This window comes from Leucoraja erinacea, chromosome 10, assembly GCF_028641065.1.
Source record: "Leucoraja erinacea ecotype New England chromosome 10, Leri_hhj_1, whole genome shotgun sequence".
Taxonomy (NCBI): domain Eukaryota; kingdom Metazoa; phylum Chordata; class Chondrichthyes; order Rajiformes; family Rajidae; genus Leucoraja; species Leucoraja erinaceus.
In genome coordinates this window covers 19,158,812-19,230,900 of record NC_073386.1, presented here as the reverse complement: position 1 = coordinate 19,230,900, position 72,089 = coordinate 19,158,812, and the positions used below count along the sequence as shown (strand labels likewise).

The 72,089-nt window shown below is 42.2% G+C and overlaps 1 protein-coding gene across 1 annotated transcript; it reads left to right on the top strand.

The window, feature by feature from the left end:
• The first annotated feature begins 15,491 nt into the window (after positions 1 to 15,491).
• Positions 15,492 to 70,224, top strand: LOC129700868 (elongation of very long chain fatty acids protein 4-like). The gene is made up of 8 exons (XM_055641634.1): positions 15,492 to 15,595; positions 39,972 to 40,058; positions 44,085 to 44,272; positions 46,685 to 46,765; positions 49,436 to 49,492; positions 53,068 to 53,182; positions 56,423 to 56,550; positions 62,806 to 70,224. The coding sequence occupies exons 2-8, from the start codon at positions 40,001 to 40,003 to the stop codon at positions 62,971 to 62,973; spliced, it is 795 nt and encodes a 264-aa protein (XP_055497609.1). The 5' UTR covers positions 15,492 to 15,595; positions 39,972 to 40,000; the 3' UTR covers positions 62,974 to 70,224.
• The last annotated feature ends 1,865 nt before the right edge of the window (positions 70,225 to 72,089 follow it).

Here is a 72,089-nt window from a genome sequence, read left to right as displayed (position 1 = left end):
CAGTACCCCGTTCCTGACCTCCCCATATCCCCTGACTCCGCTATTTTTAAGAGCCCTATCTAGCTCTCTCTTGAAAGCATCCAGAGAACCTTCCTCCTCCGCCCTCTCAGGCAGAGAATTCCACAGGCTCACCACTCTCTGTGAGAAAAAGTGTTTCCTTGTCTCCATTCTAAATGGCTTACTCCTTATTCTTAAACTGTGGCCCCTGGTTCTGGACTCCCCCAACATCGGGAACATGTTTCCTGCCTCAAGCGCGTCCAAACCCTTAACAATCTTAGACAATCGTATACGTTTCAATGCTCTTAACAATCTTATATGTTTCAATGTGAGGATATCCTTGAGAAGATTTTCAGGTGTCATGAAATATTCAATCTTTACTTATTATGTTTCTTAATATGGCATTTTGATGTGCTCAGTCTCAGGAAGGATGTTTCACACAAGGATCCTTTATGTCTGCTGACAACCATTTTAGGAACTCCAAATCCTGTGCATGATCAGATATTCATCTACTTTAAAAAGATGGTGGTCAACCGTGTATTAGCGTGAACTTGATATGGAAAGAAAAATTACTTGTAACTTCAAGTTGTCTGAGTAATTATTTATATGTCCTTGTGCCTCGAAATATGTACATATAATTAATCAGTAGAGAGAAAAGCAAACCACAGAGTTCTTAATCTTTTCAGAATGTTATATCAGAAATACTTAAAGCGATGTGATGGCTTTATTTGACAGCAGTTCAAAATACTAATAAATCATGCCAAACTGTAGAGGGAAAAAAAAATCAGGGCAAGGGCACGCCCACAGAGTATTCTGAAAAAAGTCTGCTATTGAAGAAACTAATAATGGCATTATTGTTCATGTGAACAGTAAGCATTTTCCATGTAGCCAAAGAATGTACCCACTTTGCAAAATTCCTAATGTATATTCATGCTGAAATTAAATTACACAATGCTTATTGAGCCAAAATATCAATTATAAAAATGTTAGAAAGCATAGATTTGTTTTATGATTTACTTAGGCCTTCAGCCATTTCACTTTGGGTGGGATAGCTTTTCAAAAATAGTAACAAATGAACAAAATTAGCTAAATTGGAACCTTTTGACCTTGGTATTTTTACTGCTTAAAATAGCATTTTGAAGCAGCACTGTGTGAGTTTTGTGCAAGGCCTTACAGCAGCAATACTCTATTGCATGCAAGATTTTATGCTTCATGGAAGAATCTTTACACTTGACATTGCTTGGTTGTGTGTGTGGAGGTGTGTGTGTGTGTGTGTGTGCCTTTGTGCGCACTTGCGCCTGTGTACACGTGTGCGTACGTGTATGTGTGCACACATGTGCACGCGTATGTCCGCATGCCTGAGTGTATATGAAATGTTTAGACTTAGATATTACTGGGCATCTATTGAACCCTCTGTGAATATCAAGTAAACATCAAGCACACAGAAGATACCAACACATTTTAGAAACCTAGTGACCCCCTTCACGTAGGATCTGATTATAATTTGCCATTAGATTACATATGTTATAAAACATAAGTAATACAAAAGAATCTCTGACTCATCTTCTTTCATGTCCTTTTATTTTGCTTTTTTAACTATCCTCCCATTTTCTACTCATAATGACTTCCATTTCCAAATAGCTTTCTCCCTATCTCCTGTTCAATCAACCTCAGGTGATTTTATCAGTAGTGAAATGAGCTTGCAGACCACTATGTACTTTCAATTGGCATTGGGACAGAGTTAAATTTCCCCACATGGATGTTGCTACCATAACAAACTGATTTACTAGACTAGAATTGCCAGTTCTGGAGCATTGCTCCAGAGAAATTAGTTTGATTCTCATAATAGACACAAAATGCTGGAGTAACTCAGCGGGACAGGCAGCATCTCTGGTGAGAGGGAAAGGGTGAAGTTTCAGGTCGAGACCCTTCTTCAGCAATCCGAAGAAGGGTCTCGACCAGAAACGTCACCCATTCCTTCTCTCCAGAGATGCTGCCCGTCCTGCTGAGTTACTCCAGCATTTTGTGTCAATCTTTGGTGTAAACCAGCATCTGCAGTTCCTTCCTTCTCCTTTTGTTTGCTTCCCATAATGGTAGCTAAGGAAATGAAATTCAAATATTTAAATAAATCAGGTGCGTTTTAAAAAAAATAATCTCTAACAGTATAATTGAAACCCTAGAAATGCTGTAAATCCTTCCTGGTTCATTAATCTTCTTCAAGGAATCTGCCATGGATGTGGATGTGACTCCAGAGCCACCACCAATGTGTCGGACTCTTACTTGGTTCAGAAACAATGGGAGACAGACAATAATTGCTGGTATTACCAGTGATTTTCAATTGTTGGAAGCTGAAGAAAAGTTTTCATTGCAAAGACCCATTGGAATAAGATTAAAGGCACTTTGCAATTTTCAATTCAATTAATTCATCCGGAATAATTATAGAATCAGCTGTTGCAACACAGAAGTGTCTTTTGAATATACCATGATTTTTGAACCATATCTAGAGTCATGTTAAAATTTTACAAGCTTTTTTTCCCCAAAAATAGCATTCTCCAGAACTTATTTCAGAATTAATTTGATTACAGGATGTACATTTTCCAATTGACTTTCTTTCTTTGTTCCTGACTGTAAAGATGGGTGGAAACACACTAAGTCTTCACTACTATTTTATTATCAAACACACACATTACTATTCATACACATTCCTGCCCTAGCTGTCCGTGGTCTGTCACCGGAGCTAGAGAGCGATCTGGAGGTGGGGAGGTTACAATTATACTGGTGATATGGGGAGTGGTTAGTAGTGGTGAGGTCACTGTGTTAAAGGCACATGCACTAGTCTACACTGACTTCCTGGATTAAAAAAAAAAGTCCCTTGATGCCCAAATCCTTCCTCTGCATTATTAATCTTAATTGCCTGGAAAATATATATATATATATATATATATATTTATTGCACAAGAAAGACCTCCTCCCGTAGTGATTGCCATTGTGAGAAGGCCGTTTCCTTTGAGATCAATAATTCCACCAGGAGAGGATTGATGAAGTTAGTTCAAATTGCTATGCGACAACTATAAATGAAAATGCTACATATTTGAAAGGTTACTATTGTGCAAACAAAGCATAATTATGTTTAATGGGATTTTGGGCCTGCATGTTGGCAGTGGTAAAGACCAATTATACATTGGTAGGACTAAAAGACATTTGACATTTGAACAAGTACATGGAAAGGAAGGATTTAGAAGGATAAAAGTCATATGCGGGCAAATGGAATTACTGTAAATGTGGAATCCTGGTCGTATGGGCAAATTCGGACGAAGGACCCAATTCTCATGTTTTTTTGTTTTTCGAAAGGAAGCTGGCACTAGTCTGTTTGTCCTGGATTTGATGCATTTTCCAGAGGGCAGCAGGTCGAAAAGTAAAAGGATAGTTTCAATTAGAGATAAGGCAGCGGGGTGGACAGATGTCTGGGGGAGAGGGCTGTTATTGTAGACTTGAGAAGCCTACAGTCGCATGAAACAGCTGATACCATGCGAATGCAGTGTCAGCACCCTGCACACTATCACTATCTTCCTGACAGACCTCAGGGACAGCCGCTGCTGAGCCTTTTGACAATTTTACCAAGGCAGCGATTAGCCTACAAACTTGTACATCTCTGGAGTGTAGTCGGAAAACGGAACACCCGGAGAAAACCCGTGCGATCACAGGGAACATGTATAAACTCCATACAGATAACACCCAGAGCCAGGATTGAACCCAGGTCACTGTAAGGCAGCAGCTCTAATGCTCTGCCACTGTGCTGCCCTATTATACATAACTTCAAAAGCTATTTATATCACCAGATTCAGGAACATTGTTATCAGACTATATGAACGACTCTTTCATAAGATAAAGACGTGGTCCTAATCTCCCATCTTATCACAACGCAGCCTTTGCACTTTTTTTATTACCGCCACTTTCTCTGTCGCTGGTAATTATGGTATACAGTTTGTGGCTGATTTTAGGCAGGACGGATAAACTTCTGCCAAGAGATTGAAAATTCTGGTAGTTGGCAGTGCTCTTTGCACTTCTCTTGTGGAATCTTGTGGGCGGGGAAGCCAAATCATGTGGGTTTTGAAAGTTGGGCTAGTGTTTCAGAATTTATTTTTAAAACGAGAGTACCAAGTTTCAATGAGATAAGAACAACTGGCTGTTATTTAGACTTGAGAGATACAGCGCAGAAACAGGCCCGACCAGTGATCACCCTGCACACTATCACTATCTTACAGACAAGGAACAATTTACAATTTTACCAAGGCCAATTAGCCTACAAACTTGTACATCTTTGTAGTGTAGTCGGAAAATGGAACACCCGGAGAAAACTCATGCGATCACAGTTACATACAGATAACACCCAGAGCCAGGTTTGAACCCAGGTCACTGTAAGGCAGCAGCTCTAATGCTCTGCCATTGTGCTGCCCTATTATACATAACTTCAAAAGCTATTTATATCACCAGATTCCATTGTTATATATCCTCTTTCTCACTCGTGGTCCCCTTGCCCTCGCAGCCTTCCCCACTTTCTCTATCTCTGTAATATTTACAGTTTGTAACAGCATTTCTGCAATCTGGTAGTTTGCTCTTTGCACCCCTCTTGTGCCCTCTGTGTGCCTGCCAACATTGGGTGAGAGTCTTTACGACCAATCACTCTCTCTTCCCCTTCTCTCTCTTCTCACCTCTCTCTCTCTCCTACCCTCTCCTCCTACCTCACTCTTCCCCCCTCCTCCCCTCTCTCCTCCCTCTTTTCTTTGCCCTATCTCTCACATTTCCCCCCTCTCCCACCTCACTCTCCCCCCTCTTTTAGTCCCCTACTCTCTCTCTCTCCCCTCCCTCCCTCTTCTCCCCCTCTCCCTCCATTCACTCCCCCCCTCTGTGTCCCCCCTCTCTCTCCTCTCTCTCCCCCCCTCCCTCTTCTCTCTCTCCATTCACTCCCATCTGTGTCTCCCCTCTCTCTCTTCCCACTGTCTCCCTGTCTCCTTCCCCTCTCTCTCTCTCCACCTCCCTTTGAGAATCTGTTCCTTCGGCACAGAGACTCTCGCGGCAGCGGCAGCAGTACAACGCTTCCGACGCCTCCGACGCCCGGGACATGCACTGTCCGGAGTGCTCCATGGCCAGAGCTGCAGCGAGCGACACGCCGGCCCCGGCAAACACTCGTCCGTCCTGGCTCCCCGCATCTGTTCCGGCCGCTGGTTCTGCTCCCATCCCTCCCGCAGCCCCTGCTCTCCAACACCCGCGGACCATGCAGTTTATCCAAGTTTTGAAATTTTCGTTGATCACAAAATTTCTCACCACTGAGCGTGAAAAATTTCTGATGAGCATGAGGGCGTGAGAGTTTGCTTGAGGGCGTGAGTCTCACGCTCAAAGCGTGAGAGTTGGCAGCCCTGTTGTGTGTGGCTTGATTCTACTTATCTATTGTATGATTTGACTGGACCACATGCAAAGAAAGTTTTTTTACAGTACCTTGACAATAATGACTGTTACATCCAAAGAAGCAATCTTTCAGCATTTTTCTGAAAATTATTATAACATCTATGATACATATAAAATCTCTAATTTGGAAGATACATCAAAACTGATTATCAGATCCTCCCATAGGTTTTATTGCTGATGAAGTACAGCACAAGAAATGGCAATTATGTTTTTTCGTTATTCATTGTGATTGTAGTTGCAAGATGTCTGCATCCTTGAAAGACATGGGTGAAGACACAAACTTTCTTTAGACTTTAGAAATACAGCATGGAAACAGGCCCTTCGGACCACCTAGGACCACCTGTCTGCGGAGGGCGCTCAGCATCGCCAAGGACTGCTCTCACCCCAACCATGGACTGTTTACTCTCCTACCATCCGGGAGGCGCTACAGGTCTCTCCGTTGCCGAACCAGCAGGTCGAGGAACAGCTTCTTCCCGGCGGCTGTCACTCTACTCAACAACGTACCTCGGTGACTGCCAATCACCACCCCCCCCCGGACACTTATTATTATTTATTCAAATCATTTGCTATGTCGCTCTTCCAGGGAGATGCTAAATGTATTTCGTTGTCTCTGTACTGTACACTGACAATGACAATTAAAATTGAATCTGAATCTGAATCTGAATCTGAACCTAGACTGGGCCGACACTAGCACTATCCTACAAACTGGGGACAATTTACAGAAGCCAATTAATCTATAAAACTGTATGTCTTTGTAGTGTTGGAGGAAACTGGAGCACCTGGAGAAAACCCACGATGTCACAGGGAGAACATATAAATTCCTTACAGACAGCACCCGTAGTCAGGCTTGAACACGGGTCCCTGGCGCTGCAAGACAGTAACTGTACCGCTGTGCTACTGTGCCGCCCTTTGATTCCCCATGCATGATCTATAAATGAACATCTCATAAAGATCAATTAAATATTTTCATTTTTGCCAGAAACTTAGCCTATTTTCTAACTATTCACGATAACCTGTAGTTAAATACAAGTATAATATATCTACCATACTTATTCAAATCCACGTCATCTTCTCCTAATAAAAAAAATGCTCTCTGAGGAACTACTCCATTTACAACAGCAGCACAATGTGTACTCTGCAAGCTCATAATTGATCAAATTCAAACATTTGCATTTAAATTAGAATTTCTACCCAGCCAATATTCCCTTATTTGAACATTTGTAACAATCTTAAGCATACAGAGGTCTAATTTAACTATTAAATTAACAACCTTCCTGGAAATGTTCTCAGTGTTAATATCTGAAGTGCTCATCATAAGCGAGATGCCTAAACTATTGCTTCCCTTAAGATATTCTTGCTACTGTATACAAGTCTGAATATTTTTTCTACAGTACTGTGGCCAGAATTGTTTGCATTTGGCAGGTGTGGCTCTGCCCGTGTTTTGTTCAGCCTCAATTTTGCATTTGATCACCTTGCTTTTCGACAGTTCCTCATGGCTAGATTTTTTAATATTGTGCCTTGTCTTTCTTGTCTTTATATCACAAATTCTTGTTTAATTTCAGGTCCTAAAGCATAAAGCATAGAAAAGAGACCCTTGGCTCCAATTCATACATACCGACCAAGCTGCCGCACCTAGCTGGTCCCACTTTCCTGAACCATAAACCTTCACACATTTCCGATCCATGTAACCACCCAAACATCTTTTAAATGACGTAGTTGTACCTGCCCCAAATACTTTCTCTGGTGGCTCATTGGACATCATTCTCTGCGTGAATCTTTAATGCAGCCAGACACTGTTCTATTATTTTTTGAGAGCTTTCTGGCACTACCCCAAATCTCTCTCAATTTATTCCGAGTTACCAAGAAGCATTTAATTATATTCCCCTTCATATTTGATAAAACACACGAGTTAATTGATTTAGAGGGAGACTTTTGATCTGGGTCCCAAATTAGTTGAGATGACTTAACTCTGTACCTCAGTGTTTGCCAGTCACCCCCCCCCCCGGACACTCCTTCCACCAGAAAAAATTGCACTACTACGATTGTATGTACGTAAATATATTTATTGCTCATATTCTATGTCGCTCTTCTAGGGAGATGCTAACTGCATTTTGTTGTCTCTTTTCTGTACACTGCACAATGACAAAAAAATTTGTATCTGAATCTGAAGGACCAAAAGAAAAGGAATAATGGGTATATAGTCGTATTAGCACAGAAAGTTTAGTTCCCTCAGGATCTCTTCTTTGACTACAATCCTTCGCTTGTGTGTCAGCCGGCGTATAGCTCGCTGTTGGCTTCTGTCGTCATCCAACATGTTGATAGAATTGGTCGCCCGAAGCGTCACAGAGTGCATCGTGTCGCAATTTCCAGGGATCGCCACGAGGAAGCTTCTGTCATGATCCCCTTTGACTATAATGAAATAGTATTTAATTATGAATTGAATAAAAAAGTGGAGGATCATTTATTAAAGTATGTAGATACACTTGATTTTGGGGAGACATTTGGCATTGTAGCTGGGCCACAATTTCAATGACAAATTGATTAAGTGTGTAGAGAAACTGGTAGATCATGTCAAAACGTGGGCGAAATTAAGTTGGAGCCAAGGGAAATTAATTATTTTATTTCTGCTGATTGTAAGAATATCAGTTGTACTTTTTTGGTCTGAAGGGATGAAACACGATTTTCAATGATATGTTTTATTTCACTGAAAACATTAGTATAAATTAGCAGTGGAAATTATGTATGCAAAAGAACTGCAGATGCTAGTTTACACCGAAGGTAGACACAAAATCCTTGAGGGACAGGCAGCAACTTTGGAGAGAAGGAACAGGTGGCATTTCAGACTGAGACCCTTCATCAGATTGAGAGTCAAGGAGAGGGACATTCAGAGGGGGAGAGGAGGAGGGGGAGGAGGGTGGAGAAAGGGGAGGGGAGGAATGGGAGGGGAGGGAGGGGGAAAGGAGGAGGGGGGGAAAGGAGGAGGGGGGAAAGGAGGAGGGGGGGGAAAGGAGGAGGGGGGGGGAAGGAGGAGGGGGGGGGAGGGGAGGAGGAGGGGGAGGGGTTTGGTGGTCTAAGCACACAAAAATGTGGGTACAAGAACAGGCTACGCGTTGGGTATCAGGCTATTAATGACACGACTCTTGGCATCCCAAAGACTTTCCATCATATGCAAAACACAAGTCAGGAGTGCAATGGAATACTTTTCATTTGCCTGGTCCAATAAGATTCAAGACACCATCCAGGAAAAAAGGTGCTCACTTGATTGGCATCACTGCCCTGAACATTCATTCCCTCCATCACCACCTCCATGGCTACAATGTGTATCATCTACAAAATGCAATTAGACAAAAAACCATGATGCCTTCAAAAACAATTTCTAAACCTGTGATCTATGGATGGCACAGTAGTTAGTCCTGAAACTTCACAGCTAAAAGGATCCGAGTTTGAGTCTGACTTCTGTTGTTGTGTGTATGGAATTTGCATGTTCTCCCTATGAACATGAGGATTCCCACTGGGTATTCTGGTTTTCCTCTCATATCCCAAAGGCATGCTGATAGATTAATTGGCTACTGTAAATTAACCCATAATGTAGGCAAATGGTATAATTAAAGGCAAATGGTTGGTACGTGAGAGAGAATATCACAGGTATACAGAGAACGGGGAATGAGAACCAAAAAAAATGATGGGATTGCTTTTCTGTGAGTCACCATAGAAATATCGAATGAATGGACACCTCCTAAATTATACAATTAGTAAATAAGACCCCTACCACCCACAAGTAGAAGGATAACACGTAACTGGGAAATATCACAAACTGCGGTTTCTTTTAGTCACATGTATCATTTTACCTCATCAGCACTAGGTCAAAAATCCTGTATATCCCTATTTATGGAAGAACTTTCGGCACATGGTCCTCTTTGGTTTAAGAAGCAAGCTCACCACTACATTCTCAAGAATAGTTAATAGAAGACAATTGATGCTGACATTGCCAGTGATGCATGCAGTATTCATCAGAACATTTGTGAACTATTATGTAATTAAGACGACAGTGACAAACTATTGGCCAGAATTTGTTCGGCAACTTCAAAGTGGAGTTAATACCCAATAGCCTGGGAACTCTTTCATGTCGAGCAATATTGTTGTGTGCTATGCACAGGAACTTAATCAAAAACATGATTGTTGTTGTTGGCCTTCACCATTCTTATTGATATAACTTACAATAACTTATTGCCGATAGACATAAATTAAAACCCACAAACTCGCAACTATCGAGTGGGGGCGCAGTCGAGTATGGCTGCCCAGCCTGCAACTGTTTGTCCTTTCACCTTTTTTTTATTTTTAGTATGTTAAAAAGTTTTGTTTTGGAAGTCTAGTCTTTTTATGTGGGGGTGGGGTGGGGGGAACTGTTTTTTCTCAGTCCCTACCTGGTCAGAGATGCGTCTTTCCTCTGAGCCGCGACTTCGCCCTCTCCTCGCGGCCTACCACCTGGACCGGAGCGGTGTTTTCTGCCAGAAACGGCCGGAGTCATCAGCTTCGGCGACGGTGCAGCGCTGAAGCATCATCGCGGAGCGGGCAATGCCTTGCCGAGGGCCACCGTGTGGTAAGCTCTGGAGTGCTGAGACCGCCGACTCCAACATCGCGGAGCGTCCAGCTGCGGCGGTGCTGACGTTTAAACACCGCGGAGCCTGGGATCTTTCGCCGAGATCGCCAGTGTTGGAGCTCCGACCAGTGCAGCCTGTGGACTTCGGGAGCCACGGTCTCTGGCAGCAAGTGGCCGTTCCAGACACTCCAAGCCGCTGAAGAATGTTCTACCGATGCCGGAGCTCCATCATCCGGCGAGAGGGCCTGATACATCGGGCTGCCGTTGCGGCGACTGCGGAGGCCTCAAATAGGCCCCGACCATGGGGTGAACAAGAGGAAGAGGACTGGACTTTGCTGCCTTCCCTCACAGTGAGAACCATTGTGGGGGGATGTTTTTATGTTTTATGTTAAATTCTTCATTAATGTTGTGTTTTATTTTTATTGGTGTGCTGCAAATGGCAACTCAAATTTCACGACACCAGTTGGTGTACATGACAATAAATGTCCTTCGTACTTCCCCAAATCTGGCTCCCTGCTCAACCTGTTTTTTGTTGTTTCCTCTACCACTGCCAGTTATCTAATTTCTAAATTCTGAAAGATTTACCAGAAACGACAATATATTTCCTTCACGAAAAAATCTCTTTGTAAATATTTGATTACCTTTTATACTTCCTTATGACCTGCGTGTCATTTTTAAAAAGGCAAAATGTTTCACATGTGCATTAACAAAACTTGACACAAAGCTACATTAGTCTATTTTGGGTTGATGACCAAAACCTTTTGTGAAAGAAACAGGCATTTTCAACTGGCATAAGGGATGAAGAGTTAAACAATAGACAATAGGTGTAGGAGTAGGCCATTCAGCCCTTCGAGCCAGTTTGCAGAGATCTTTTCAGAGCTTAGGTCTTTAGCAGATGACATATGGCAACTGATGGTAATACAATTAAATTTGAGATAATGAAGAAGAACATCGGGCTGCTTGGGGAAATTGTGGGGCTGAAGACGATTACAGAGACAATTGTTAGGATGCCATGTAGGGATTTGAATAAACAGATTTTAATTTTTTAATTAAGATGGTACGTAATCAGGAGAAAATACAGATGTACAAGCTCACTGCACTTGCTGTCCACAAAGTGATGTCCACAAATTGAAAAAAACATAGAGCGCAGGAGATCAACCCATGACAGTGTTGAAAGTCAAGTCTAGATTTAGGACAGGAAACAACAGGATAAAAAGGAGCATGTTGATTAATTTTTTCTAAGTTTAAGAAGGAACTGCAGATGCTGGAAAAATCGAAAGTAGGCAAAAAATGCTGGAGAAACTCAGCGGGTGATGCAGCATCTATCGAGAAAAGGAGTAGGCGATGTTTCGGGTCGAGACCCTTCTTCAGACTCTTCAGTCCGAAGAAGGATCTTGACCCAAAACTTCGCCTACTCTTTTTCTCCATAGATGCTGCCTCACCCGCTGAGTTTCTCCAGCATTTTTTGTCTACTTTCATATTGATTAAATTACTGGATTAATGCACAACAGTTGCACACATCAGTTAAATTAAACTCAAATTTGACTCTCAAGAGGGCAAATGCAAAATCTAAATTTCATTAATTAAATAGATGTAAAAGGCAACTAAGGATAGATTATTGGGAAGGGTGTCAGAGTGGGAAGTGACACCAATATCAGAGAATCTCTGATTCTGACTGGATAGAGAGGTGAGTCCAGCTAATGCAGTTCTACCCAACTGAAGAATGTTCGCATGGAATATGATCTGAAGATTAGCCAACAAGATACAAAATGGTGGAAGGAGTTAAAGGGTGAAAGTGGAGGATTGATTTCCAGATTAGAGGCCTTTGACCTGTGGTGTGCCACTGACTCCACCTTTGTTTGTCATCTACAATCCCTACATTAATGATTTAGATGGTAATGTTAACATGGTTGGTAAGTTTGCGAATTACACCAAAATTGGTAGCATAGTGGACAGTGAGCAAGGTTATCTAAGATTATAACAGAATCCAAATCATCTGGGAAGTGGAGCAAAGAATAGCTGTTGGAATTTAATTCTGTTAATTACTTGTTGCATTTTGGTATGTTAAGCTAGGCCAGAACCAACATAGTAAATGGCCAGATCCTAGAGAGTGATGGAGAACAAAGAGGTTTAGGGGTACAAGTACATTGTTCCTTGAAAATGTAGACAGGGTGGTAAAGAAGATGTTCAGCATTCTTAACTTCACTAGTAAGGGTTCATCGAGTACTGGTGTTTGGATATCATGTTTCCACAGTGAAATTGTTGTTGGTGAGACTGTGTTGGAATATAGGTCCACCACCGATCTTCCGACAACTGGTGGTCCAGCACCTCCCTTAATCCAGGCAGACCTATGAGCACGCAATTGAAATCCCCCCCCCCCTTCAGACTGATGTCGGGAGGGGGATGGGGGCGGGAAAAAGAAAGAAAGAGGCGGAGACAGTAGGCTGTGGGAGAACTGGGAATGGAAGGGAAAGGAGGGAGAAAGCAAGGACTACCTGAAATTGGAGAAGCCAATGTTCATACCGCTGGGGTGTAAACTACCCAAGCGAAATATGAGGTGCTGTTCCTCCAATTTGCAGTAGGCCTCACTCTGGCCATGGAGGAGGCCCAGGACAGATAGGTTGGATTTGGAATGGGAGGGGGAGTTGAAGTGCTGAGCCACCGGGAGATCAGGTTGGTTATGGAGAACTGAGTGGAGGTGTTGTGCGAAGCGATCGCCAAGCCTGCGCTTGGTCTCACCAACGTTGATTATGCGCTGAATAATCCAACCACATTTTTGTTTGGAAGTGGAAAGAAATAATAGAAATTGCATTCATTGCAACGTGTAAAAAGAGATGAGATACTGTATTGTAATTTTGATGCATGTCATTGTGGTATATATCATGTCTTGATTGGCAAATATGTTTAGTTTGTGACTTTATTTGAAGCAGAAATAATATGTGAATGCTTCAATTACCATAATTCCGACTTGTAACTATGCACTTCGTCCGAGCACATTATCGCACGCGTCATGCAAGCCATCTTAAATGACCACCTAAATTGTCATTTGGCAACCTAAATAGCTGCCGAGGTTGCCCGGCTGGTAACAGGGAAAAAAAGTTACTAGAGAGCCCTGAAGAGGATTAAATCTACTTAACTTCATCTTCGTTAATCAAATTGTCCAGTTGCATCTCCCACATTAGCATTGGTTGTTGTGAATGTTATATTGTCCTTGCAAAGCCACCAAAGATACCCTCCAACAAATGCTTAATTGGGTAACCTCAGAACAGAAGATAGACACAAAAAGCTGGAGTAACTTATCGAGACAGGCAGCATCTCTGGAGAGAAGAAATGGGTGATGTTTCGGGTCGAGACCCTTCTTCAGACTGCCTCGACCCGAAACGTCACCCATTCCTTCTCTCTGGAGATGTTGCCTGTTCCACTGTGTTACTCCAGTTTTTTGTGTCTATCTTCGGTTTGAACCAGCATCTGCAGTTCCTTCCTACACATAACCTCAGATCAGACCTGGTAGCTCATAATGGGGGCATTTTAGAGATGTGAACCATCAGAAGCAGTAGAAATTCCAGCAGAATCGCATGGCCTAGAAAGTCTCTTAATTTGCTATTGAAATAAAGCCAAGGAGCCACCCAGTTTCAGTGATAGTGCATAAGGACATGTACAGAACAGCATCAAGCATACCTAAAAAATGAAGTGCTAAACTGGCAAAGCTTCAAAGTATTACTATGTATGTTAAGCAGCAAAAGTGCAAGAAATAAGGTGAGCTGGAAAACACACAGCCTGGAGACTACTTTAAAACCACACAGTTCTGCCATATTTGTATACAAATGGCAGATCTCAGTGAAACTCTGCATTGCTGACCCACACCATCAGCATCGTTGGGGCCACCATGGACCAGAAATTCAAGTGAATAAGCAATGGACATACCGTGGCTGCATGAAGAGGTCAGTGGATGTGTGTGTCCTGGATGAACACCTAACATCCCCAAGCTTTTCTGCAATCTTAAGGCATAGAAAGGGTAGTCAGTCAGACAGGACCCCCCCCCCAGGGTGGAAAAATCTAAGACTAGAGGGCACAATTTTATGGCGAGATGGGCAAAATTTAAAGATGTGCAAGAGCATTTTTTTTACACACACACAGAATGCATGGTCAGGTGAGGTGGTGGTGGAAAATTATGTTGAAGACGCTTTTAAATATGTACATGGATGGATATGCGTGGAATGCAGTGATGTGGATCACGTGCTGGCAGATGAGATTAGTTCATCGTGGCATCATTATTCGGCGCTGTCATTGTGGGCTGAGGGGCCTGTCATTGTGGTGTTCTCTGTACAATTGTTTCAGAGCTAAATATAGAAAGCAAACTGCAAAGGTCTCGGCCCCAAACCCCTCCGATGCACTACTGTCAACAGGTTTCCCCCTACAAATTAACACGATCGACACCATAAAGCTGCAGAAACTTTGATAGCATCTAATACAATGTTGAATATTAACTTTGGACTGTCTTTGGCTGCACTTAAGACTTCTGATCCCCCCCCCCCCCCCCCCAAACAATAGTTTTGGGATTATTAATTTGTTGAACTTTGTTTGCTATATTATCCATATGTTTGGAGTGAAGAAGGGTCTCGACCCGACACGGTCCCCTATTCCTTTCTCCAGAGATGCTCCATCCAGCATTTTGTGTCTATCTTGCGTTTGGAGGCCTGCTCTGCTGCTGCAAGTATCAATGTAATTGTGTGGGAAGGTACTGTGGATGCTGGTTTACACCGAATAAAGACACAACATGCTGGAGTAACTCAGGGAAGAAGGAATGGGTAAAGAAGGGCCCCGACTCGAGACGTCGCTCATCCCTTCTCCCCAAAAATGTCATTGTTCCTTTGTCGGTACATAAGACAATTAACACACTGTTTAAGAAGGAACTGCAGATGCTGGAGAATCGAAGGTTACACAAAAAAGCTGGAGAAACTCAGCGGGTGCAGCAGCATCTATGGAGCGAAGTCTGAAGAAGGGTTTCGGCCCGAAACGTTGCCTATTTCCTTCGCTCCATAGATGCTGCTGCACCCGCTGAGTTTCTCCAGCTTTTTTGTGTAACCTACAATTAACACACTGTTGACTTGACACTTGAACGTGACGTCCCTGCGCTGGCAACTCGCTCCTCCAGGGCCGCTGGAATGGCCCAGGCCGAAATCATTTGGCGAGTTTAATTTCCGAACGTGACATTTTACCTTGTTCGGTTCTTTGTTCGGCTAATTCTCGCCGCGGGAGAAAAGTTCTTCTTCGCAGAGGTAGCTCTCGGTTCAGAGTTGAGTGGGATGGGATTGACAGCGGCATCTGTTGATCTCTGGCACATGCGCAAGGCAGGGGAAGCAGATTGCCTGGTCCCGTCAGGGCCATCGTTGTGCTGCGTCCCGTCCCGTCCCGTCCCGCCCAGCCCAGTCTAACCCTGCCCAGCCCAGTCTAACCCAGCCCAGCGCACCGCACCGCACCGACTCCACTCTCCTCGCCTACCACTTGCGGAGCGCCCGGGCGGTCGCCAAGGTGAGTGTGGCTCCCGGAGAGGAGAGACCCGACCAGGTCTCACCTCCACACAGCCAACTTTCTGTCTACTCCTCCTGTGTCTGCCTTTTGTGTGTATGTGTGTGTTTCTTTTCCCCCCACTGAGGCGTGGCATCTTCCAACCGTCATTGATTGCATCACTTGTTGAATCTGAGAGAACAGTTTTTAACGATTCTTTTATGGCAGTCCGCAACCTCGTTGAGAACATTTTTTTTAAAGTTGTTTCCTGACACAAGTTTTGATTTGGCATTTCGAAGTGGGAGCACTTTTTGAAGGGTAGGGCGGAGAGGTGCATTTCCTAACGACTTTCTTGAAGTTCAAGGATACTCGAGGGTTTTTCCTGTGTGAAATCGGTCTTTTAAACCCATTATTTTATTTTGCAACGGACTCCGGTCGTGTTGAGATGGATACAGCAGGCCTGTCGATGGTAGTATTTTGTTGATTGTCCGTGGGTGTGATGTAGGTTGTGTTCGCGTACCACCCGGTACTGCCTTGTCCTGGTCTCTCGTTGCGATTGGATTAATCCTCCACCTAACGCCCGAGGATGAGAACACCGTTATGGGAAAGTGTGGTATATCACGGGAACAGGCCTCTCGGCCCACGATGTCTGTGTCGAACATGCTGCCAAATTAAAACTTATTCATTCGGCCTACACGTGAGCCATGTCTCTCCATTTCCCTGTTTATTCATTTCCTTCTCTAAGAGCCACGATCGCATCTGCCTCTGCCGCCACCACGCCTCGCAACGCGTTCCAGACACCAACACGCTCTATGTAAATACAAATGCCCTACACGTCTCCTTTAAACTTTCTCTCTCTGACCGTAAAGCTATGCCCTCTAGTAGTTGACATTTCCACCCTGGGGAAACAGTTTCTGATTGTCTCGCCTATTTATATCTCTCGTGACTGTGTAAGCTTCTATCGGCCTCAGACTCCCGCACCCCAGTGAAGTCGATCCTAGTTTGTCCAACCGCTGCTTATTGCAATTATTCTCCAATCCAGGCAGCATTCTGGTAAACTCCCCTGTACTCGGTTCAAAACTTCCACATCCTTCCTGTAATGGGGCAAACAGAACTACACACATTTCTCCACATGTGGCCTAACAACTTTTTATAAAGCTGCAACATGACTTCCTGACTATCCTCAATGCCCTGACTGATGAGCAAGCATACAAAGGCAGCCATTGCCACTCTATCTAATTGTGTTGTTGCTTTAAGGGAGCTATGTATGGATTTGGACTATCTGTACATCAATGCTGCTTTAATGTATACCTTACTCTCACATTTGACTGCCTAAATTGCAACACTTCACACTTGCCCAGATTAAAATCTCTCATTTCTCCTCCCTTATCTGTGACTGATCTAATGTAGAAACAAACAACCTTCGATTCTCCAGCATCTGCTGCAGATGCTGGTTTTGTACTATAGATAGACACAAAGTGCTGGAGTAACTCAGCGGGTCAGGCAGCATCACTGGAGAAAAAGGATGGGTGACGTTTCCAGTTCTTTGCATTCGGACTCGGAAGCAAAGAACTGCAGATGCTGGTTTATAACAAAGATAGCCCCAAAGTGCTGGAGTAACCCAGCAGGTCAGGCAACATCTTTCAGAGAAAGAATGGGAACGGTTCTGACCTGAAATGTCATCCATCCTTATCTCCAGAGATGCTGCCTGACCCATTGAGTTACTCCAGCATTTTGTGTCTACTGTAATGGATCTATATCTTTCTGTATCCTTTGACTTAATCCTGTATCCTAGGCCTTTTCATTGTCCACGACCACTAATTTGTGTGTTATAGTGTGGATAGTTACTAACCAACCCATCTGCATTTCTGTCTAAGGTAGACAAAAATGCTGGAGAAACTCAGCGGGTGAGGCAGCATCTATGGAGCGAAGGAATAGGTGACGTTTCGGGTCGAGAAGGGTCTCGACCTGAAATGTCACCTATGCTTTCGCTCCATAGATGCTGCCTCACCCGCTGAGTTTCTCCAGCATTTTTGTCTACCTTCGATTTTTTTTTTCCAGCATTTGCAGTTTTTTCTTATGCATTTCGGTCTAAGTCATATATACACAGATGCATGCATAAACACAAACACACACACACACACACACGCTCACTCACACACACGCTCACTCTCGCGCGCACACACACGCTCACTCTCGCGCGCGCACACACACGCTCACTCTCGCGCGCGCACACTCACTCGCTCGCGCGCAGACACTCACTCGCGCGCGCACACACTCACTCGCGCGCACACACACTCACTCGCGCGCACACACACTCGCGCGCGCAGACACTCACTCGCGCGCGCACACACTCACTCGCGCATAGACACTCACTCGCGCGCACACACACTCACTCACCCGCACACTCTCACTCGCGCGCACACACACACTCACTCGCGCGCACACACTCTCACTCGCGCGCACACACTCTCACTCGCGCGCACACTCACTCACTCGCGCACAGACACTCACTCGCGCACGCACACTCTCACTCGCGCGCACACACACTCTCACGCGCGCACACACACTCACGCGCGCGCACACACACTCACGCGCGCGCACACACTCACTCACTCGCACACACACTCACTCGTACACACACTCACACACACTCACACACACATACTTACACACTCACACGCACTCCCACACACACTCACTCACTCTCACTCGCACACACACTCACTCACTCGCGCGCACACACACTCACTCACCCGCACACACTCACTCGCGCGCACACACTCTCACTCACCCACACACTCTCACTCGCGCACACACACTCTCACTCGAGCACACACACTCTCACTCGCGCACACACACTCTCACTCGCGCGCGCACACACACTCACTCGCGCGCACACCACAGACTCACTCACCCGCACATTCTCACTCGCGCACACACACTCTTCTCACTCGCGCACACACACACTCTCACTCGCGCACACACTCTCACTCGCGCACACACTCTCACTCGCGCACACACACTCTCACTCGCGCGCACACTCTCACTCGCGCACACACACACTCTCACTCGCGCACACGCACACTCACTCGCACACACACACTCACTCGCGCGCACACACACACTCACTCACCCGCACACTCACACTCGCGCGCACACACACTCTCACTCGCGCACACACACTCTCACTCGAGCACACACACACTCACTCGCGCACAGACACTCACTCGCGCACACACACTCTCACTCACCCGCACACTCTCACTCGCGCACAGACACTCACTCGCGCACACACAGACACTCACTCACCCGCACATTCTCACTCGCGCGCACACACTCTCACTCGCGCGCAGGCACATTCACTCGCGCGCAGGCACACTCACTCGCGTGCAGGCACACTCTCACTCGCCTGCACACACTCTCATTCGCGCACACACACTCTCACTCGCATACACACATAGCCACTCTATCACCTGCGGGTACACATGCACTCCAGCACTGATCCCAGATCTCCAGAAAGAAAGTCTCCCCTCCACCTCTATCCTCTGTCTTCAATGGTGAATCAGAATCCAAGCAACCCAGTCCCTGTGCATCTTAATCTGCTAGATCAGCCTACCATGTGGGAGCATTTTTATGTTGCTTTTTCAGAACCCTGGGGCCTTCTAAAAAGGTACCTTTCAGTAACTGTTAGTATGGGGAAACAAGAAATATGGCCAGGACAATGGGAGTTCTGCAAAATGCATTTAAGATGACTAATTTAAGGTGTCTTGGGAATAGTACTGTTATGAGTCAAAGCTTTAGCCTAGATTTAGAAGTTTTTTCAGTGTGAGCCTTTTTTTAACTCAAGAATATTACGACACATGTTGGCATTATCAAGTAGGAGAAAACTAGAACAACTAGAACAACGTAACAGGTCAGGCAAAGGTGAAATGGACCGTCAATGTTTTGGGTCAAGACGCATCCTCTTGACTGAATGGGTATGGTGACGTAGAGAGCAAAAAGAGCAGAGGAAGGTGGGGCAGGAGCTAGCAAACGATAGGTGGATTCAGGTGAGGGGTGCATTGGTGGAAGGAGTCGGGGCGGGGGGGGGGGGGGGGGGGGAAGAAAGGGATGAGGCTGGGATGTGATAGTTTTGTTTAGAGATACAGCGTTTGTAAACAGGCCCTGAGGTCCACAGTCCGCACCAATCAGCAATCCTCATGCATTAACACAGACCTACACACACAAGGGGAAATTTACACTTATACTAAGTATACAAACCCAAGCCAATGAACCTACAAACCTGTATGTCTTTGGAGTGTGGGAGGAAACCGAATACCTTGGAGAAGCCCCACGCAGTCTCGGGGAGAACTTACAAACTCCGTATATACAGCACCTGTGGTCGGGATCACACCTCGGACTCGGGTGCTGCAAGCGCTGTATGGCAGAAACTCTACCACTGTGGTCAATACACTGTGGTCGAGGTAACTAGAAGATGTAGATGCTGGATGAAAGGGGACGGGATGTAGAAACTGGATGACAGGGGATGGGGTGTGTGGGAAAGAAAGTAATAACTGGAATTACCTGAAGTTAAATAAGGTGCTTTTTCCCTCTAATTTCTGTTTGCCCTCACCATGGTAGTGGAGAACGTAAAAAGGTTCATATGGGAATAGGGAGCGGAATTGAAATAGCTGGCAACTGGGAGCTCCATGTCGGATGAGGATAGAGCACAGGTGCTTGGCAAAGTGATTGCCAAGTCAGCGTTTAGTCTCATCAATGCAGGGGAGGTAACATCATGAGCAACTCATGCAATAAACTTGATTAGAAGAGGCGCATGTGCAATTTTGGTTCTCCTGGAAGGGCAGTTTAGGTCCCTCGATGGTGGTGAGGGTTGAAGTGCAGGAACAGGTTGCAGGTAAAGTGCCCCAGGTGGGGAAGGGATGACCGACTCAGAGAATCACGGAGAGAGAGCTCCCCCAGAAAATAGAAAGGGGTGAGAAGGGGAAGCTGCGACAGGTGGTGGGATCACAGTGTCACTTGTCTAATATGTCCAAGGATGATGTACTGGATGCGAAGGCTGGTGAGGTGAAATGCAAGATCCAAGAGGGCTCTCTCCCTATCCTGTCTGGGGAGAGGAGGATGTGATGTACAAGAAATGGTAGAGATGCAGGTGAGGGCAGCATCACTCACAGTGAGGTAAGTCCTGTATATTCTGAAGGAAGGAAGGCATCTCCACTGTCCTGACGTTGAATGGCTCATCTCGAGAACAAATGAGGCCGAGGCGAAGAAACAGAGAAGGGGATGGGATCCTTACAAAAAAAAGAGTGAGAACGGATGTCTAGTAATATGGATGTAAGGGAGTTTGTTGTAAATGCCAATGAATACGTTGTCTCATCAGATGGAGACAGAGATTGAGAAAGAGGAGAGCGGAGTCAGAAATAGACAATAGGTGCAGGAGTAGGCTATTCGGCCCCCTTGAACCAGCACTGCCATTCAATGTGATCATGGCTGATCATCCCTAATCAGTACCCTGTTCCTGCCTTCTCCCTATATCCCCTGACTCTGCTATCTTCAAGAGCCCTATCTAGCTCTCTCTTGAAAGTATCCAGAGGACCGGCCTCCACTTCCCTCCGAGGAAGAGAATTCCACAGACTCACAACTAACTGTGTGAGGAAGTGTTTCCTCGTCTCCGTTCTAAATGGCTTACCCCTTATTCTAAAACTGTGGCCCCTGGTCCTGGACTCCCCCAACACCGGGAACATGTTTCCTGCCTCTAGTGTGTCCAAACCCAAAAGGGCCAAGTGAATCCCTCTCTCCCACAACATACCCTGCATCCAATTTCGCCACTTGTATTCTTCTTTCCCACAACACTCTGCATCTTCTTACCCAGCTTTTCCTCATCCATTCTAGCCACACATCACTCACCCCTCCTATAAGTTCCCTCCACTGCTCGCACCTGCCCACCCACCTCTTGTATTTGTTCCCATAATCCATCATCCCTGCCCATCAGATTCCATCATCTGCAGCCACTGGTTACGCTTGTCTACCAAGTTTCGACATCTGTTATCCCCACCCCTCTCCCCCACCACTAACTCCATGCACCATACAGCCTTTCTCACCTGGTTCACCTAACATGTGCCAGCTTCTCTCTATACTTTCTATTTCCCCTCCATTCTCAGTGCAGAGGAAGGATCTCAACCTGAAATGAAGTCTGTCTGTTTCTCATCACAGGTGCTGCCTAACCTGCTGAGTTCCTCCAGCTGTTTGTTTGATTTTTTTGCTCCAGATTCCAGCATCTGCAGCCTTTTATTTCTCCAGTATCAAAAAGGAGTTGTCTATATTTTAAACTTTACTCAATTTACTCTAACATTATTGAAATTCATAATGTGGATAGATGAAGAGACTAGGCAATAAAATTTGGACTTTGGTTGTTGTTATTAACAAAAGTTATGTGGAACTTGCATCTCAACGAAGTGATTAAGGAGCCTAACTAACCATCCATTAATTGTATTGCTGGTGTCTGTTTCAAACACAACATGCGGTGGTGGGTTCTGCATTTTTGTTATTCTTTCACAAGAAGTTCCTCCTAAATTCTTTAATTTTCAGTGACCATTTATAATCCCTATGGTCACCTTTTTTGTCTGATAATTGAGTCAGTTAACAATTTTGCACATTTTTATCAGGTTTCCTCAGTCTTCAAGATTATGTGCACTTTTCTCATCTCCATTTATGATTTTACAATTAAATTTTGGGGTAAGGTTTTTTTTCTTTTGCTTTTAACCTTTATGGCGCAACAGTAGAGTTGCTGCCTTACAGTGCCAGAGATCCAGGTTCGATCCTGGACTAACGATGCTGTCTGCATGAGTTTGTACGTTCTTTACTCTTGCATGGGTTTTCTCTGGGAGCTCTGGTTTCCTCCCACTCCAATGACGTACAAGTTTTTAAGTTAAAGGTAGACACTTAATGCTGGAGTAACTCAGCGGGACAGGCAGCATCTCTGGAAAGAAGGAATGGGTGATATTTTGGGTCTAGATCCTGCTTCAGACTGAAGTTTTTAAGTTAATTGGCTTCAGAAAGGTGTAAAATTGTCGCTCGTGTGTGTAGAATAGTGCATGGGGTGGTCGCTGGTCAGCGCGGACTCGTTGAACCGAAGGGCTTGTTTCAGGGTTGTAAGTCTAAAGTGTAAACCTATTTTGTTTCTCTATGTTTTAAATACTTCCTTATTAGCAATCTGCTTCTGCTATACAAACCAATATTTATTTGCCCCATCAGCACCCTCAAAGTAATTTACTCGACTGCCTAATGCTTTGCTCTTTGTTCTTTTCAAAGTTTTGGCGGAACACATCTGAGATTTGGAATGAGGAAACACTGTAAATATGGGAAGCAAGAGAAGGACAAAGGGAGATAAGCTTTGAAAGCACCTCGGGTTCATTAGCAGCAAAACTCCTACGGTCTTGAAAGATGTTTCCTAGGTCACCACAATGAAAGCACCTCGGGTTCATTAGCAGCAAAACTCCTACGGTCTTGAAAGATGGCTTATAAATACACTTCTTTTAACCACCTTTGATGATTCAAATTATTTTACCAACTCACCTCCTTGCAATGCTGATCATTGAGTTTGTTGCTGAAATCAGTCAGTAAGATATCAGTCACTTTAGTCACGCTTTTTCACACAGAGAGTGGTGAATCTCTGGAACTCTCTGCCACAGAGGGTAGTTGAGGCCAGTTCATTGGCTATATTTAAGAGGGAGTTAGATATGGCCCTTGTGACTAAAGGGATCAGGGGGTATGGAGAGAAGGCAGGTACGGGATACTGATACATTATTTTGCAGTTGTTGACATTCACGTGCTATTGTCTCTATATATTAAGGGTATAAATGCAAAAATGGATTGCATAAGATTTATTGCTTTAATTGGTATCAGAAATTATCTTAGTTTAGTTTATAGATAACGGAAACAGGCCCTTCGGCCCACCATGTACGCACCGATCAGCTATCACTGCACAGTAACACTATCCTACACATACTAGGAACAATTTACAATTTTACAAAGCCAATTAACCTAAAAACCTGTACATCTTTGGAGTGTTGGAGGAAACTGGGGCTCCCGGAGAAAACCCACACAGGTCACTTGGGAGAACATACAAATTCCATGCAGACAAGCACCCATAGTTAAGATTGAACTCAGGTCTCTGGTGCAACTCTACCACTGCGCCACCATGCAGTCTATCTAGGTTGATGGATGCAAATAAGTAGAAGCAGGAGGTGTTGTTGGGCCCATTGAGTCAGTTCTGCCATTCAGCAAGATCATAATGGATCTTTTTACTTCAAAGACTATTTTCTCCACCGTTAGCATATCTCAGCAATTATCTGTTTAACCTTCCAATTTACACTCTTGCCTCAGTGCATTTCCAATAAACCAGAATGCTGTAGTTTGACATGGATTTGTCCATTCCCTTGTGCAATTCACTATATATGTTTCATTGCTCTTGCCAATAAATAAGTACTTATAGTCTGTCTATTTCAGAATAATACATCTTGGGTGAAATAATTTAATATATTAGGCAATATTTCTAACTATCTATACATAATTACTTCACAGTAGCTACTGTGCAAGGAGGTGCAGACACGGTACATTTTACTCTTTAATCACATTCCCATCTATTTGAGTTTTACTGTAATGTCCATTTCAGTATTTGAATGTCTATTGTGGTAGGGATACTGTGACTAAATTGCCCTTCGCTTGATTCCATTTTCAGTGTCTTTTTAATAGAATCCTCAATAAGCATCCTTTCACTTTTTTTGTCAACACTTTTTTTACCACCAAAACTCTTATTTGTCTCTTAACTTTGTGGGACCTGGAGGTGTTTTCTACGTGACTTGATTTCTTCAGCATTTGTAAAATTATATTGATACTGAATGCTGTTACGTCGGTAGTAATGGTAATTCTGAGGTTGATTTTGAAATATCTTTGTGAATTGAATTACTTTTGGTGTTGTCTGATTACTGGATTGTCCAATAATTATTTCTGTTAATTGACGTGATAATTGATTTTGTGCTAACATATGTACATTAACAAAATGGATGATTGAAATCCTTCTTGGAGATGGCAAAATTATTATAGCCTGTGCAATAGCAAATAATAAGAGAACACAGATGTTAAATGTTAATTTATTGATGTGTAGTTTTGACATATTGATATGTCTTGTTGGCTTTTCAAGGGTTAAACTACGATATTCCTGTCTGAATATTTAAGTTTCTAAACATGGTGTAGCCAATCGTTTGGATGAATGTTGGTTGAAGGGAATAATTTACTTCAGTATGATGATGCCTGAGCATAAAAGAGCAGATTTGTTTTAAATTAATTGACAACACGTTTTGTAATCCATCAAGCATGCTAGTGATTTGTCTACGAATAGTTTGGCGATGCTTGCCTGGGCAGCAGGTGTGTGCATATGTATCCATTGTAATGAGCTTCAACTCCCAAAATTAGGGTAACTTTATTTTTCAGAATGACTCTTAACTTGTGCATTCCTGGTTTTCTTCACATTAATCCATTGCAGTCAAGGATGACTTGCCTCCTCTTGAATTCTGTGGGGGTTGAAGTAATTATGAGGGTCAACCTAAGGACTCATCTTCTGCAGATGAGGTAGTTGGGATGCTGATGGAAAGGTGGTTTACAATGGTGCTTTAAAAGCTACTTGAGCAAGTTCCTGGGCCTGCTTGTCACACATGAAAGGACACACTTGATTCAACCTTTACTATTATGCTAGAATTATTAATATCTGCAGTAGGAATAATGAAATGTTCATTTCTAAACTGTTTCCTATTTTAATATTTGTTTAAAATATTTGTTTAAGCCAGGTAAATGAAAGCAAGATCATCCCTTTCTTCCCCTCTGCCTGGTTTAATTAAATCCCAACATGTTAAACTGGTTTAGAATTTTATGCTTGATAATGTGTACAGCAAATAATAATGGAATTAATTAATTTAGTTATATGTCATAACACAAGTACTATATTGCTGACTGATAATGTTTTCATAACTTGTATAGAATTTTGTGTGACACTTAAATGTTGGCGCACAAATATCACATGTATAAGTTTCTTTGGCTTTTGAATCTGTATTATTTCCATTTCTCCACTATCCTTTTCTAAGTTCTTGTGTTGGGCCAGTTACTGCCTCCTACCAGCCTTTGTGTGTCATTTTTTTAATCTGCTGACAAAGGGAGTGATATATGTAACTATTTGCCTGTTTTCTTCATCCGTCTTGTGAACAGGAGCTTATAATGTTTATCCCTTTTTTCCAGAGCCAAACCTGAGTAATGAGAATGATTATTGTACAAAATGACTCAAATATATTGCAGAAAAGATTATTTAATATAGGTTGAATTGTTGAGCAATACATTGTTGCTCTGATGGGCAGGAAGCATACCAGATTTATAATATTTACAGAAACTCGGACGCACAAAACCCTAATGCCATAAGTGAATAGTTACGTTAGTCTTGTCTGTTGGACGTTGAAACTGAAATGAACGACTATCTTGATCTAATTTTTATTTTGGATTGATATTTTGATCTTTAACTTTGATCTTTAGATTTCATAAATATCGATATTTTTATCATTAAAAAAATTTATGCTACATATAGAGCTGCTTATTCTTCCAAATAACTCCATTCACCATGGGGACCCATCCACCCCATTGAAAACCTTTGAACTATCTTTAATCAGACTTTACTGGTCTTTATCTTGCGCTAAACCCTTTATCCTGCATCTGTACACTGGACGACTTGATTGTGATAATGTATAGGCTTTTCATTGACTGGATAGCATTCAACAAAAAAACTTTTCACTGTACCTCTGTACATGTGACATTAATAATCCAAACTAAACTGTTAATTTCTTAGTTCAGTTTGAGGAGATGGACAGGGCACCTTTCTTCGGTTCTCTACTGTTCCTGTCTAGTCAAATACATTAAAAAAAATACTAGCGTGGCTTGTGTTTGTTGTTGCCATCCTTGAAAGAAAAGAAAACCTTGTTTAGTTAATAACCTTTTCACCCAATGAAATGGTTCAAGGTTAATCTTTGAAGCATTCTGGCCACCAATATTCTGGTTCTGTGTCCCTGTGCGATATGGTGTGACAATCTTTGGCATGCAAGCCTTTTTCATGTCAATATTAAAAAAGTAATTTGCAGCTCTGATTTGACATTTGCTGACATTGCTGACAGCCCAATTGCTGACATTATTGTCTCTGATTTCAATTCCAAAAATAAAAATTCCTTAACATTTTCAGCACAGAAACTATCCGGTATCGAGTTTTGCTCCAACAAATTTCCTCTCTCCTTATTGCAATATATGTATATTTATATATTGCACTTGTTCTATTCGCATCCTAGCTAGCCTGTGCAGGTATATCATGGAAAGTGTGGTGGATGGTCCTCATCCAGGCCAGAGAAAACTTCCCCTTGGTTTGATTTAAAGCAGTGAGGCTGTTCAATGACCAGTCAGCACATAATCATGGCAAGGAAGAGATCTAGAGGCCATTGGCAGGGAGTTTCTGAGACAATCGGAGATCTCCATCGTGGTTTTGTGGCTATTGAGTGAAAAGATGAATTTTGGCAGTTCTGATTTGAGGATTTGCATTTCGCCAGAGATTGGTTACTGACCCGTTTTGACATTCTGGACAACTTTAGCCATTGTGCTGGATTTCGGTGGGGAAGGTGATCCCTGTTCTAAACTGTTTTCCTCCTGAATGCAACAGATGTAGGAGGATCTGAGCCAGTGAGCTTCCTGCACCAACTCCACTGGAGGTTATATCAGATGCCTGATTCTTAACTCCCCAGTGGATCTTGTGATAGACAATAGACAATAGGTGCAGGAGTAGGCCATTCAGCCCTTCGAGCCAGCACCGCCATTCAATGCGATCATGGCTGATCATCCCCAATCAGTACCCCGTCTCCCCATATCCCCTGACTCCACTATTTTTAAGAGCCCTATCTAGCTCTCTTGAAAGCATCCAGAGAACCTGTCTCCACCGCCCTCTGAGGCAGAGAATTCCACAGACTCACCACTCTCTGTGAGAAAAAGTGTTTCATCATCTCCGTTCTAAATGATAGGCAAGACTTATATTATGAATGACTTAACAGCATATTTCAAGCTGGATGGAACAAATCATGTCACCCTTGATGATATCAGGGCCAGAAGCTATATTGCCTAAACTGAAAATGGAAGCATAACAAAACTAAAAAAAATTGTGATTAATTTTGGGGAAGTAATGAATCACGTGATGTAGAATTGGTGGCGCTTTTTAAAAAATTCGTTTAATAATTTTGAGATGCACCAAAGTGTCAATTTTAAATGCAGTTCTGATGTAGGAAAGACAACATTAGTAAACTGTGTGGTCTCAAAAGCAATGACATGAGGATGATAGCATAATCTGCTTTCGCCTTGCTGGTGGAGATGGATAAATATTGGCACAAGAAACTTGCTGTTCTGTGAATAGTGCTTAGCCTGCGTAGAGTCAAATCAAATACTACTGGGGTGGTACGGTGGCGCAGCGATAGAGTTCTGCCTTGCAGCACTTGCAGCGCCGGAGACCCGGGTTTGATCCCGACAACGGGTGCTGTCTGTAAGGAGTTTGTATGTTCTCCCCGTGACCGCGTGGGCTTTCTCTGAAATCTGCAGTTTTCTCTCACACTCTGAAGACATACAGGTATGTAGGTTAATTGGCTTGGTGTATGTGCAAATTGGCCCTGGTGTGTGTAGGAGAGTGTTAATGTGTGCAGGGATTACTGGTCGGCACGGACTCAGTGGGCCAAAGGGCCTGTTTCTGCACTGTATCTCTAAACTAAACTATTGAGGTGTTTTACCAGAATGAGGCCTGGATTAGGGAGTATTAGCTAAAGGGAGCCGTTGGACGAACTTGGATTGTTTTCTCTGAAACATTGGAAATTTCAGGCAAATCCTAAAGAAGCATATAAAATTATGAGAGGCATAGACAGAGTAGAAAGCCCAAACCTTTTGTCCCCAGATGGAAATATTAAATACTGGAGAGCAAAGCTTTAAGGTGAGAGGGGCAACATTTAAAAGCGATATGCAGGGCAGTTTTGATTAGAAAGAGGATGATGAGTGCCTGGAATGCACTACAGGAGATAGTGGTTTGAGGCAGATACGATAGTGGCATTTAACATACGTTTTGGGTGGGCATATGGATATGCAGGGAATTGTAACAAAGGTTGTCAGAGGCTACGGCATGATATGGATGAGATGGAAAATCCGGCAGAATTTAATCCTGACAAGTGTGAATTGGTGCATTATGCACAGCACAATGGGGTAGGACATGTATTGCAAATGGTTGAGTCCCAAGGAATGTTCATAAACTGAAGGCCTTTGGGTTTAAGTCTATAATTCCCTGAAAGTAGCAACACAGGTTGGTGGGGTGGTGAAGAAGGAATAGGTTGGAGCATAGAAAATAAAAGTTGAGGGGTTATGTTCCAACTTTACCGGGGACTGGTTAGATCATACTTGGAGTATGGTGTGCAGTTTTGGGGTCACTGCAGTAAAGTGTGGATGGAGTTGCACTGGAGAGAGTGCAGAGGATATTCACGTGGATGTCACCAGGATTGAAGGATGTTGGTTATGGGGACAGATGAAATAGGCTGGGCTTGTTTCTCCTGGAGCGAAGGAAGCTATGGGGTGATCTGAAAGGTATATAACATTACAAGAGGCTCAGATAGGGTCGATGGTCATCTTTTTTTTTGCCCTGGCGAATGTATAAAAAATGTGGGCATGAATTAAGGTGAGTTTTAAAATGGATTTGAGGGGAAATTATTTTTTTACACGGTAGTTGATAGCTAGAACACGTGGCCAGAGGAGATGGTGGAACTGGAGATAATTGCAATGTTTAAGAGATATTTAGACTGTATATATGGAGTCTGTATGAAGTTTGTACATGCTACTCGTGTCCGCGAGGGCTTTCTCCGGGTACTCCGCTGTCCTCCCACATTCAAAAGGCAGGCAGGTTTGTAGGTTAATTGGCTTTGGTAAATATTGTAAGTTGTCCCTAGTGTGTAGGATAGCGTTAGTGTACAGTGTATGGGGATCGCTGGTTGACGTAGACTCAGTAGGCCGAAGGTCCTGTTTCCATGCTGTATCTCCAAAGTAAACTAACAAAACTCTGACTTTGCTGTTAATTTTATATTGCTTGGTGTGAATGTTCTGCTTTCCAAAGAAGTTTAGATGCTGGTGCATGAAGCATTCCACGTATTTTGTGGTATGGATTTGCTGTTCAACTCTTGGTATGCATTGTCTACACCCTACACCATGGAATATTGAGAAAGTTCAAGTTCAAGTTTATTGTCATGTGTCCCTGATAGGACAATTAAATTCTTGCTTTGCTTCAGCACACAGAGCATAATAGGCATTTACTACAAAACACATGAATAAATAAACTAATAAAGTGCAAATAATAAATAATGGGCTATTAATGTTCAGAGTTTTGGCCGAGCCAGGTTTAATAGCCTGATGGCTGTGGGGAAGTAGCTGTTCCTGAACCTGGTTGTTGCAGTCTTCAGGCTCCTGTACCTTCTACCTGAAGGTAGCAGGGAGATGAGTGTGTGGCCAGGATGGTGTGGGTCTTTGATGATACTGCCATCCTTTTTGAGGCAGCGACTTCGATAAACCCCTTCGATGGAAGGAAGGTCAGAGCCGATGATGGACTGGGCAGTGTTTACTACTTTTTGTAGTCTAAATGTATCTAACATGAGTTTTCAACTTCGGAGCTCTAGTTGGAAGTTTCAACATCATGTCAGTGGTGCACTACTCTGCACTTTTCTCAAATGATTTGTCAGCTTCTTCTTATAGAAGCTGACCAAAGCTATTGATCACCCTAAATCCATGTGGTGCTTCTACATTACAAGTGATACGAAATAAATTTTCTACATTTCTTTTGGCACAATTGAGTGATCCTTCTGCAAATATCCATTCCTTGAAATCCACCTCCTACACATCAGATTCCAAAATGTACAAAAGCATTCTCTATACCTCCCACTTATTTCATCCTTGGTCCTCCATGTAAATAAAGTTAATAGCAATTTTTTTTTTAAAGACCTGTTGTTAATGTCATAAAATAGTTTAATTCTGGATAAATCCATTCTTCTGTGAAAAACAGATTTGAGTACATTTGGCCTTCACTTTTATCATGAATAAAAGCAAAAGAAAAGAGAGTTAAGAATGAATCAAGAAATGTTGCAGCATCTATGTAATGCTTTGTGAGACATCAGTAACAGCCCTTGGTATGAATATTGATTCCTCTAACTTCAAGAAACTCAGGCATTCCCTCTCACTGCATCCCTCCCCTACCCAAGTTGCACCATATTCCCCTTTTCACCCAACAACAGCTAACAATGGCCTGTTTCCTTTACTTCCATCATTACTTCGAAGGGGGCACTGTCCTGTGCACGGCTGCCCTGCCAGCAGTTGTCTGTCTTTTCACCGTTTTATTTTTATTTTTAGTTAGTTAAAGTGTTTTGTTTGGAGGTCTAGACTTTTTTGTGTGGGGGGGTGGGGACTGCCTTTCAGGGTCCCTACCTGGTCGGAGAGGCAGCTTTTCTCCAGGCTGCAGCTTCGACCCATCCTCGCGGCCTACCAGCGGGCCTGTCGTGGACCGCCCAGAACCTCGGCTACGGCGGCGGCACAGCGCTGGAGCGCTATCGTGGAGCGGGCGATGCCTTGCCTGGGTCGCCGCGCTGGAGCTCCAGTGAGCTGAGCTCCGGGAACAACATCGCGGAGCTGCGGGACTGTGGAGTGGCCATCTGCGGGCAGCGGCGCCGAACTTTACTCCGGGAGCCTGGGATCCCGCGACGAGATCGCCAGTTGTGGAGCTCCAACCGGCGCGGCTTTGTCAGCTTCGGAAGCTGCGGCCTCCAGTACGGAGGCGGCCGTTCCAGGGTTCCCATGCCGCTGTGAGGACTCTCCCGACGCCGGAGCACCACCACCCGGCGAGAACGGCCAGGAACATCGGGCCTCCGTAGAGGCAACTGTGGAGGCCTCAATAGGCCCGACTATGGGTGAACTGGGGTTGGGGACTGGACTTTGTGCCTTCCCTCATGGTGGGAGCCATTGTGGGGGGATGTTCTTTGTGTTTAAGACTCTCATTGGTGTTATGTCTGTATTCTTTCTTTGTGTGCTGCAAAATGGCAAAAAGCATTTCACTTCATTACACCTCGGTGTATGTGAATGTGACCAATAAAATACCTTTGATACTTCTTTGCACATTTGTTATTCATTATATAGAAACATAGAAACATAGAAAGTAGGTGCGAGAGCAGACCACCAGGTCCATCGAGCCCGCACCGCCATTCGCTCATGGCTGAACACTAAACAGACACACTTACCCACAAACAGTAGACACAAGACACAGAAAACAAGACACTACCCTCCCCTTTATACCGCTATCACCCCTCTTCACCCCAAGAACCTCGTGATCTCCTGGGGGAGGCAAAAAACCGGATAAAAACCCAGGTCCAATTCGGGAAAAAAATCCGGGAAATTCCTCTCCGACCCCAATCTAGGCGATCGACACTTGTCCAGGAGATCACTCAGGTCTTACTATACTAACCATACCTAGGTCCATATCCCTGCCCTCTCTATATTATACTATATCTCTCATTTCTCTTTCCCATGACTTTCGGTCTGAAGAAGGGTCTCGATCCGAAACGTCACCCATTCCCTCTCTCTAATTATGCTGCCTGAGTTACTCCAGCTTTTTGTGTCTATCTAGAAAACAGTTTTAGACTACTTGTGAAGAGCCATATTTGGAGGTAATGCAACATGTTTTTCACCACATCTTGGTTTGCATGATGACAATAAATGAATATCAACAACACAGCAGTAGAGTTTCTGGGATATGCTCCGGTAGATCATGACACTTCACTCCATCCACTTTTTTGCCCAATCTCATACTTTTTGTTTTGATCCTCGCCCTGCATAGAAACATAGAAATTAGAAATTAGGTGCAGGAGTAGGCCATTCGGCCCTTCGAGCCTGCACCGCCATTCAATATGATCATGGCTGATCATCCAACTCAGTATCCCGTACCTGCCTTCTCTCCATACCCCCTGATCCCCTTAGCCACAAGGGCCACATCTAACTCCCTCTTAAATATAGCCAATGAACTGGCCTCAACTACCCTCTGTGGCAGAGAGTTCCAGAGATTCACCACTCTCTGTGTGAAAAAAGTTCTTCTCATCTCGGTTTTAAAGGATTTCCCCCTTATCCTCACCTCACCTCACTTTGGGCTAACTTCACCTTTCTCTTTCTCTTTCTATTTGATATCTCCAACCAAACCGATTCAACATCGTCTAAGCCAAGGTTATTTCTCACTATTATACTGCTGTCATGCTCCACTAACAAAGCTGACTTGCCTTTTCCTTTTTGCTTGTTCTTCAGAAATGTAAAGCAGTCAGAGCATTTAACTTCCAGCCTTTATCACCTTAACTCTATAGCTCTACAAATTATACTTATTTATTTTTTTATTTATCTTTTATTGCTTTAAGTATGCCTCATGATCCCTTTGCAATTTCCTCCAGCATACTGCAATGCAAGCTATAGCGATTTATGATCCCGAGCATGCCCAATCTAAATGAATTGCATAATGCGTTCAATGAAAGCACTATTGTCTATGCTGCTTTTATGAGCCTGGTACTTGAAGGAGCTAAATTTGTGGAATTAACCATTGTGGATCCTCTTTGTTATATACCCATTGATTTTGATTCTGACGGTTGAATTAGCCATTATGTGCAACAAAAATGTTTTGTACCACTGTATTGCAGTCATGCAAATTTAGAAAGGACTCGTATTCAGTGTCTAGGTTTAATGTAAGCAGTTGTGAGATGTTTTAAATAGTTTCAATAGCAATTGATGCATTTCATGCAATTAGGCTTATCTACAAAATATAATGCGATTCCTAACATGTGTACTCAAAAAGATGTTTCTGTTCATGAGCACAAGTTAATGAAAAGCATGTCAAAACTTGGAGAAAGGCATAGGAGGAGGATTAGTTTCATTATTCTGTTGGTCTCAAACATATTTCGCCCCTCTCATGGATAGATTATTGCAACAGTATGGAAGTCGACAAAGGGAGATCCAGGACAAAATGTGAATTATTGAACTCCTGCAAGGTAGAGGAGGACATTAGTAAAACCTGTACGGTGGGCAAGTGACTGGGAATTGGATTTGAAAATGGCTAAATATAAGGTAATGTATTTTGGTAGAAAAAAATTACTACTTGGAAGAGTGAGTCTTAGTGTGTAAAGTAGATTAAAGGATCTCAGAGCACAAATACACAATAAGTTGCACATCTGCTAAATTAATAATAATAATAATAAATACTTTATTGATCCCCTCGGGGAAATTCAGATGTCCAGAAGCCAACAACCAACAAACCCACACATTCAGAACGAAAGTAGACAAAAAACACATAAAATTCACTATGGCCAATACTTGAAAGCAATAAATACTTAAAAAGACCCAATAAATAATTATAAAGTGCAAAGCATCCCCATACATCCCCAGAATTTCATGGAGGGGGTGCCCGTAGTTGTCGAGGATGGCCTGCAACTTGCTCCTCATACGCCTCTCGAGCACATCCACAACAGAGTCCACTCTTCCTCCCCCCCGCACCCCAGCACTGAGCTAGCTCGTTTTACCAGCTTGACCAACTTCTTGCTGTTCTTAGCACTGAATTTGTTGCCCCGGCATACAACAGCATAGAAAATGACACTTGCAACCACAGTATAGTAAAATAGATAGAGCAAGTCATTGCGCACATTGAAGGATCTGAGCCTTCTGAGGATAAAGAGTCTGCTCTGTCCTTTGTTGTAGAGGGCATCGGTGTTGACTGACCAGTCCAGTTTGTTATCGAGGTGCACTCCCAGATATTTATAGGTCTGCACCACCGCAATTTCCACCACTGCAGTGTTAACCGGCTGAAGGGGGAGCTTGGACTTGCCAAAGTTAACAACCATCTCTTTGGTCTTGGTTGTATTCAGGATGAGACCGTTCTCTTTACTCCAGACACAGAAAGCACTGGTCAAGTCCCCGTATTCCTCCTCATGTCCATTCCTTACACATGCCACAATCGCTGTGTCATCTGAATATTTCTGTGTGTGGCATGTGTCAGACTTATATTTGAAGTCTGCAGTATACAGCGTGAAGAGGACCAGGGCCAGTATACAGAGGAAGAGGACCGTTCCCTGTGGGGCTCCAACATTGCACACCACTGTCCCGGAAACACAGTCCCTCAGCTTAACAAACTGTGGTCGACCCATCAGGTAGTTGTATATCCAGGAGATAAAGGTAGAATCCACCCCTATCTTCTCAAGCTTGGCTTTCAAAATCAGAGGTTGGATGCTGTTGAATGCACTTGAAAAGTCGAAGAACATAATCCTCACGTAGCCACCTGGTTCGTCCAAAAAGGAGTAAATCCGGTGCAGCATGTAGAGGACTGCGTCATCCACACCAGTGTTCTCATGGTACGCAAACTGTAGTGGGCCGAGTACGTGCTAGACTGGGGTCTCAGGAGACGAATAAGTAGCTGCTCCATAGTCTTCATGATATGAGATGTAAGGGCCACCGGTCTGTAGTCGTCCATCTTGGTCGGCTGCCCTGCTTTGGGAACCGGCACAAGACATGATGTTTTCCACAGACCTGGTACCCTCCCCGACTGGAGACTCAGGTTGAAAATGGTCTGGAGAGGCTCCGCCAGCTGAGCCGCACAGTCTTTCAGTCACCTGAGACATACACCATCAGGGCCAGCTGCTTTACCAGGGTGCAACCTCCTCAGCTCAGCTCTCGCCTTGTCCACCGTGAAGAACAGTTGAGGAGATGCCGGCATAGGAGGTGCTGCAGATGTGGTGTTGGGGGGGCTGCCTCGTGGAGGTGATGGTGGGGGAGAGGCTGCACCGGTGGAGGTGGGAGGGGATACCAGATCAAACCTGTTATAGAACAGGTTAAACTCATTGGTCTTGTCCATGTCTCCTGACGGCTGGCTTCTCTTCTCCTTGAAGCCAGTGATGGTCTTCATTCCTCTCCACACCTCTTTGATGCTGTCGTGCTGCAGTTTCCTCTCCAGCTTCCTTTTATAGTCCCCTTTTGCCTGCTTCAAGCTCCTTTTCAGGTCATGCTTGTTGGGAAAGCAACAACCAGTTTTTACTGGCACAACAACATCCCAGCAGAAGTTGATGTAGTTCGTATGCATTCAGCCATCCTGTCGATGTCTATACTGCTGTTGAATTCCTGTGGCTCTATTTGTAGAAGGGTGGGAAAGCATATATATATTAGGCCACTGCTTTAAAATGTGAACAGTTCTTCAGAATCTGTGTTGAATGCTACTTCATGTAATTATTCTTGCTGTGTTTTATACTTAAAAATTGAGGTATCGGGAGGAATTTAATGGGGCAAGAAGCATTAGGCTGGTGAGAGGAGGAGAGCCCCCGTCCCACTTAGGAGACCTAAACAGCAACCTCTGGTGACCTTGCCCGCCACCCAAAAGAAAATCAAGGTCGAGGTGACCTGCAACCTCCTACCACCTCCCACGCATATGTTGAAAACCTTCCTCGACTATGAAAGAAAACCGGCTTCGACTAGACCTGCGACTAAAAAATTATCGATTTTTAAAACGGCAACCTATTTTTAGTCGAGGCCGGTTTTAATTATGATGAAAAAATAGCAGCAACCTAGATGAAGCCTCGACCACGCGGAAACCACTTTCGACCATTAGGGAGAGTGACCAAAACCTCCGGTGACCTCATGGAAACCTTGGGTGGTGGGCAAGGTCACCAGAGGTTGCTGTTTAGGTCTCCTAAGTGGGGCAGGGGCTTTATCAACATTTTGTAGAGCAACCTTGAATCCGACCGGATGCAGGGCCTCAACCAAAAACATTGACAATTCCTTCCCATTCCCACTACCTGTCAACAAGAATCAAGAGTGTTTTATTGTCGTATGTCCCGGACGGGACAATGAAATTCTTACTTGCTGCAGCACAACAGAATATGTCAATGCTGCTCGAATGGTTTTCATTCAGTAGTTCATTTCTTTGCTCCTAATTCCAGCATTGGCAGTCTCCTGTGTCTCTGTCTTTATATTAAAAAAAGGTGTTGAAGCACTGAAGAAGATGCAGAGAAGATAGACAGGCATGATATCAGAGAAGTAAGAATATGCCCCTTTCAAAATGATGAACAGACTGGGTTTCTTCTCTTGAGAAAAGGCAATTGAGAGGTGACCCAGCATTGGTCACCAATGTAAGATATCCACAAGAGTTCTGATAGAGAATTCAGAAGAAATGTATTTCTCAAAAATATGTTGCAAGTGTGGAATTCGTTAGCATGGCGAGTGATTGAAGTGAATAGAATATGGATGCATTTAGGAAGCAGATGGATATGCAGATCGCACTGTTGCGATTAAAGAGTTATGCTAAAGAGATTTAGCTGAGGTAAAGCAAGAGGAGGCTTGCATGGAGATAAAGTGCCAGAATGGGCATGCTGAACTGAATGACTTGTTTCTGTGCCATGAATGCTATGCAAAGAATGTTTTTACCAAACCAATTCTTCAGGCTTGCATGGGCAAGAAGATAAGTGGTTTCAATTTTTTTTTTTCAACTTCTGAACAAATAACATTTTTCAGTCTCTGAAAATGCTTACCTTATCATAATCAAAAATGTAAAGCTTTGCCATATACAAAGCTTATTTATTCATGAACTGTGGGTGATAACCATCCACCACAAAGTTCATACGTTTTAACAGCAGAATTAGGTCATTCTGCCCATCAAGTCTACTCTGCCATTCAATCATGGCTGATCTTTCTTTCCCCCTCAACTTTCTCCCATAACCCTTGACACCGGTACTTATCAAGAATCTGATAATCTCTGCCTTAAAAATATCCATTGACTTGCCCTCCACAGCCTTCTGTGGTAATGAATTCCACATATTTATCACCCTCTGACTAAAGAAATCTCTCCTCGTGCTGCTCCGACCACAGGCCACATTTTCTTTCCAACTTTGTCTGATTGACTGAGTAAAGCTGTCAAGAAGCTGAGCAATATCGTAATAAAATGTCAAATTATGTCCTTATGCCCTCTGGTACTTGATTCCATTGCCCTGGGTTAAAAAAAAAAATAACTTAAAAAAAAAAAACCCATATCTATTCCTCCTTATGATTTTATACATCTCTATAAGATCACCCTTCCGCCTCCTACGCTCCAAGGAATAAAGTCCTAGCCTGCCCAACCTCTCCCTATAGCTTAAGCCCTAAAGCCCTAAAGAGTGGTGAGTCTCTGGAACTCTCTGCCACAGAAGGTAGTTGAGGCCAGTTCATTGGCTATATTTAAGAGGGAGTTAGATGTGGCCCTTGTGGCTAAAGGTATCAGGGGTATGGAGAGAAGGCAGGTACAGGATACTGAGTTGGATGATCAGCCATGATCATATTGAATGACGGTGCAGGCTCGAAGGGCCGAATGGCCTACACCTGCACCTATTTTCTATGTTTCTATGTCCTGGCAACTTCCTTGCAAATCTTCTCTGCACTCTTTCCATCTTTACACCATATGTCCTGTAGCAGGGTGATCAAAATTCAATACAAAACTCCAAATGTGGCCTCATCAATGTGACAATAAACTAACTAATCTTTTAGATCCTCTAACATTCCACAGGGCCCCCCCATTCACTGTGAAGGTCATGTCTGGTTTGACTTCCCAAAATGCAAGACTTTGCATTTATCTGCATTAAACTCTATTCGCCATTCCTCAACCCACTTGCCCAGCTGATCATGATCCTACTGTAATTTTTGATAACCATGTTCACTATCTGCGATATTACCGACTTTGGTCCGATTTGCAAACTCACTAATGGTGCCTTGTACATTCTCAAACAAATCGTTGATATAAGCCACAAACAACATTGGGCCCAGCACTGAACCCTGAGGTGCACCACTAACCACGAGCATCCAATCTGGAAAAACAATCTTCCACCATCGTCCTCTGCTTTCTTCCATGAAGTCAATTCTTTATCTAGCAATTGTTTAAGAAAGAACTGCAGATGCTAGAAAATTGAAGGTAGACAAAAGTGCTGGAGAAACTCAGCGGGTGCGGCAGCATCTATGGAGCGAAGGAAATAGGCAACGTTTCGGGCCAAAACCCTTCTTCAGTCTGAGCAGGGTTTCGGCCCGAAACATTGTCTATTTCCTTCACTCCATAGATGCTGCCACACCCGCTGAGTTTCTCCACCACTTTTGTCTACCTTCTTTATTTAGTAGGCTAACTTTCCCTGGATCCCATGCAATCTAACCTTCCAGAGCAGCCTACCACGTGGAACCTTTCAAATGACTTGAGAAGTCCATATAGACAATGTCTATGGCTTTTCCCTTGTCACCCCTTTTGTTTACTTTAAAAATAAAACTGATTTGTATGACACTATCTCCACGTACAAAACCATGCTCACTATTGCTAATCAGCCCATATCTACCCAAATACATGCATTTCTTATCCCTCAGAATCCTCTCCAGTCACTTGCCTACCACAGATGTTAGACTCACTGATCTATGGGTCCCAAGATTTTGCTTGCAACCCTTCTTAACAAGAGGCACAACTCATACCCTCTAGTTTTCCAGCACCTCGCTTGTATCTAACAATGATTTGTATATCACAGCCACAGATCGTGCAATTTCTTACTTAGCTTCCCACAGTGTCTTTGGATATATCTGATCAGGCTCGGGAGATTTATCTACCTTCATACTCTCCTCAACCGTAATACGATTGTTTTTAAGACATCCCCATTAACTGTTCCAAGTTCCCCAGCCCTCGAGTCCAATTCCAAGGACAACAGGAGATGCCCTCATTGAGGGCCTTGCTCAACTTCTGCTGGTCGACACATAGATGACCACTTTGGTTTCACTCTCTAGTTATCCTGTTTCCCAAAAAGTACATATTTTTGGATTTCCCTTAATAGTTCCTTAATATTATCTGCCCGAGCTATCACCTGTTTCCTTTTCACACAGAGAGTGGTGAATCTCTGGAACTCTCTGCCACAGAAGGTAGTTGAGGCCAGTTCATTGGCTATATTTAAGAGGGAGTTAGATGTGGCCCTTGTGGCTAAGGGGATCAGGGGGGTATGGAGAGAAGGCAGGTACGGGATACTGAGTTGGATGATCAGCCATGATCATATTGAATGGTGGTGCAGGCTCGAAGGGCCGAATGGCCTACTCCTGCACCTAATTTCTATGTTTCTATGTTTCCTTTATGGCCTCCAGTGTGTGTAACATTTTATTTTTGTTGACTTCTGAAAACAATTATTAGAAACTAAAGAGGAAAAATGTTCAAGATTTGACTTTAAATTCACTTTCAGTGTCATATGTTAATCTGTTTCAGAACTTTTGATTAAGGCACTTGAGATTTCCATGGCTTCCACCTGGGAGAAGATAAGAGATTTTTATGACTGGGCTGTAGAAAATGGAGGTAAGTTAAACAGCACAGTGTGACCTTGAACCCAACTTGTTCCCATTTTTAACAGGTATATGCTGGTATGATTTACAGAATGAAAGTGCGTTATCGATTTTACAGTTTACAGTTTGCTTGGCATCAGCAATTTCTTCACTCTCTTAGTGGATGGGGCTGAATTATTTTTGCTCCATTGAATGGTTCAGAAGATTGGTCCAGGGCCTGATCATATATCCAAGGACATTGCAGGAAACTAGAGAGGAAATTACGAGAGCCCTGGTTGAAATTTACGAGAAGACTGGAGGGTGGCAAATGCTGTGCCTCTTTTCAAGAAGGGCTACAGGGAAAATGCTGGGAACTATAGGCCGGGGAGCTTAACATCTGTAGTTGGTAAGTTACTGGAGAGTATTCTGAGGGATAGGTTATACAGGCACTTGGATGGGCAAGTTAGTTTAGGGTTAGTTAGTTTGGTTTTGTACATGGGAGGCCGTGTCTCACAAATCTGATTGATTATTTTGAAGACGTGACCAAAAAGTTTGATGAGGGCAGAGCTGTGGAACTTCACTATGAACTTCACTATGAACTTGTGTACATGAACTTCAGTATGGGGTTCGACAAGGTGCCTCATGGAAGGCTGCTCTGGAAGGTTAATTCGCATGGGATCCAAGGAGTGATAGCTGAATGGATAGCAAATTTGCTCCATGGATGGAAGCAGAGGGTGATGGTGGAAGGTTGCTTCTCGGACTGGAGGCCTGTGACTAGTGGTGTGTCTCGGGGTTCGGTGCTGGGCCCATTACTGTTTGTCATCTACATCAATGATTTGGATGAGAACATACTGGGCAAGATTAGTAAGTTTGCTGATGATACAAAAGTTAGTGGTTTTGCAGATAGTGAAGATGGTTGTGAAAGATTGCAGCAGGATCTGGATCGATTGGCCAGGTGGGCAGAGGAATGGTTGATGGAAAATAATGCAGAAAAGTGTGCAGTGTTGCATTGTGGGACGTCAAACAAGGGCAGGACCTACACAGTAGATGGTAGACCTCTGGGTAGTGTTGTAGAGCAGAGGGATCTAGGAGTACAGGTGCATGGTTTCTTGAAGGTCACGTTGCAGGTAGATAAGGTGGTCACAAAGGCTTTTGGAACTTTGGCCTTCATCAGTCAGAGTATTGAGTATTGAAGTTGGGAGGTCATGTTGCAGTTGTATAAGACGTTGGTGAGAACGCATTTAGAATATTGTGTTCAGTTCTGGGCACCATGTTATAGGAAAGATATTGTCAAGCTCGAAAGGGTTCAGAAAAGATTGATGAGGATGTTGCCAGGACTACAGGGTGTGAGCGATAGGGAGATGTTGAGTAGGCTGGGTCTCTATTCCATGGAGCGCAGGAGGATGAGGGGATATCTTATGTAGGTGTACAAAATCATGAGAGGAATAGATCGGGTAGATGCACAGTCTTTTGCCCAGAGTGGGGGAATTGAGGACCAGGGGACATGGGTTCAAGGTGAAGGGAAAAAGATTTAACAGGAATCTGAGGTGTAACATTTTCACACAAAAGGTGGTGGGTGTATGGAACAAGGAAGTAGTTGAGGCTGGGATTATCCCATCGTTTAAGAAGCAATTAGACAGTACATGAATAGGACAGGTTTGTAGGGATATGGACCAAGCACAGGCAAAGGGGAGCTAGTGTAGCTGGGACATTGTTGGCCGATGTGGGCGAGTTGGGCCGAAGGGTCTGTTTCCACACTGTATCACTCTAAGACTCTAAGAATGGCCGTTAATATTCATAACGGAAAACTGCTGAAATACTTGACAGATACTTGAATAGGGATGAGGAAGGGGGATATGGGCAAATGGGATTTGTATATATAAAGATCACAATCAGCAGGGGGATGGTGGGTTGCATTGAGCCTCTTTCTGTGCTGTACATTTCTGGGATTCTATTTGCTGCTCTCGAAGGACATTAAGTAGAATGAAGCTAAATGCTTGGTCCTCTAAATGCAGGTCGGGGGGAGTTCCACGGGTACCATGTAATCCCGTGCTACCTGCTCCATGGTCGGATAGTCGGCGACTAAGCCGTCTCCCCCACCTGGTTTGCCAGGTGAGGAGGAGGCTGTGGACACCCAACAGGACCAAAAACAAGACCTGTCAAAGAGCAGATGAGCTTCTAGCGAGCCAACGGCCATCCACACTTCAGTGGAAGTTGCGATCACTGTCGTACATAACATTGTAAGGAATGATGATAAAGCACACACACACGCCAAAATCCTGTACTTCCAGCATCGGAAGTCCGCAGGAACTGGAGGACAGAGATGTGTGGTGCGTCCGTCACCGTTCCCGTTGGCAACCAGCACCACTGCGTCGCTAATGTTTTCAACGATGATGATGATGATGACAATGTACATGAAAAATTAAATTGCATAGCCTTTTGGCATAACTGCTACTCAATGTTTTGGGTATGTACCAAATAAATCAATTTCCTTTAGTTACTTCCTCAAAAAAAGATTCTATCAGATTTGTGACACATTACCTCCCCTGCACAAATTCACACTGAATTTCACATGTGCTTTGTCTTTCTCAGCAAACATGGATGTTTGCCTCAAAATTGTACCCAGCAACTTCCCTATAACTGATGTAAGACTCACCAGCCTGTGGTTTCCAGGCTCTTCCAAACTGCCCATGGGACAGCATTAATGATCCTTTAGTCTTTTGATATCTTGCCTGTGGCTGTCAAAGATGTAAAACAAATATCCATCAGAATGCTGTAATGTTCCCTCTCGCTTTCCTTAGCATCCTGGGATAGAGCCCATCTGATCCTGTGGATTTATCCTCCTTAATTTACTCCAATATTTCCAGCACTTCCTCCTTCCTAAGACAGATGTGTTTCTGGAAATCAGTCCACTCATCCCTGAACTCCTTAGCCTTCACATCCTTCTCCCTGGTGAATACCAATGAGAAGTATTAGTTTAGGATCTCAAACCAAAATGTATAAAAATACCCTTTAATATAATCTGACAATGTGCACTTTAACCACATGTGATTTTTTTTTTCTATTACAAATCTCAAATTGTGGAGTACAGAGGCAAATAAATAAATGATGGGTCTTTGTCCCAAACATTCTGGAGGGCACTGTAGTTGCCGAGTTCAAAATTTCTTCCTGTCTCTATGTACTCTTCCCACTGGACTGGCATGTTTTATTTTGCACATACAAATCAGCCTCTGGGTCATGTCATTCTGGGTGTTATGCCCCCCCCTCCCCCCTCCCCCCCCGCACATCGCTAGTTGGCTGAAGGGCCTGTTTCAACTCTATCGCTATGACTCTAGAAGAATCCTGAGATTACAATCCACCTGGTCCTGTTTTACAAATTTCTACCTAACTAAATACCCTTTGTAGAGCCGCACTTCTCTTCTTTATTCCGTTAGTAGCAATGGAGACAGCTGGTTACTCACCTTCCTCTTTCAGAGAATGTTGTACCTGCTCAGACCTCTTAACCCTAGCAACATGCCATCGTGGAGTCACAGAAATGGCTGTCTATCTGTCTTGCAAGGAAATGCAGATGTTAGTTTACAAAAAAGGATGCAATGTGGTGGAGTAACTCAGTGAGTCAGGTAGCATCTCTGGAGAGAAGGAATGGGTGATGTTTCAGGTTGAGGCACTTCTTCTCTGGAGAACATGGTTAGGCTCCATTTTGGGTCGGGATCAGTCTGAAGAAGCGTCCTGACCCAAAACTTTGCCAATCAATGTTATCCTGACGTGTTGCGTTACTCAAGCACTTTATGTCCTTGGCTGCATATATCCCTGACTCTTGAATTAACTTTCATTAATGCTGGTTTTGATTCTGTCTTTCTTGCTGTGTAGCAGAGCCAGTCAAAGTGCCACCAACTTGACGGCTGCTGCTTTCCTCTTGGGGGCAAATCTTTCCGCACTTCCCCAACATTATCAAAATTGGTATTCCTCTTTGAGAGGGAAAGAGTTTCAAGATTTGTATATTTGTGAATTGAAATATTTTTATTCTAATTGTCTCTTTAAAAAATGTGTTCTATTTCAGACAAGAGGACAGAACCCTGGTTCCTGGTTTATTCGCCCATTCCCGTTTTGGTGACCTTCCTTATTTACCTTCTAATCTGCAAATATGGACCGAAGTACATGCTGAGCCGAGAACCATTCAATCTGAAATATATACTTATTGTTTACAATTTTGCTCTTGTCGGGATTTCAACTTACATTTTCTGGGAGGTATGTATGTTTATTATGAACTGTAATTGTGAATATTTTGCTTTTTATTTGAGTCATGTGCTTGCTTGGATCTATTGATTTTAAAGTGTTCTGTTGGCAGCCAGGCTGACCAATAATCCTTTATCTCTGGACATTGGGCTTCATATTAATTAGCAATGTTACAAAATTTTGAGATTTAAAAAATCAAGTCTGCAATTTATCCCATCAGATAAAGCATAAAAAGAAGTTTAATTTTACACCTAATTCACTTTCATATCTCAAGTATTTAAAAAGTTATGGCCATTTTCATACTCGGAAATTAGCATCTTGTTCCCTATTGATTTTCTATGGACATAACAAAAAAGCTGTGATCGTGGAGAGTCAAAAGCCCATAACTTTCTTAAAAATTAAGAGAACTGAATGAAAATTTCAGTTATCATAGATTGAAGCATTCTGAAACAAATATAAAATAATCTTACTTGGATGACCTGAAATTAAAGCATATAATTAGTTAGTTACCTAATTGTAGCTAATTTCAAACTTAAATTACTAGTTCTAAACATCTATCCATTTCTTAATAAATGATTAACCTTTTTACATAGCCTGTGTCCAAATAATATTCACAAATAATTCACGATAAAACATGATTTTTAAATCTCATTTACATTAATTTATAGGCCAAATGGAAGGAATTTAGTGTTCAATTGCTGTAAATTAAAGTCCATTTAAATTGGCTTTCTAGTGGGATCCTGTGAACGCACTGATTTAGAACGTTCACATTGCGGTAGATTTGTGCCCTCAAATGCCCAGAAAAATACTGCGGGATATAATGGGGCCCAAATTAGCTACTCGCAACATTAAACTTTGTATAAAGGGATCTTGAGAAGCCCTTTTTAACGTAAAAATAAACAGCCTACCTTCCGTTTTCCCCTGTATGAGATCCGACCCGTTGTCGGTGGTCTCGGGTTTAGAGGTTAATTTTTAACCTACTATAACAAGTAAAGAAAGCCCTTAAAACTAAAAATAGTTCCAGCTACGGAATCTTCCAGCGATTTTTCGTTAATAATTAACTAGGCTGAAAAACCTCGATTTGAACAGCCTAGGGAAAATCGCGTTTTAAACCCGCCCCCCTCTAAACGGCGCCAAAATCGCGCACATGGGCTGGGACAGATTTTCAGCGATCTTCGGGTAGGCTTTACAACATACCTATATTAATAGAAGGAATAATTATGTTATTATGCCTATTGCATAAAATTAGTGTCCACAGCAAAGATTTGCCTTTAAAACTGGTCAATGAGAGTAGCTGTCAGGAAAAATAAATATACTGTTTGCTTATCCACATTTACTTTAGACTTTATACATTAGAGATACAGCGCGGAAACAGGCCCTTCATCCCACCGAGCATGCCGACCAGCAATCACCTCATACACTAACACTATCCTGCATACGTATCGGGGACAATTTACAATTCTACCCAAGCCAATTAACCTACAAACCTGTAGGTCTTTGGAGTGTGAGAAGAAACCAGAGCACCTGGAGAAAAACCCATGCTGTCACAGAGAGAACGTACAAACTCATGTGGTCACAGGGAAAACGTGCAAATACAGCACCCATAATCAGGATCGAACCGGGTCTCTGGCACTCTGAGGCAGCAACTCTACTGCTGCGCCACTGTGCCGCCTCTAGACTTGTACACAAAACTGAGAAAAATATTTTTGAAATAACACCAACCATAGCTTCTTGATATTGTTGAGGTTTTCCATAAGTGAGAAAATTACTGTCATCTTATGATATGTTAAATGGGATGTATTACCTGACTGGACCAGTATTTATTGTCTTTATGAAGGAGTAGGTGAGCAACTTGAATGAGTATAGTCTTGTCCTAAAGATACCCATGGTACAGTTTGGTGGTGAGTCCAGGATTTGAAGTCGGAGACTATGGAGAAGGATAATTTAGACATAGAAAATAGGTGCAGGAGTAGGCCATTCGGCCCTTCGAGCCAGCACTGCTGCCATTCAATATGATCATTGCTGATCATCCAAAATCAGTATCCCGTTCCTGCTTTTTCCCATATCCCTTGATTCCGTTAGCCCTGAGAGCTAAATCAAACTCTTGTGCTTTCAACTCTGAGCTATATGCAGGCAATGATTTTCCCATGTGCTTGCCAATTTTAACATTACCACTGACACCTAGATTGAAAGTATGAATGTAAAATGTGTTTAATGGAACAGATTAAGACAATTTTCTAAACGGAAACAAAAGTAGCCAGAAATTACAGGCCATCGGTATTTATGTATATGAAGTTACTTGCAACGCCTGTTATAATTAGTATACCTCCTGACATACACCACGTCATTTGATTCTATTTCATTTCTTGCTGAGTCTAGTTGTGTTCATGCATCTTGTTAACATGAAAAAAAAATGCATTCTAGTTCCTCGTGACATCAATTCATGCAAACTACAGCTATCTTTGCGAGCCTGTGGATTACAGCAACAGTGAACATGGATTACGGGTAAGAAGAATGCCTCTTGTAATAATGTTGTCCTTAAATTTTGTTTGATTTATGGAATAGGGAACCATTATAAAATATGCACACCTGTTCACTTGTTACTCCATCGTATAGCCATGGGAAAACTTGGTGCAATTCTGATTTGATATCTCTTAGTTAATTTCATTCATTACTGATCAAAGGTAATTGCTGCCAAGTTTTAGAGTTTGAAATGGGCGGCAAAGTAAATGGGAGCAAAAGTCACGGTGATGATACTTCTAATTGTAAACTATACAGATTAGGATCTCTTGTAGGATACTTTTACAAAATAAGACTGTTTTTGGCTGTATATAACATTTGCATTTGTGACCAGACCTGCTTGCTCTTTTTTTTTTGCATGTCACTGGTTTCTTACTGAAAGCAGGTTTTGTTAACAGTAAATAAAGCAAACCTTGTTTTAGATCGTTGTTGTTTTATTCCATGACGTGAAATATATAGAGCACTATGTATGCATATAGTTGCTTGGTTCAAAATATATGTGATTTTCCTTATCAAAGAACAGGTATCGCTAGTTCAGATGTTAATTTTTTTTTTGTCAAAGTTTCCTTTGAATTTTCCTTCTGACACCCATGGTGAAGGCCACAGTTGTTTCAACTTTCAGCCTTTTTTAAATACATCCAACAGTTTGAAACCTCATCCCTCCATTCTAATTTAGCAAATTCCTTTCTGACTTACAAAACTTGGCCATCTTTTATTTCTCCATTCACGAGTTGATAGATCGAAGATTTCCAACACCATTGTGTGAGTTATCTGTGGATACATTTCCACTGCCTGTAATGGGGTTGGACTTGGATCGCAGTTCAATCAAAATAATCCACGCTGTAAAATTCCAAAACATAATTATTGCTGTTGATTCTTTAGTTGCAACTTATATAAACTGTCAGGAACATTCTTAAATTGTCCATGGTTACAAGGTATATAAATGTAATCATAGGAGTATGAACTTGGGTGCCTAGAAAGTGGAAGAATTTCTATACAAATGTTTATTTTTCTGCACTATTGTCTACATTACGTGAGCTGCTGCCGCAGCTTCATTGTATGTCTCTTCTCTGTGCTGCACCAGTAATTTATACTCTTTTTGTTCTAACCAAAGATTTGGCCACTAAATGTCTGTCAATGTTGCATGCTGAGGACAGACATGCTGCATGTCTGTCCTCAGTGTTGCAATGTTGCATGCTGAGGATATGTATGTTTGAAGATTTTTTCTTTTGTAATCATTATTAATTGTTGAATTAACATTGCTGGGAATTCTAAGAACATTTGAAATCCGAATGTCCTATTACATTGTTTTCAAGACACCACTTATTTGAAAGTGTAAAGGATGTACGCAGAACTGTAACATTCACAGTTTGTTGATGAATGCAGTCTTGTTTGACGGTCTAGTGTATGTATAGATTACAAGGTTAGCAAATTTGGTTGTAGAAAATCATTTCAGAATTGTTATGGGGGAAAATTAGCACAAACTGAGGTTGATTTTTCTTTTGCCTTGGAAATCATAGCAAATGGTGAGTGTACCATATGGTCTGACTATTTTAAAACTGGCTGCATGTAGGTGATTGTTAACAACTCAGCTTACTGGTGTTCATTGTAGCAAGGTTTTGGTGAAAACTAATCCGTGGAAGGACTCAAGAATGAGGAGTAATTCATCGAACATTATTAAGCTCAGTCACAAAATGCCAGAGTATGCAGGTCAGGCTGCATCTTGGGGAGAACATTGATATGTGACATTTCAGGTCAGGACCCTTCAGACTGATTGTGGTTGGGGGGGGGGGGGGGGGGGGGGGGGGGGGGGGGGGGGGCTGGAGGATACGAAGGTGCGGGGACAAAGCCTGGCAAGTAATAGGTGGAAGGTACACAAAAAAGCTGGAGAAACTCAGCGGGTGCAGCAGCATCTATGGAGCGAAGGAAATAGGCAACGTTTTATGGGCCGAAACCCTTCTTCTGTGATAGGTGGATGCAGTTGAGTGGTGGGGGGAAGGTTAATCACTTGCCAGGCTTTGGCCTGCCCCCCTTCTCTTCTGGCTTTCTACCCCCCCCCCCCCCCCCCCCCCCCCCCCCACACCCAAAGAGATACACAGCGCAGAAACAGACGCTTCGGCCCACGGTGTATGTGCAGACCAGCGATCACCCCATACACTAACACTATCCTACACACTATGGACAATTTTACAGAAGCCAATTAAGCTACAAGCCTAAACGTATTGGGAGTGTGGGAGGAAACCAGCGCACCCGGAGAAACCCCACGTGGTCACAGGGGGAAACATACACATTCTGTACAGATGGCATCCATAGCCAGAATTGAACCCGGGTCTCTGGTGCTGTGAGGCAGCAAACCTATCTCTGAGCCACTGTGCTGCCCAGATTTCAGATGAATCTGGAGCAATAAAAAACCCCACCTCCACCTGGGCCAGGCAGCATCTGATGGGAAATGGATGGACGACATTTTAGGTTGTGACCCTTCCATTTGATAAATGTAATAGGTCAGTTTTCATCATAAAATATAAATTGACCTTTTAGGCAGAATTCATTGAATGTTGTTGGAATCGGTATTAACTTTTTCCTCCAATGGCTATAGACCTGTTTATCATTGTGTTTCTAAATTTTGATTTTGCAGCTTTTTATCTCTCTTTACAGATGGCAAATGTCTGCTGGTGGTTTTTCTTCTCCAAAGTAATTGAACTGATGGACACTGTAAGTGAATACCTTTTTTTTTTAAATGTAGGTTCAATTATGTTGACATTTTACTTATTTGGAGGTTAACTATTTTCTTGAAAATTCCCTCCCATAATTCTAACTGATTAGTGACTGCAAGATTGTCATAATAGTGAAATTAAAACCACAAGTACAAACTAGTGTACATGATGATAGTTTGAGTGTAGTTCATTAGAACAATTGCAATACATTTCTAGAATACGATTCCTGCCCCGTGTCAATGCAATGACAGAAAAAGGACTTAATTATTTACCTATCAATACTAACCAGTACAAAATAACATTTGACTTTGATCTATTTAGGTAAATTGTTGCCTGAAAGTCCAAAAATTCCAGAAGTTAAATGCATTAATATAGTCTAATGCACCATTTCTGTCTATTTCCTTGATGGACTGATTATTAATGGGTCCTTTATCACTATTGAAGAAACAGCAGAAATTCTCTTGAGCCTAGTCTATATTCTTCCCTCAGATCCAGAATTGTGGATATTTGGTGTAATGGCAGGCCTATTTGATAATCACTCAATTACATGACTGCTTTGAGATGTTGCTGAAGGAAATGATGAGATGCCAGAGGAATGAGGCTTTTCTCTCCCCTTGACCTGAAGTAAGGGATAAGCATTTAGGTGCAGTTGCTGAATTTGCTTCTAAGATGAATGATTATGCAAGTGGTTCTGCCATTAGAAATCTCATGAGATAGAAACTCTCATTGCAAAGACAATTGTGTTAATTTGGAAAAGATTAGGAACTGGAAAATTATCAATAATTAAGGTCTTGGTGAGTAGCTTGAAGTTTTTTTATTTCTGTAATCTTAAAATACTAAAGATTGTACAGTATGTTACATTTTAACAGATTATCTTTGCAAATGGTCTGATGGATGGGTGGTTTATAACATGTTGTTATGACAGAATCAAACCAGCTGTATTTCTAACTTTGGTTGAAATAAAAAAGAAACAATCAAACTCGATATGGGCATCGTGTACCATGTATATTGTAGTAGCTTGGATATTTGCCAGCTTGCAATTAGATTAATGAGCAGGGTTAGTATCCTGGTTTTAGAACATTGTTTCAAATCAACCAGCTATTAATTAATAGTATCTGAAATATGAGTCTTGGCTAGTGGGTAGGAGAACAAATTGGTAACTTGCTACTTGTAGCCCTGAAAGGGCTTTCTCACAGTGTGACCTGACCCAAGACTTAACAAGAGTTTAACATTGTGGGAAGCTCCTGCGATAACAGTACGGCATTCGTGGACCACCGGGACCTCCGTGGCGCTAACGGCAGGTAGTCGTGGAACTTTGTAAGGTCGGGAGAAAATTCAAACATTTTTGAATTTCTCCAAGAGTGACTTGAGCACTTTGTGGTGAGCGTTGCAACATTGTATGAACGCAGATGCCAGTGCGATATCCGTGCGATATCCGTGAGATGCCTGCTTTCAACCCTATGTGTTTCATATGGTTATTGACAGAAGAATCCTATAACAAAATGTCATTGAAAAATAGATACAAAATGCTGGAGTAACTCGGCGGGACAGGCAGCATCTCTGGGGAAGGATTGGGTGATGTTTCGGGTCGAGACCCCTCTTCAGTATTCAGTTTAAGACCATTGAGAAAATTTTGGGTCTAGACCCTGGGTCGCGAGTCGAAACGTCACCCATTCCTTCCCTCCAGAGATGCTGCCTGTCCCGCCGAATTACTCCAGCATTTCATGTTTATCTTGGATTTAAACCAGCATCTGCAGTTCCTTCCTACACATTTTGTCTTTGAAAAACAATGGTGTGCATCGTTGGGTCTTGTAAAAGGTTACAAGACCCCCTTATTCCAACTACAACATTTTGCATATTGTTTTTAAAGTAAAAAAAACACACAAATCTACATTGGAATTAAGCGTATATATTTAAATCAGTGCGTAGGAAATTATACCCTCACTTATCCATATACAGTACATACTCAAACAGCTTAAAAAAACAACATTTTTATATTTCACATATGCTGACAGATTTGAGATGAGCTAAGGAAATATGAAAATTACTGAGAGCATACAGCTTCCAAGGGCATCTGCTGCACAAACAAAATAATACATTCAGCCTAATTCTTTGCAGTATATGTCCAATTATACTCTTTTATACAGTTTGCAACTTTCTCTGTTGTAAGTCTCAAAAACAACTGTGAATTTATTCATTTTGCCAGATTCAGGCTTTCTGCTCTTAGATACAGTGAACCAATTCATCTCAGAAACGTTGGCTTTTCTGATCAAGAGAGTCGCAGTTTTACTCAGTAACTCATAAGTGTATATTGTTATTCCTATGTTATCCCTATGGTTTCTCTGCCCTTCAGTTTTGTTTTCAGTTTGCTATCCTGAGTTCTTAAACTATTAATTTATCTGCAAGTCTTACTGTGAAAAAGATTCTCAAACAATGACAATTAGGTGGGACGTCCTCGATGGACACATGGTCCATTGGCGATATTGAGACCACCTTTTTTACTCGCCTTATGTCCCCTCTGTCAAGCTTCCGGGTTTACCGTTCGCAGGAGTTCCCACGGTACCCGCAAGAGCCATTACGGATATCGCATGGATATCGCACTGGCATCTGTGTTCATACAATGTTGCAACGCTCACCACAAAGTGCTCAAGTCACTCTTGGAGAAATTCAAAAATGTTTGAATTTTCTCCCGACCTTACAAAGTTCCACGACTACCTGCTGTTAGCGCCACGGAGGTCCTCGGTGGTCCACGAATGCCGTAATGTTATCGCAGGAGGTTCCCACGATGTTAAACTCTTGTTAAGTCTTGGGTCAGGTCGCACCGTGAGAAAGCCCCATTAGTGGCATTATATGTGGAGCTTTAAAAATCTCAGCATCTCCCAATTTGTGTTGGTCTAAAATTGTATAAGATTATGCAATAATTTTCATAGTCTAGTTACATATCCTATTATTCATCTTAATTCCCCATCAGCTTATCTGTACAATTTAATGAGCATTCCTACCATATTTTTCAGTTACTGTGCTGCTAAATGCTGTTGACATTCATCTCCATGGAGTCCTGTACAAGATGAGACTGAATGCAATTTTATCAGAAATTTAATCTCCCAGTGAGAAGTATGATTCTCATGGCTTCAAAAATAGGTTTTGAATAACGATAGGTATAATATCAGAGACTTTGTACTTAGAACCAGATTAATATTCTTAGTGGCACTGTTCAGTAATAGATAAGTCTGCTATATTAGATATGATTAGCGATGAATAGTGCGAATCAAATGTAATGACCTACATAATTACTGAACTAAACCATGCTGGTATACACATGAATATAGAATTTTGTTTCAATGGACTAGAAATGTACCAATACATTAAAAAAAAAGTTTTCTCTTGCCGAGCTTTTCCAATCTTATTCATTGTTGTCCACAAAAGACAAAGGGCTATAGGCTTGATCACTGAAGTAGATGCAGCCTGCTATTTCTTATGGAACTATTTCCATGCAGCCCATGTAAATCTTGATATATTTTCCTTTTACACTTTGCTTCAGTCTGCTAATTCCATCTTGTTTCCTTTTGGCAGGTATTTTTCATTCTGAGGAAAAAGCACAATCAGGTCACATTTCTTCATGTTTACCACCATGGCACAATGATTTTCAATTGGTGGGCAGGAGTAAAATATGTACCAGGGGGGCAGTGTAAGTATTCAGATAGTGCACCTTTCTGAAAAATGTGGACTTTGCACAAAATAATCAATCATTTATGTGTAATGCCAAGTCTTGGAAGGAAAGTTGCAGTTAATTAATTAGTAGATTAGTAGATGATTAGTAGGTAAACTATAAATCCTGACCCAAAACATCACCTATCCATGTCCTTTAGAGATGTTTCCTGACCTGCTGGGTTACTCTAGCCCTTTGTGTTTTAATCAATATTCCAGCATATGCAGTTCCTTGTCCCTATATTTTGCTTTGCTTCTACACAGAACATAACCCAGTCTGACAATTTGTACATCAAATCATCGGTGCTGTTAGACTCCCTCCTGTTACATCACCCACAGTGTGGAATGGGGTTCTCTGTTGTTATGATCAAACAAAGAAATTCACTTGAATAATGGCATCTCGCAGTACAAAAGAGGCCAGTTAGGCCATTGTTCCGTGCTAGATTTTTGAAAAAGATGAACAATTGAGCCTGATATTCTAACCCTGTCACCATTAAACTCTGCAAGTGAGTTGTCTGTATTTGCCCTATTTAAAAAATATCAATGAAATTCAATTCCATCACTCTTTTTCATCATTCAAACACTCTGTGTTTTCGAGGTCATAATGATCCTCTAAAACTATCTGTGCTCTTAACTTTATTGCCAATTTTTCATTTAATCTGTGATCACACAATGCGCATTGCAAAGGAAAAATATTTTTTATCGAAGTCCTTCATAATTTCTACTACCTTTTGTAGAGCATCCTCTCTTAGCCTTCTCTACCCCATGGAGTTCATTTGCAGTCGCTTGTGTTTCCTTAAGCCGTACAATGTTACTTTTTATGAAGAACAAGAGTGCTGTCAGCTAGAAAAAAACATCTGCTGGAGAAACATTTCTACCCGTTGCAATGGGATTGCACCATGAGTCACATCTTCCCCCTCCTCTCCCATGCATTCTGCAGCACCCCAAGACCCAAAAAAAAAGATTTGTCCTGATGGACCCATAGGTTCTGTCAGGTAAGAGCAGGCAGAAACAATCTCCTCGTACCTCACCTCTATCCTGTCTTTTTTTGTTCAGCCTCTTCCCACCTAAATCTGGGCCACCTTGCATGCCCTGCACCAGTTTGTAATTTAAAACCAGTATGCCCTTCCACTTCCCTGTTCCCCACAGCCTCATCTTCACCATGGATGACCAGACTTTTTTGTACCTCTGTCCTTCATTAGCTCCCTGCCACAAAGTGCTGTAATTCGCCTGACAGACCTTATTCTTGCTCTAAATCACTTCTCTGTTGATTCCTCCCACTTTCTACAAATCAGTTGTGTGCTCGTGGGCCCCTAGTATGCCTGTCTTTTTGTTGCTTATCTAGTCCATGGTCCAAATCCACAATGGCATAGCTCTCCAATTCTATCTCTGCTACATCAGTGACTGCATTGGTGCTGTTTCCTGCACTTGTTTGGAACCCGTCAATTTTATCCACTTTGCAACAGATTTCCACGCCCACCCCCCCCCAAACTACATTGACACCTCCTCCTAACTATTATCTTGGCTGAACGCCATTCCTTTCTCTCGGTTTCTCCGTCTCCATTGCCTCAATCGTTTCACGGTGAGGTGTTCCATCTGAAATGTCTTCCATTTTCAGTAAACTTGCTGCCTGCTACCTGCCTCACCCCTCTCTCTCTCACCTCTTTATGCTGGCGATCTCTCTACCTTATCGGCCCTGATCCAGAGTTTTGGCCTAAACATCAACCATCCCTCTGCCTCCACAGATGAAGCTCAACCTGCTGAACCCTTCTGGCAGTTTGTGTTGCTCACTATTTATGAAGTGTTTTACTCCTGAAAAGCCATGTTTGACAAGACCCTGGAGAGAATATTACCTTAAAGCGTTGTGCCTAGAATTGTCTAAAATACTCCACCTGAGCCTTAACCCATTATTTCTAAAGGTTTAGCGTGACTTGGTTACTTTTGTGTTCCGTGTGTCATGTTTAAACAATTATGTATTTAATAAACTACACTGTCACATTTGTTGACATATGCCCACCCTGCCACCCCCAGTTTGTTCTTGCATCTCTACTCTTAAATTTTAATTTCAGACTATATTGCATTTGCAATACATTAATTCTCAGTTACCCATGATAAAGTGCATCTCCCATATGTTTGTTGATTTTACAGGTGTATGTCCTCCTGAAGTCTCATACTAAGGTGTACTTTGTCAATGTTTATAATGCCCTTATCTTCAAAATGGTTGTCCTTTTGTGTATAAACGTCACCCATAGACTATTAGCTTACAAGTGAAACATAAAAGTAAATCTAAAGTCAGGTCCTGGCTGTAGAAGCCGATTAGTGCATGCTTTGTTGGAGCCAGTAACAATTTACTATTTCTTTGTTAACTACTCATTCATGTTGCTACAATCTATATGATATCAAGTGCTACTATTTTTAGAATATATCAGTAATGGGCCCGATATAGCATGAGCAGGAAGTGCGAATCTAACACTTCTTCTCTTTCTCTCCCCAGCCCTATCCCCACCCCACCTTCACACATCTCACCCCCGCCTATTTCCTTTGCTCCATAGATGCTGCCTCACCCGCTGAGTTTCTCCAGCATTTTTGTCTATCTTCACGAGTTTAAGGGTATTTTGCTCACAGTTAATCTGAGCTATAAAGAGGCCTTGTTAACAGTAGCAGTTGAAGCTTGGAGACAATTATTCCATGGCAATTCCTGCCACCCTTCTCCCGTTCATTATTCCAATCATTATTCCTTCTGCTACAAAGCCTCTCTTGCTTTTTCCCTGAATCTAACAGATCAGCTGGTAGAGCTGTTGCCTCACTGCGCCAATAACCTGGGTTCAACCCTGACTTGGGTACTGTCTGTGGGTCGTTTGCATGTTCTCCTTGTGACTGCATGGATTCCTCCAGGTGCTCATGTTTTCTCCACATCCTAAAGAAGTGCAGGTTGGTTGGTTAGTTGGTAAGATAGACACAACATGCTGGAGTAACTCAGCGGGACAGGCAGCATATCTGGAGAGTAGGAATGTGTGACGTTTTGGTATGTAGGCATGGACTCAATGGGCCAAAAGGCCTGATATTGTGCTCTGTCTCTGACTTAATGATCATCCATAAATGTTTATGGGTTAGGACAAATAGGATGGTTGAATTAGTAATTCTTTACACATTGCTGGATGTTGCATCTGTTATGATTACAATGTAATGAATGTTCATTAATATTAATTGTCATCTTCAGCTTTCTTCATTGGTATGTTGAATTCCTTTGTGCATATTGTGATGTACCTGTACTATGGCATTGCTGCAATGGGACCACACATGCGCAAGTACCTGTGGTGGAAGCGTCATCTCACAATGATTCAGCTGGTATGTTAATCATTCAAAAATGTGTAGATTTAAAAATATCAGAGTGCCAGAAATCCTGACTTGGACATAAAATGGAGATGTAATAACACCTGAATATTCAACCCATCCCATGATCTTCTATTTTGGTTATACGTCAACTCTTATATTTGGATAGACACAAAAAGCTGGAGTAACTCAGCGGGGCAGGCAGTATCTCTGGAGAGAAGGAATGGGTGACGTTTTGGGTTGAGACCCTTCTTCAGACTCCCCTATGTTATACCTTATATTTGGATATCTCAAAGTCTTCATTGCATCATGCATAATATGGAAACATTATGGGACAATGGGGAGGGAGGAGAACAAAGGACAATGGAGACCTGGCATGGGGGAACCACTGTGGGGGGATGGGGGGAGAGAGAGAATACAAGGAGGAGCCAGCATACTTTGCAACTGTCAACACCGTTGGTGGTTGCTATTTGTATACATTGTGTATGCAAGCAAAGAGTTTCACTGTGCCTTGTCTCGTGTGACAATATAGTGTTGCATTCCATTTCATAATTAACTGCAGGAGTGGTGTGCACTCTCAGCTGGGCTTGGTCTTGCCGTTTCATTGTAGTGCTGATGCTGGTGCCTTCTCTTTTGTGGTAACGTTGACAATTGTAGCCAAACCTGCTGCCCACACCAATGTTCTAACACAATGCAAACTTGTTCAGAGAGGGCAACTTCTAATGCATTGAGGGTGGAAGTTGTATCTATGTGATTGAATTAGAGCAAGGTCTCTTCCTGCTGTTAGCAAGTTTAAAGAACATAAATTGAGATAAATGTGGAAAATAAAATTTGCTGACTCTACATAAGTAGACAAGACATTGGAGCATAATTATGCTATTTGGCCCATTAAGTCTGTTCAACCTGTTAATATTTTTCCCTTTCAAACCCATCCTTCTCCCCCTCCCTATAACTTTCGACACCACTTCTAATCAAGAACCTATCAATCTTTACCTTAGAAAAACCCAATATTTTGGCCTCCACTAATTCCACAGATATCCCACCCTTTGGCTAAATAAATTCTTCCTCATCTCCATTCTCAAGGTATTCATTTTATTCTGAAGCTGTGACCCTAAACTCTCCCACTGCTGGAAGCATCCTCTCCACATCTACTCTAACTAGGTCTTTTATTATGCAGTAGGTGTCAATGAAATCGCCCCTCATCTTTCTAAACTCTAGCGAGTACCGGCCAAGAGCTATCCTCGTTTGTTAACATCTCCAAAGCTATGGTCTCCTCACTGGAAGGTACACAGTGGAACAATTATTGGACTTGCTAATGAATACAACGGGGGAAAGAATTAAGCTGTGTTGTGGGACTTTTGCTATGCACTCTCTCCATCTGTGCATGAGGGAAAGGAGAGATAGAAACATAGAAAATAGGTGCAGGAGTAGGCCATTCGGCTCTTCGAGCCTGCACTGCCATTCGATATGATCATGGCTGATCATCCAACTCAGTATCCCATCCCTGCCTTCTCTCCATACCCCTTGATCCCTTTAGCCACAAGGGCCACATCTAATTCCCTCTTAAATATAGCCAATGAACTGGCCTCAACTACTTTCTGCGGCAGAGAATTCCACAGATTCACCACTCTCTGTAAAAAATGATTTTCTCATCTCGGTCCTAAAAGACTTCCCTCTTATCCTTAAACTGTGACCCCTAGTTCTGGACTTCCCCAACATCGGGAATAATCTTCCTGCATCGAGCCTGTCCAACCCCTTAAGAATTTTGTAAGTTTCTATAAGATCCCCCCTCAATCTTCTAAATTCTAGCGAGTACAAGCTGAGTCTATCCAGTCTTTCTTCATATGAAAGTCCTGCCGTCCCAGGAACCAGTCTGGTGAACCTTCTCTGTACTCCCTCTATGGCAAGAATGTATTTCCTCAGATTAGGAGACCAAAACTGTACGCAATACTCCAGATGTGTGGTCTCACCAAAACCCTGTACAACTGCAGTAGAACCTCCCTGCTCTTATACTCAAATTATTTTGCTATGAATGCTAACATACCATTTGCTTTCTTCACTGCCTGCTGCACCTGCATTCCTACTTTCAATGACTGGTGTACCATGACACCCAGGTCTCATTGCCTCCCCTTTTCCTAATCGGCCACCATTCAGATTTAAAGTCTTCCTTCCTGTTTTTGCCACCAAAGTGGGTAACCTCACATTTATCCACATTATACTGCATCTGCCATGCATTTGCCCACTCACCCAACCTATCCAAGTCACCTTGCAGCCTCCTAGCATCCTCCTCACAGCTAACGCTGCCCCCCAGCTTCGTGTCATCCACAAACTTGGAGATGTTGCATTCAATTCCCTCATCCAGATCATTAATATATATTGTAAATACCTGGGGTCACAGCACTGAGCCTTGCGGTACCCCACTAGTAACTGCCTGCCATACTGAAAAGGACCCGTTTACTCCTACTCTTTGCTTCCTGTCTGCCAGCCAGTTCTCTATCCACATCAATACTGAACCCCCAATGCCATGTGCTTTAAGTTTGTATACTAATCTCTTATGTGGGAACTTGTCGAAAGCCTTCTGTAAGTCCAGATATAACACATCCACTGGTTCTCCCTTATCCACTCTACTAGTTACATCCTCAAAAAATTCTATAAGATTTCTCAGACCTGATTTACCTTTCATAAATCCATGCTGACTTTGTCCAATGAATTCACCACTTTCCAAATGTGCTGCTATCCCATCTTTAATAACTGACTCCAGAATTTTACCTACCACCGATGTTAGACTAACTGGTCTGTAATTCCCTGTTTTCTCTCTCCCTCCCTTTTAAAAAAGTGGGGTTACATTAGCTACCCTCCAATCCTCAGGAACTACTCCAGAATCTAACGAGTTTTGAAAAATGATGACTAATGCATCCACTATTTCTGCGGCTACTTCCTTAAGTACTCTGGGATGCAACTTATCTGGCCCTGGGGATTTATCGGCCTTTAATCCATTCAATTTACCTAACACCACTTCCCGGCTAATCTGCATTTCACTCAGTTCTTCCATCTCATTTGACCCCCGGTCCCTTGCTATTTCCGGCAGATTATTTATGTCTTCCTTAGTGAAGACTGAACCAAAGTAGTTATTCAATTGGTCTGCCATGTCCTTGTTCCCCATGATCAATTCGCCTGTTTCTGACTACAATGGACCTACATTTGTTTTAACTAATCTTTTTCTCTTCACATATCTATAAAAACCTTTGCAGTCAGTTTTTATGTTCCCTGCCAGTTTTCTTTCATAATCTATTTTCCCTTTCCTAATTAAGCCTTTTGTCCTCCTCTGCTGGACTCTGAATTTCTCCAAGTCCTCCGGTAGGCTGCTTTTTCTCTCAAAGTCACCTTTCTTTAAGTTCAGGACCCTTGTTTCTGAATTAACAATGTCACTCTCCATCCTAATGAAGAACTCAACCATATTATGATCACTCTTGCCCAAGGGGCCACGCACAACAAGACTGCAAACTAACCCTTCCTCGTTATTCAATACCCAGTCTAGAATAGCCTGCTCTCTCGTTGGTTCCTCTACAGGTTGGTTTAGAAATCTATCCCGCATACATTCCAAGAAATCCTCTTCCTCAGCACCCCTACCAATTTGATTCACCCAATCTATATGTAGATTGAAGTCACCCATTATAATTGTTTTACCTTTGTTGCACGCATTTCTAATTTCCTGTTTGATGCCATCCCCAACTCCACTACTACTGTTAGGTGGCCTGTACACAACTCCCATTAGTGTTTTCTGCCCCTTAGTGTTTCGCAGCTCTACCCATATTGATTCCACATCCTCCAAGCTAATGTCCTTCCTTTCTATTGCGTTAATCTCCTCTCTAACCAGCAACGCTACCCCGCCTCCTTTTCCTTTCTATCTATCCCTCCTGAATATTGAATATCCCTGGATGTTCAGCTCCCAGGCTTGGTCACCCTGGAGCCATGTCTCCGTGATCCCAACTATATCATATTCATTAATAACTATCTGCACATTCAACTCATCCACCTTATTTCGAATGCTCCTTGCATTAAGATACAAAGCCTTCAGGCGTGTCTTTACAACACTCTTACCCCTTATACAATTATGTTGAAAAGTGGCCCTTTTTGATTTTTGCCCTGGATTTGTCTGCCTGCCACTTTTACTTTTCACCTTGCTACCTATTGCTTCTACCCTCATTTTACACCCCTCTGCCTCTCTGCTCTTGCACCCATCCCCCTGCCACATTAGTTTAAATCCTCCCCGACAGCACAAGCAAACACTCCCCCAAGGACATTGGTTCCATTCCAGTCCAGGTGCCGACCGTCCTGTTTGTACTGGTCCCACCTCCCCCAGAACTGGTTCCAATGCCCATAGAAATTTGAATCCCTCCCCCTTGCACCATTTTTCAAGCCACGTATTCATCTGCAATATCCTCCTATTTCTACTCTGACTAGCCCGTGGCACTGGTAGTCAGAGTAGAAATAATCTCTGGTACTCCAGAGATTATTACCTTTGAGGTCCTACTTTTAAGTTTATCTCCTAGCTCCCAAATTCACCTTGTAGGACCTCATCCCTTTTTTTACCTATATCGTTGGTGCCAATATGCACCACGACAACTGGCTGTTCACCCTCCCCCTCCAGAATGTTCTGCAGCCGTTCAGTGACATCCCTGACCCTTGCACCAGGGAGGCAACATACCATCCTGGAGTCTTGTTTACGGCCGCAGAAACACCTATCTATTCCCCTTACAATTGAATCCCCTATTACTATTGCCCTTCCACTCTTTTTTCTCCCCTCCTGTGCCGCAGAGCCACCCATGGTGCCATGAACTTGGCTGCTGCTGCCTTCTCCTGATGAGCCATCTCCCCCAACAGTATCCAAAATGGTATACCTGTTTAGGAGGGAGATGACCGCAGGGGACTCCTGCACTACCTGCTTACTGCTATGCTGGCTATTGGCCACCCGTTCCCTTTCTGTCCTCTTACCTTTTACCTACGGTGTGACCAACTCACTGTACGTGCTATTCACGACTTTCTCAGCATTGTGAATGCTCCAGTATGAATCCAACCGCAGCTCCAATCGTTCAATGCGGTCTGCCAGGAGTTGCAGCTGTACACACTTCCTGCAAACATAGTCACCAGGGACACCGACCATATCCCTGATCTCCCACATGTTGCAGGCTGAGCAAACCACGGGGCCAATCTCCACTGACATAGTTTACTCCCAAATTAACTCAACTCCCTCACACTATAAAAATCTTTATCCTTTAAACTGCACCTTTACTAATAAATACTGTACCCTTAACTCACTCACTGAACCCTTAACTCACGGAACCCTTAACTCACGGAACCCTTAACTCACGGAACCCTTAACCTACGGAACCCTTAACCCGCGGAACCCTTAACCGCGCCCTTAACTCGGAACCCTTAACTCGCAGAACCCTTAACTCGCAGAACCCTTAACTCGCAGAACCCTTAACTCGCAGAACCCTTAACTCGCAGAACCCTTAACTCGCAGAACCCTTAACCCGCAGAACCCTCCTCTCAGAACCAACTTAACTCCCTGGGCCTCTGTGAAAGCAGAACCCTTACGCGCAGAACCCTTAACCACGCAGAACCCTTAACCCAGTAACCCCTAACCCTCAGAACCCTAACCCGCAGAACCCTTAACCCGCTGATTAACTCACAGAACCCTAACCCACAGAACCCTTAACCTGAAAGCAGAAATGCAAACCTGGGGTTGCACCCAATCAGCTGCTTCCTCTGGTCCTCTTCCACCAATCAGAGGCTTCCACCAGACCCCTTCTCTGGAAGTGAGATGGAACGCTGCAAATTTGGTAACTCCTCCTCTCACCAACGGCTCCCTGGGCCTCTGATTGAGGACTGTCTTTAATTGGCGAACTTAAGATCATGAGGGGGAATAGGCAGGGTAAACGCCCAGTCTTTTATCCAGAGTAGGGTCGTCAAGAACCAGAGGACATAGGTTTATGGTGAGATGGAAAAGATTTAATAGGAACTTGAGGGGCAACTTTTTCCACACAAAGAGCAGTGGGTATATGGAATGAGCTGTCAGAGGAGGTAGTTGAACATTTAAAATAATTTTGATAGGAAAGGTTTAGAAGGATATGGGCCAAATGCAGGCAGTTGGGACTAGTGCAGATGAGGCATGTTGGTTGGCATGGGAAGGTTGGGCCAAATGGCCTGTTTCCAGACTTTGATTTTAATGATTCGATAAATAACATGTTTCATTTTCTTTTTTAGCTCCAGTTTTATGGCATCGCTGTGCACACTTCTTATAACCTCTTCACAGACTGTGACTTCCCAGACGGGTTTAACCTTTTCGTCTTCATCTACATCATCACTATTATTATTTTGTTCACCAACTTTTATTATAAAACATACATCCAGAAAAAGACAAAAACAGCATAAATCCTGCACAGACTATTAATTCTCTGAACTATCTGTAACAATGTCCTCATGTCAATTGCAAATGTTCAATTTTTTTTAGTGTGTGGGTGGCGTATTAGATAAGATTTTGTATTTTAAGATCCATTCTTCATTATTGCAGAAAATAGCCTTGTTGATTATTTGCTGCTCCAGTCCGGTATATCAAAAGATATGTGTTATTTGGATTTCCTGTTTGCAAACTCACAACAACCACCTTTATCGCTGCTAAGCATGTTTTTTTTTTTCAAACATTTTTTACGAAAGCTAATTGGATTTTTTTGTACTCTAATGGACTGAGTCTTCCGATTCCTGAAATCGCTCTCTGCACGGTCCATAATGACTTTCCTATGCCAGCAGAAGCCTGCACATCCACATTTGCTTTGCTGCCCTTACTCAGGTACAATGCTCTCCATAATGTTTGGGAAAAAGACCCATCATTTATTTATTTGCCTCTGTACACCACAATTTGAGATTTGTAATAGAAAAAAATCACATGTGGTTAAAGTGCATATTGTCAGATTTTAATAAAGGCCATTTTTATACATTTTGGGTTCACCATGTAGAAATTACAGCAGTGTTTATACATTGTCCCCCCATTTCAGGGCACCATAATGTTTGGGACACAGCAATGTCATGTAAATGAAAGTAGTCATGTTTAGTATTTTGTTGCATATCTTTTGCATCCATCAGCAGTTGTATCATCAATGAAGATAAATGAGTCAGTACCTTCAGCAGCCATGCACACGCCCAGGCCATAACACCCCCACCACCGTGTTTCACAGATGAGGTGTTATACTTTGGATCTTGGGCAGTTCCTTTTCTCCTCCATTCTTTGCTCTATCCATCACTGATATAAGTTCATCTTCATCTTATCTGTCCCCAAGAACTTTTTCGAGACTGTGGTTTCTCTTTTGAAGTACTTCTTGGCAAACTATAACCTAGCCATCCTATTTTTGTGGTTAACCAGTGGTTTGCATCTTGTAGTGTAGCCTCTGCATTTCTGTTGATGAAGTCTTCTGTGGACATTGGTCATCGACAAATCCACACCTGACTCCTGAAGAGTGTTTCTGCTCTGTCAGACAGGTGTTTGGGGATTTTTCTTTATTTATAGAGAGAATTCTTCTGTTATCAGCTGTAGAGGTCTTCCTTGGCCTGTCAGTCCCATTGCGATTAGTAAACTCACCAGTGCTCTCTTCTTAATGATGTTCCAGACAGTTGATTTTGGTAAGCCTATGGTTCGGCTGATGTCCTTAACAGTTTTATTCTTGTTTCTCAGTCCCATAATGGCTTCTTTGACTTTCATTGGCACAACTTTGGTCCTCATGTTGATAAACAGCAATAAAAGTTTCCAAAGGTGATGGAAAGACTGGAGGAAAGACTAGGTGCTGAGATATCTCTTATACCTGCATTAAGGAGGCATTTAAGCACACCTGAGCAATTACAAACACCTGCAAAGTCATGTATCCCAAACATTATGGTGCCCTGAAATTGGGAGGAAATTTCTACATGGTGAAACCAAAATGTATAGAAATACCCTTTCATAAAATCTAACAATGTGCACTTTAACCACATGTGATTTTTTTTTTTTTAATTACAAAACTCAAATTGTGGAGTACAAGGGCAAATAAATAAATGATGAGTCTTTATCCCAAACATTATGGAGGGCACTGTGGTTGCACTGAAAAAAACTCTCGCATCTACCTTCGTAATGGCTCAAAATTAAACCATAGAAGTAGAGGGGCAGCAGAGTGAGGTAAATGAGGCATTTCATTTGGCCAACACTGAATAATTAGAATTCTGCTGCAGCTGCCAGGTGATGTATTCGGTGAATTGCACTTTTTAATGCAAATCTCAAATTCCTGTTGGTGTTCACAGATTATTTATCATTCCTGCTAAATTTCAACCCATTAATTTATCTATTAAACTAATTGTGAGTGCCCATGACTGGGAGAAAATCTTTACTGTTCCTTCCCCAAATGCACACGGATCAGTTGCAATTGTAATAGAGTTTAGCTATTAATTATCTTTTTGTGCAACTTATTTTTGTTTGTATTCTTACAGCTTTTATGTAAAGGTCTCTTCTGATGTAGTTTTGAGGAGCAAATTACAACACAAAAGCAGGTTAATGTGCGACAAGTAATTTTATTATTTATATATTTTGTCTTTATCTTTCCACAATTATCTTTGGCCAAGTTAAAAGATCACGTGCCCAAACATTGCACTGAAGAACCTTTTTTTTGCATTTGTATGGTCTTTTACTATTGAGCAAATATGCCTTTCCATTGCAAAGGAAATGTCTATAATTTCACCAGAAAACTGCCAAAATCAAAATTCTTGCTTCTCAATACCTTGCTTGAACAGATTGTTTTTGTATTGGAGCGAATGTGGTGTTTCAGGAACAGATAATGTAGACTTTAATGTTCACTTGTAGCTTTTCAAATAAGGTAACATAGGTGGTCGGTCCATAACCAAATACATGGATCCAAGTGTGGTGAATTCTAATTTGGGTGCATGCTTAAAAACCCTTGTTGGGTTAAGCACAAGTCCCTATTGCACTGAGTTGCTTTTGTAGTAATGCTTTTAAATGTACATCTCATTGCATAGGTTTTTGAGAAGGAATGACACTGGTAGAGAACAACCAAACAAATAATCATTTCCCCCTGAAATTATGGATGTTGCTTTGGAATTTCAATAATGGCTGAATATTGAAATATCTACACACTCTTTGTTGAGTGCAGTCCTCAGTTCTTTTTGACTGTGGTTTTAACTGAGAATGGCATTTTCTAAAAAAAAAAATCAGCAGTGTTCCATTCTTAATATTGTTATTAAGCAAAATAAGTGATTATCTTGCCCAAGTGCACCTGTGGTTTTTTCACTGTGGTTTAAAAAAAAGTGTACTGTGAAAATTCCACTTGCAGTTGATGAGGCAAGCCATAAAACTTAATGAAACTTTCAGTTACATTCTCATTCCCAAAGTAAAAATATGTGCTCGTCATTGTGATTTGGTCTCTGCTGAGCTTTGTGTGCTCAACTTTGATAGTGTTAGTGGGCAACTTTGGTAGTAGCCAGTGGTGTCATTGCCTCCAGGACCATGATCAAAGCAAAAATTGAGATTTTCTACTGAAAATATCTTTCTTTGCCTCTCTGGATGTATCTTCCACTCTGCAATCATTTCTGTGCCACTAAAACTGGCTAAGTATTAATTCATGAACTTCCCATTATTTTCATTTGCCTTGTCAAGATCACTTCAATTGCTACTTAGTCAAGACCTGCCAACATCAACATTGCTGTCCTCCAGGCCAAACCACAAATTCTGTTCTCAATAAGATTACTTTTTCCATTTTTTGTAATCAGTCTGTCTGCACCTCAACATTAACATGGCTTTACTAACTTCTCGCTTTATCTTTTCAGGATGGCTAAATGGTTTGCGGCTTTTCTATTATTCTCTCGTTTGTGCATGTCCAGAATTCTATTGACTTTAGTAAATCTCTTCAAGGTGTGGCCCTTCCTTGTTCCAAATTGACAGAAGGATTAGACAGGAGTCAAAAGGGAAAACAATATTTTCACCCAGTGGATAGTGGTGGCGTTGCAGAACTCGGATCCTGAAAAGTTAGTAGAAGGAGAAACCTTCTCTACATGGAAAAAGTACTTTCTAGTGCCCTTGAAGGGCAATGAACTACTGCACTGGAAGGTGGAATTAGGTCCTGTTTTTTTATTTTATTTTTTTTTATCCACAGAAGCACAATAAAGTGAATGGACTCCTCTGTCATAAATTCTCTGGAATGAGGCAAAGGGATAGAATTACACTTTTTGCTTTATTTTATGATCTATCAATTGGTTTTACTATTCATCCCCATCAATTAAAGCTGGAAAATATGTTTCTGTCACCTCACTGCTGCAAATTCCTGCATAATGTTTACTTTTCCCAACTAAATTTTTTGTAAAAAGTGGCAACATAGGGAGAATCAGCCAAAGTTCCTGCTCATGGCTTCTATTTCTAGCAAGTGACCAGTGGAGAGGACTGTGTAAATACCAAGTAAGAATGAGGTTGAAATGGACTCTGGCACTTGTCTCTTCCCAATTTTTAAATACCTCCAACATGTTTGGATGACAATCAGATGCAAGTTTGGTGAAATATGAGCAAGCAACCAATGACTTCCTCAAAAGAAAGGAATGATTCAAAATTGTTTAAAAACCCAGTTATGATCCATCTTCCTCTCAAAAGGACCTCTTGTAGCCTTTGTCCAAAGACACTTTAAAGATCAGCTACGATTGGTGTGTTGTAGAAAGGAACTGCGGATGCTGGTTTAAACTGAACATGGTCACAAAATGCTGGAGTAACTCAGCGGGACAGGCAGCATCACTGGAGAAAAGGAATGGGTGATGTTTCGGGACAAGAAGGGTCCCGACCCGAAACGTCACCCATTCCTTCTATCCAGAGATGCTGCCTGTCCTGTTGAGTTACTCCAGCATTTTGTGTCGATTAAAGATCGGTGTGTGTTGTTCACAGAGTGAAACTCAAGGAATAATGGGATAGGGTGCCAGGAGGTATTTATTTAAATGAAATTTAGATGACTAAATGCAAAGTGAAGTCTGTCTAGTTTTATGCCTTGGATTTTGCTTATGAAAGGGCTTCACAAGCCTTGATTTTTTTATGTAGCAAGTAAAGCATCGCCCTTTCAATGTACGTGCCTTGTAACAACTAGGCATTTGCAAATTTATTTAATGGAATTTAAACTAGTTGGTTGAAGGGACATGAGGAGAATATTTTTCATGCAGTGAATGACAGAGGTCTGGAACATTACATGAGTGGATGGTGGAGACAGAGACCCCACCACCTGCTCAGTCCATTTCAGTACAACTCATAGCTCTTTAAGTGGTGGAGGATAAGAGATCAAGTAGAGCTGTTCTTTATTGACAGGCACAGATCTCATTCAGTGTTGTAATCTTTTTATGGTTCTACTTTGATCATTCACTGGACGTTATTTGCATAACTTGATAGATAGATAGATAGATAGATAGATACATAGACAATAGGTGCAGGAGTAGGCCATTCGGCCTTTCGAACCAACACCACCATTCAATGTGATCATGGCTGATCATCCACAATCAGTACCGCGTTCCTGCCTTCCCCCCATAACCCTTGATTCCGCTTGCCCTAAGAGCGCTATCTAACTCTCTTTTGAATACATCCTGTGAATTTGCCTCCACAGCCTTCTGAGGCAGAGAATTCCACAAATTCACAACTCTCTGTATGGAAAAAGCTTTTCCTCATCTTAGTTCTAAATGGCCCACCCCTTATTCTTAAACTGTGGCCCTGGTTCTGGATTCCCCCAACATTGGGAACATGTTTCCTGCATCTAGCATGTTCAATCCTGGAATAATTTAAATGTTTCTATAAAATCTCCTCTCATCCTTCTAATTTCCAGTGAAAACAAGCCCATTCTTTCATCATATGACAGTCATGCCACCCTGGGAATTTACCTCGTGGACCTATGCTGCACTTTCTCAATAGCAAGAATGCCTTTCCTCAAATTAGCTGGAAAGCCACAAAACCCAGTAACATGCCGAGTTCACAAATGAAGACCACTGTTAAAATGAAGGACCCAACGACAGTAGCTTTTAAACAGATTTATGCAACAAAATTGAAAGAGCAATTTTTTTAAACCTGTCTTTATATATATATATATATATATATATATATATATATATATATATATATACTGACCTTATCACCGTTTGCAGCATTGTTAAAAAATCTTATTTAAATTTGAGCAATGGAATTTTTTTTGGATCATTACCATAAGATAATAACCAAGAAAATGTTATGGCATGGAAAATGAATGCTGCTCAGTTAACAATGCACTAAAGGAGTGATACACAATTGGATGCCTTATGAATGTTGTGTTATTTATTTAGGTGTTGCTCAATGCACCTTCACATTAGCCTGAAAATGCCAAACTACGAGGCTAGTCATTTTTATAAGCACTAATGTATTGTTTCATGAACCAGATATCTGGTTGAAATGTCATTTGTTTTCTTTTTGCTTCCATTCTGCTTTTTTCCCCATTCCCCTCGCCAGTAAACACACGTAGAATAATCCGTCCTTCCGATACTGCATGCTGCTGAGGCACGTTGCTGCACCAAAGCAACCTATGCATTTCATTAGCACATAATTGAGATTGTAAACTATTGTGTTTCTGCAGTACCTTATACTATTTTAAGGTCACTCCTAATGAAGGATGTATTATATATTTGGCCTTGTGTAAGCTAAGAAGAATGCATTATGACCCTAACAGCCAAAGGAATCATTCACCATTTGCTCATGCTACTCAGAAATAGTATGCATTAAAGTTGGTTCTGTTTATCGTAAGGGATTATGAATGTTTATTTGAGAAGCTGAAATACTACTGAACTCTGCCAGAACTTGGAGCAAGGCCTGGAATCCCTGGTGAGATAACTGAGTTATAATCCTGTGTTTAGCATATGTATTATGTTAGTCTGGATCTGTTGTACAGCATGATACATCTGCAATAGGTCAAGAATTTGACGCTTAGCAATAGATAAGTGATGCCTTGAATTTGTAATGTTTGAACAGCATTGAGCTTGGTATATCCAAGAACTTTTATGAATGTCGGTTACAAATCCTCCAGACATATTCTGTTGAATGAGCAAAAATATTGAAACCAGTTATTTTTTAAAATATAATTTCACCAAAATGTAACAATATTGTGAGGCATCAGAATCTAATAATTGTATGAAGTACTTGTTAACTTCAAAGGTTGCACTTGAAGAAAATGTTTTTTGTAAATACTGATCATGTTAATGTTGCATGGCTGGTAGCAAACATCTTTTTTTTCCCCAATTTTGCCTTTACTTCTTGTGCTCTTAAGTAATATACACAAGTAAGAGACCACAGTGGCCTTTCCCATTGTTATTGTAACTCCTTGGCTGGTTAATATGAATGAAAAATTGAATTTAATTAGGATTTATTACTTGCCACTTCTGTTTTTTTTATTGTTTGGACATTTTGAATACATCCTCATTTTATGTGATTTTTTTAAAACTCCACTTAGATTAAGGTTTATAATTCAGTGAAAGCCTAAATATGGGTTACATTGAAACCCTTTGTCTTTTAGGTATGTCATGCTGTTTGCTAATATTTCGCAACTGTTTTGTTTAAGTGGCTTATTATGTTTCCAATTTTTTCAGTAAAAGCTAATGATTCACTCACGATTAGTCCTGTGATGCTTATGTGTGTGGTTTGATACGATGCCTTCTTATCAGCTATGTTTAGTTAATAGCTCTAATCGAGAAGTAGTGGGCTCACATTCTTATGCACAAAAATTTAAGCTGGGAGTGAGAGTTGAGGAAGTGCTGCTAATAGCACTGTTTTAAATTTGAGGTTCTTTCTGCTCTCTCAACTAGTTTTGTTTAGCGTAGCTTAGAGATATAGCATGGAAACAGGCCCACTGACCTGCAATCCCCACACATTAATACTACCCTATGCACACCAGGGACAATTTTACATGTTATACAAAGCCAATTACCCTCCAATCCTGGGAGGAAATCGAAGATCTCGGAGAAAACCCACGCAGGTCACGGAGAATGTACAAACTACGTACAGACAAGCACCCGTAGTCAGGATTGAACCCGGGTCTCTGGCACTGTAAGGCAGTAGCACCGTGCTGCCCGTCTGAAAAGATCTGATGGTACTGGGGAGTTATCCTCAGTGTTCCGTTTAATAAATTGTTACTTAATAAATACTTTCAAAAAAGCAATTTTTACTTTCTGGGAGGTTGCTCGGTGTAGATCAACTGCTTATATTAGAACAGTGATGACACTTCAGTAAATGCCTAAGATATAAAATATTGAGGGCATCTTATGGAGTGTAAATGTGGTTTTATCTTAAGTAATATTCAATGTAACAGACAACAATGGTCTCTCCCGTTTTATTGTAACCCTTTTCTTTATTTTCATTGTTATTTTCATTCACTTTCTGGAATTCCAACTCTCTTATGTAAACAAATTTGACTTAAGATGGTGGCAGCAATATTCAATACCTATATTGTCCATTAGACGTTGCAGCATTTTATTAGCATTTAGATTACTGCATGAATAATAATTGAAGCAAAAAACTGCAGATACTAGGAATCTGAAATAAAAGCAACATGCTGGACATTTTCAGCAGATCAATCAGGATCTATGAAGAGTGAAACAGTGAACATGTCAAGTCAATGAAAAAGAGGAGAAAATAGGTGTATTTTAAGTTGCAGAGAGATGTGGGAAGATTAATGCATAATGCATGGTATAAATGCAGGAATAGCAAGATGGATTCAACAGTGGCTGAATGGGAGAAGCCAGAGGGTAATGGTGGATGGCTGTTTATCGGGTTGGAGGCAGGTGACTAGTGGGGTGCCTCAGGGATCTGTGTTGGGTCCTTTGTTGTTTGTCATGTACATCGATGATCTGGATGAAGGTGTGGTAAATTGGATTAGTAAGTATGCAGATGATACCAAGATAGGGGGTGTTGTGGATAATGAAGAGGATTTCCAAAGTCTACAGAGTGATTTAGGCCATTTGGAAAAATGGGCTGAAAGATGGCAGATGGAGTTTAATGCTGATAAATGTGAGGTGCTACACCTTGGCAGGACAAATCAAAATAGGACGTACAGGGTAAATGGTAGGGAATTGAAGAATACAGTTGAACAGAGGGATCTGGGTATAACCGTGCATAGTTCCTTGAAGGTGGAATCTCATATAGATAGGGTGGTAAAGAAAGCTTTTGGTATGCTAGCCTTTATAAATCAGAGCATTGAGTATAGAAGCTGGGATGTAATGTTAAAATTGTACAAGGCATTGGTGAGACCAAATCTGGAGTATGGTGTACAATTTTGGTCGTCGCCCAATTATAGGAAGGATGTCAACAAAATAGAGAGAGTACAGAGGAGATTTACTAGAATGTTGCCTGGGTTTCAACAACTAAGTTACAGAGATAGGTTGAATAAGTTAGGTCTTTATTCTCTGGAGCGCAGAAGGTTAAGGGGGGACCTGATAGAGGTCTTTAAAATGATGAGAGGGATAGACAGAGTTGATGT

Excerpts from the sequence above, each read along its gene's own strand:
- LOC129700868 (XM_055641634.1), top strand. The coding sequence starts at position 40,001 with ATGGCTTCCACCTGGGAGAAGATAAGAGATTTTTATGACTGGGCTGTA. Across the intron at positions 49,493-53,067 it reads TAATTGAACTGATGGACACT|GTATTTTTCATTCTGAGGAA; the intron begins GTAAGTGAATAC and ends TCCTTTTGGCAG. Across the intron at positions 56,551-62,805 it reads ATCTCACAATGATTCAGCTG|CTCCAGTTTTATGGCATCGC; the intron begins GTATGTTAATCA and ends TTTCTTTTTTAG.